We start from the raw sequence: 72,089 nt of genomic DNA, 5'->3' as shown, positions 1-72,089 counted from the left end.
ATTCCTATTCCAAAAAAAAGACCAGTCAAAAGTTTATGTTTGTCTTGTTGGTCACGGTAACCCTGCCCTCAGCCCCTGACGCAAGCAGTTCTTACTTCTAGACCAGTAATGTTTTGATTAGGGCTGCCCCCTAGTAGTTGACTAACCGTTAGTCGACCAGAAGAGGCTTGGTCGACCAAAATTTTATTAGTTGCTTAGTTGCAGAAAAAAAAAAATCCACAGGCGAAGTCACGCAGTCCTTGGACAGATCATTAATGGCTAGTCTATGGTAATACAATACATCGGGCAGGACATCAAAATGCTCACCTATCATTCATCAACCTCAAATGTGACCCTGGACCACAAAAGCAGCCATAAGTAGCACGGGTACATTTGTAGCAATAGCCAGCAATACATTGTATGGGTCAAAATTATCGATTTTTCTTTTACGCCAAAATCATTAGGATATTAAGTAAAAATCATGTTCCATGAGGATATTTTGTAAATTTCCTACCACAAATATATCAAAACTTAATTTTTGATTAGTAATAAGCATTGCTAAGGACTTCATTTGGACAACTTTATAGGCAATTTTCTCAAAATTTTGATTTTTTCACAGCCTCAGATTCCAGATTTTCAAATAGTTGTGTCTCGGCCAAATCTTAGGAACAAATCTTGTATCTCAGGAACTGTCCTATCCTAACAAACCATACATCAGTGGAAAGCTTATGTGTTCAGATTTCAGATGTTTCAGCTGTTTTCAGATGTATAAATCTCAATTTCAAAAAATTTCCCCCGATGCATGGTTTTGTGTGGCCTAAGTGCGGCCTTTGACACCATTTCTCATCAATAGACTAATCTCTATTGGCATCACTCACATCCCTTTAGATTGGTTTAAATCTTATCTTTCAGGGTGCAATCAGTTCGTCCAATTACAATATTTTAGTTCCCAACCTTCCCCCGTTAATACTGGTGTGCCCCAGGGCTCTATCCTAGGACCTCTTCTTTTCAACATTTACCTTCTTCCTCTTGGCAATATCTTTCGTAAATACGACATCCTATTCCGTGGATGACACCCAACTCTATTTCTCCAGCAAACCTAATTCCACTTTCCCTCCTTCCTCCCTTACCGACTGCTTCAATGGACTTACATCCTGGTTTTCCTCCAATTTCCTCAAACTAAACAGTGACAAAACTGAAATTCTTCTAATTGGCAACTAAATCAAATTTATCCAAAATTGACAGTTTTTTTCTCTTTCAATTGATAATTCCTCTGTTTCCCCTTCTCCTCAGGTTAAGAGTTTGGGAGTCCTCCTGGACAGTACACTGTCATTCCAATCACTTATTAATAACATCACCCGGTCCTCTTATTTTCATCTACGTAATATCAACCGCTTTCGCAAGAGTCTTGTCATCTCCCATATTGATTATTATAATTCCCTTCTCTTTGGTCTTACTCACAAGTCCCTTTATAAGCTTCAAATGGTTCAAAACTCAGCAGCCCATATTATCACCAGAATCCCCTCCTTTCACCACATCACCCCTGTTCTGCAGCAGCTTCACTGTCTTCCAGTTAAGTTTCGCATTGACTTTAAGATTCTCTTGTTCACTTTTAAGATCCTCCATAATCTCGCACCTTCATATCTGTCTGACCTCCTCCACATCCATATTCCCTCCCATTCTCTCAGATCTGCCTCCTTTTTACCTTACTGTCCCTTTTGCTTGCCTCGCTACCATGGGGAGCAGGGCATTCTGTTGCTCTGCTCTCCTGCTCTGGAACCCACAAATATGGCTTATCATCTGAAATTTGTAAGTATTAGCAACTTTACATGGCAGCTAAATCTAATGTTAACCTGGAAAAATGTGCGCTGTTCAAGTGTCTGTGTGGAGTGTGGAAGCTAAACAGAAGCAAACAGGATGCGCTTTCTGCCGTCTCGGTCTCTGTGAACCTGAGCGTGAAGCTCTGTATATACTTGTCTTACAGATATGATAACATATCTATAGAGAGCGAAATGTGTACTTTCAAATGAACCAATTCAAATGCAAAATAAATATCCACAGAATATGTCATCCATATAAAACATGCATACATACACCACACATGTATACTCCAAGTTCTTCAGTAAACTAGAAAGGAACCTAAACATTGCTTAGTGTGTCTTCAATTAGGAGTCATCGCATTCAGTTCTAACCAACTGCCTGCTGCGTTTCGCACCCATCCAAATAGTGCAACTTCCGTTCCCCTACATTTCAGAGACTAATGAACTGTCTGTGACAATCACCTGCACATAACAGATTCTTAAAATGGATTGATCCCAGAATTTTCTTTAAAAAATTACAGACCATAAATATCTATACACAGTATTTTTGATGTTCACATACCAGTTTGACAGAGTTGTTCATTTAATGTCTCATGAGTTTTCTTCATTTGAGTCAGAGCTCTATGCAGATGGAACACATTCACGTCAGAGTCAATACTGATCGCAGTCCAGTTCTTGGTGTGTTGATGACTGTACAGGGATGAGAACATCTACAGCAGGAGAGATGTCTATTAAATACATTAAATACATTACTTTTTGTTCTATTCTGCGTGATTTCTAAAGACTAGTAAGAAAAAATGGTCAAGTAACTCATTGAGATTAGTGTTTGTCCTCTAATGTTTTTCACTCTTTGAGGCAGATGTTGACAGACCTGTAAAAGGCGCAGATGATCATCAGTGTGTGAGAGCTGCTCCAGCTCAGTGTTTCTCTTCTTCAGATCAGTGATTTCCTTCTGCAGCTCTTTAATGAGATCTTCAGCCTGTTTCTCTGCTGCTTTCTGCTGTTCCTCCATCATCTTCAGCAGCTCAGACTGACATCTCTCAAAGGAGCTGATCAGGTCAGTGAAAAGCTTAACACTGTCTGATTTCTCTTTAGCTATATTCCTCTGATAAAAGAGATAAATTAGCAGATTCATTTATTATATATTCACATTTTATTTAAAGGATAGTTCAAGAAACATGTGAATTAAAAAAAAAAAAAAATCAGCACCTTAATTAAGCAGACTAAAATATTATGATGTATAACAATATTAATTGTAATTATTTTCCACTCACCCTTTTCAGCTCTACTGAGTGCTGGATCTCTCGAATCTTCTTCATTCTGTTCTGGATCATCTGCTGCACGTCTGTCTGTGTCTGAACCAGCTGATTCTACAGATAGAGAAAAACCCAGAAACATTTATGACTGAATTTACATGTCCATCTTCTGACAAATTGTTTTGTTTGTGACTCTTGCCTTCTTCTCTCTACTCTCTTCCTCTACAGGAACAGTGTTGTGAGTCCTGTGGTCTCCTTCAGTGCAGGACAGACACACACACGTCTGATCATCTCTGCAGAACAGCTCCAGAGGTCTCTGGTGTTTCTGGCATATATAATCCTCCATATTTTCCACAGCGTTGATCAATGTGTGTTTCTTTAGACGCCAGACTCTGTGATGAGGCTCCAGGTGAGTCTCACAGTAAGAGCTTTGACAAGTCATGCAGGACTTCACAGCTTTCTGCTTTCTTCCATCACAGATGTCACAGAACACCTCAGATCTTTGTAGACTAAGCTTCTCCTTGAAGTGTTGCACAACCTCTCTGAATGTTGTATTAATCTTGAGATTGGGTCTTCTGCTGAATGTCTCTTTACATAATGGACAGAAGCAGGTCTGTGTGTTTGTCCAACACTTGTTCAGGCAGGTTCTGCAGAAGTTGTGTCCACATGGAGTGGTGACTGGATCAGTGAACACATCCAGACAGATGGAGCACTGGAGCTCCTCATTTAGTGCACCACTGGAGGATGCCATGACTGAAAAGATACGTAATGACAATATATAATCTACATTTCTGGATAATTCCAATAAATCTACTATTTTTATGCACAGGCTAAAAGTTTAATGGGTCAGCATGGTCCACTTAGATGGTTCATGCCATAACTACACCACTGTATGCCCAAGAAACATGAGTGTCTAACAGTGTTCCTGTGGCTCAGTGGTAGAGCATTGCGTTAGCAGCCTAAAAGGTTGTGGGTTCAATTCCTAGGGAACACACATACTGATAAAAAAATGTATAGCCTGAATACAAGTCTCTTTGGATAAAAGTGTCTGCTAAATGCATAAATGTAATTCACAGGTAGCCATGTGTACTGACAAATATAGGCATTGCTCATGAACAAAGATGACAGCTTGTGTATTTATAGGTGTCATGTACATGTCAAGCAACTGCCATTCAGATGAATGGGAATGCAACAGATAGCTTTTTATGAGGTATCGTAGACTTCCTTATCTTTTGATTAATAAAAGTCTAAATGTGATTGTAAGGAGTACTGTAGGGGGGCTTTGATCTCCTCATGAAGCCAAACACTCAGGAACTCTCACAGCACACATGCCATCCAACAAAACAATAAACTCTCTAATCTGACAAGAAGATCTGGCAGAAAGACCATTTGCTCATCAGTCCCTTCACCCATCCTTCCCCCCTGGGCACATGGTCCAGGTCACTAAAAGTTGACAGAGAAATGTCAAGAACTCAAGTTGCTATACTTATATCATGCAATTACTGTATCAGAATTCATAATCATAACCCTTTCATGTTTGGTATCATTTTAAAGGTCTCTGTGTGATTGGTAAATTGGTCTCAATTTCACAGTAGTCACTTGTATTATGAGAAATATTAAAAACTTTTGTAGAATTGTGTTCTGCTGAGGAGGGGGTGTGTCCCCCTTTAGGGGTCTGCGGGAATGTTTATCCATCTTCATCCAGGTGCGGCCCTGGAGCACTAGAACCAAAAACACCAAAAGGTCTTTTATGTTTTTACAACTGATCTGAAGATTTTCTGTTTTTCTTATTTGGGTATATAAGGGAAGTGACAAAACACTACTTTGGAATTTCTGTAGTCAGAAAACCCCATGCAGTGTGTGAGGGTCTCTGGAGCTCTCGCTGCTGTGTGTCTCTCTGCTGTCAGGCATGATTCAAAAATTTAATTCTGTTAAACACATTGTGCCCATAGAGCACACTATATAGTTGTTTGTGCTACTACATGTGCACATAGATGTTTTAGAGAATAAACTTAATTAGCCTGAGTGCTTTGCTATGCATTTTAGACGAAGTACACTTTTTGTCATAAACAAGCAGTTGGCGGCAGACAATTAGGTATTAGTCTACCTACATCCTCTGACTAACATCGTACTGGCGAGTTTGTGTCCGTGAGATCTATGCAAAAACCCGGGGCTTGAGACTCTATGCGACATTAGGTCCCCAGTGAACTGATAATTGAAAGTATGGGAGGTCTAGAATAATCAAATATCTAAATTAATATATAATTGATATTTGTGATCAGTTTTTAATTAGAAGTACAGTCTAAATTTAATGATCACTTGAAATCAGAGTCAGATTGAACACGGAGTTAGACTAAAATTGAAACTAAATCCTGATAAATTCAGAGGAGCAAGTAAAAGCATTAAACCTTCGACTAGGCCGCTGGATTCTGTTGTTTGGACAGGCGGGTGGATCCTTACAGTACAAAGTACAATGTTTTTTTTTTGTTTTTTTCCTGGAAGTTGTATTCCTGGAAGTTTTATTCTGTTTTGTGATGAGTAGGCACAAATTCCTTAAAATAATTTTTAAATATAGTAACGAAGTACTCAAGCATCAGTTATTCAAAATCTTTAACTGCTAGTCTACTCCACCACAGGCAGAGCAGCACATCAGAAGGTTATTCACAGCAAAGACCTCAAAAAGTTGTCAAGAATATGTTTTTCAAATAAATACTGTAACCCAACGAATAAAGATCCTCTAAACATCAGATGTCATTTTCATTTTATAAAGCAGTTTTCACAGACTTTGGTTATTTCAGACTTTTGTAGTTCAAGTAGCCTACTTCCTATTTCTGAAGTCTCTAAAGTTCAACATAACAGTCCACATCAAACAAACTTTTAATATAATTAAATACTGCTTCTGATAATATTGCTTCATGGTATTAAATACTTAACTAATTCTTACATATTCTTCACTTACCTGTGAGTGAATATCAGATGTGATCAATAGTTTGTGATCAGATAAAAAAGGTTGTTGAAGAAGCTTCCAGCTCATCTGTTTTATTCAGTTTCAATTTACTGAAGTCTTTCACTCACCTGCAGTGATGTCATACAGTAGCTCCACCCATAATCATCAATATGGAACAGTTCCTTATTCATCCCTGGTGGTGAGTGTGTAAATAATGTAATAAACTTTTTTTTTGACAAGAGAAGTGGCAAATATCATTAATCGTTATTAATTCTGTTTATCTGTTAATTTAAAGCTCTCAGTGATATGTGTTGGGTCCCTGCTATATTAGCAGCAACATTCACAAATGTTCACAGAACAAGCGGGAACCCAGTGTGCCTGTAGCCTTCTATATTTCTGTTTTATCACATGATAGAAAGTCTAAGGCCTTCTCAGGCCGTACAGCTGACCCATCTAATCTGAGGCCTATAATGTGTCAATCTGAGATTGCTGTAGAGACAAAATGTAATTCCATAATTGTGCTGAAAGGTGCTCCACGCATTCTGTTTATCATTATTTACAGGCCTACAAAATACTCTCCAGCCTTTGTGGAAGTGTTCACAGAACCGTTATCAATGATTTCCTCAGAGTTTGACTGTTTTACTATTGCAGGGGATTTTAATATTCACATAGATAATGCAGAAATCAAAACTGCAAAAGAAATTATAACTGTTTTAAACACTTTTGATCTGATCCAGCATGTGCATGGACCCACACACAATTGTGGACACACTCTAGATTAACTCATCAGTAGCGGTCTAAACATTTCATCCATTGTTATTAAGGATGTAGCACTATCTGATCACTTCTGTATTTTCTTTGATATATTAATCTCTGTTACCACTGAATCTAGATCTGTCTCTGTCAGAAAGAGATGCATTAACGAGAACACTAGTGCAGTATTTATGAAGGCTATATCTTTAACACCAAGCATTTCTGCAGACACTGTTGGATTCTCCTTGGATTCATTTAACTCAAAAGTTGAGAATGTTATTGATGATATTGCTCCGGCAAGGGTCTGCAAGAAGAATGGCAGACAAAAATCACCATGGAGAAAATCAACAGCAGTTCAGAGTATGAAAAGAATGCAGAAAAGCTGAGCGGATGTGGCAGAAGACAAAACTTGAAATTCACTATAGCATCTATAAAGACAGCCTTCATGCTTTCAATGTGGAACTAGCCACAGCTAGACAGACCTTCTTCTCAAACCTTATAAACAGTAACCTAAACAACTCTCGCACTCTTTTTGCTACTGTGGAGAGACTGACAAACCCCCAAAGTCAAATTCCCAGTGAAATGCTCTCCGACAGCAAATGCAATGAGTTTGCTTCCTTCTTTTCTGAGAAGATCAATAATATCAGAAAGGAGATTGGCACATCTTCTAGTTATGCAGAGGTCACACAGATTCAACCGCAATTTCAAAAAGAAGTGACTATTTTTGTTTTTGAAGCAATTGATAGCAAAATTTTGAAAGAAATAGTACAGCACCTAACATCGTCAACATGCTATCTTGACACACTTCCCACATCTTTTTTTCAAAAGTGTGCTTAAGTGTTTAGAAGCAGATCTCTTAGAAGTGGTGAACGGTTCACTTCTTTCTGGGACTTTTCCAAACTCCCTGAAAACTGCAGTTGTTAAGCCCCTTCTGAAAAAGCGCAATCTTGATAACACAATGTTGAACAACTATAGACCAATATCAAATCTTCCTTTCATAGGTTAGATTATTGAAAAGGTGGTTTTTAATCAGCTGAACAACTACTTAAACTCAAATGGATACCTAGACAATTTTCAATCTGGTTTCCGAGCACATCATAGCACAGAGACCGCGCTTATTAAGATAATAAATGATATTCGCTTCAATTCTGATTCAGGCAAAATATCAGTTCTGGTACTACTAGATCTTAGTGCTGCGTTTGACACTGTTGATCATAACATACTTCTAGAGAGACTGGAAAACTTGGTCGGGCTTTCTGGGATGGTACCCAAATGGTTCAGGTCATACTTAGAAGGGAGAGGTTATTATGTGAGTATAGGAGAGCATAAGTTTAAGTGGATGTCCATGACATGCGGAGTCCCACAAGGCTCAATTCTTGCACCACTCTTGTTTAGCCTGTATATGCTCCCACTAAGTCAAATAATGATGCATTGATGAAATAAACTGTTGGATGTGCCAGAACTTTCTTCAGTTAAGATGAAGAAGATTTTTATTGTTAATGATCTGTATTAATCAAGTATAATCAAGGTGAATCTTGCCATTTATATATCCTTTTTAATCCTCTATTATGTTCTAAAGGCCTCTGTGTTAAAAGTGCCTATGTGGCTAAAATGTATGAACAGGAAACATCTGGAAAAATATAGGGGAGCTTTTTCCTTTACCATAACAAGTCTAGGAAGTCTCAGCTCCCAAGGAAGAGAGAGGTTTGCAAATGCAAGCGAAATGTAGAAGGGTATACATGAGAGGGGCTTCTAATGTATGGGAAACCCGCCTTAAACTGGTGTATATATACCAAAGCCCAGAGACAATCGAGAGACTTTTCTGCAGAAAGGATCTCGGCTTTATTCTCGCTATGTAGATAATAAAGTCTTTTCTTCTGGAATCAAACTTCAAGACTGTGCGTAATTCTTCAGATAGAGATGGGACACTACAATTGGCGCCCGAACAGGGACTGGAACAGAGCAGCAGAGTGGACGACCGCTTGGAGCAGAATTTTGACGAACAGCACAAAAAAAAAGTGGCCACAGGTAAGCATTTTTGCTTATATAATTTTGTGATGTTTGCCAGTCTGCTCTGAGTGGTAAGACACTTAAATTTTGCTCTTCCAAAATTCTAAATTTAAAGAAAAGAATAAAAGGGAGTTTTATTCCAGACGAAATAACTGCATGCATTATCTGGTTTACTGTTTAAGGCCTTGATAAGTAACTTGAACTAGAATTGGAAAGTGCAGGCAGATTTTACATTGCTAGCAATGGTCTGTGTTTATTAAATCTGGGCCTATGTGAGGGAGTGAGCGCGCGAGACCTACGGATACCGCTCTGATTGAGGTCAGAGGTCAGCTTAGGTAGGCATGAAAATTCCTGGCAGAATCTTGTTTTTTTACTGAGAAAGAGAGAATAAAGAGGGATTGCAGTGAGAAAACAAGTATTCTGGAGCAGGTGAATACTCGAGAGGAAAAAAAGCTTTGTTTTGTTTTGTTTTGAAGAATGTATGAAACTGTGTCCGTGTCCGAATGCATGTGGGTGTGAAAGACTGAAAGTGAATAAGAAAACAAATAAATTCAGATTGGGTTGGAGGAGAACGGCCGCAGCTCTTGTCACACCCAAGAAGGAGTGAGAGAAAGAATAAGCCCTATAAATGAAGGGATACAGTATGAAAGAATAAGCCCTAAAATAAATAAATAAACATAATAAAGGGACTTGTATGAATGTTATTTTAAAAAAGTATTCCAAGATATAGACTTTGCCGATTATTGAAATAATAATAGATTAATTAAAATAAGATATACATTTATTATTTAATGTTAATATTATGTTAATAGATGAATAAAATTATTGCACGTGCTTAAAACTAAAGACTTCTAAAATTTGTATCTTGTTGTCCCTGGGAGACAGTATGAAGGTTAATCCATTACAGAGTTTCAGAGATTTGAGTTTGAGCTAACTAAATATAACTTGTGTAGTGCAATGTTGAATGAGAGCAAGATTGGGTGACCAAGTTCATAGAAATTTTGAATCAAAAGCTATAGGATATTTAAAAATAATGGAATTTGTTGATTAAATAATTAAATTAAATAAGAGGAATTATTTTATGTTGGTTGGGAAAATCCATTCAACATTACTAGATTATTGTGAACCATGCAAATATAGAAGAAAATAATGATTGATGTCTTTAAGTTACCATACATACTGTTGTAAAAGAAAGGATTCTTTTATTTAATTGTAATACATAATAAAGGTAGATTACTGCTGCTTTCTGCATTTTGCAAAGAAAAAACTGCTTGCTATTTTTCTGCAACGAAGAACTTGCTTTACTAAAATAGAATGAGGGAACTGCTGTTTTTAACCAGATTGCCTGTTTTATTTATTTTATTTATTTACTTATTTTTACCTTTTTATTAAAGGGCCATAGAAAGAGATGATTGAAAAGTGAAAATTAGATAAAGAGCTGATTGCTCAGACACAATTTGGTCACAGTTTACAAAGGTGCAGTTTGAATAATGCGGTCTCTGAGTGTTAAGATTTCAGATGGCTTCTGGATCAGTGCCTTGACAAAGCAATGAAGTCTGTCTAACAAAGTGGCGAAGAAGCAAAGACAGCTGTAGAGAGAAGAAGAGGAGGGCTGATGGATTTTCAGCTACCCGAAAAGAGGAGTGAACACTATTGCATGGAGAAAGGTTGACTTAAAGCAGGAAAAGGTGAATCTTTCACTTGAGACTTTTCCTGAGTGTGAAGAGAACATCCTGAAATGCAGAACTCTGGCAAGAACAATCAAAAGCCAGACTGAGGAGAGGCAAAGAAACAACTGAGATCATACACCACAACATCAGGCCTTTGAGTGCCATCACAGATTGACAACCCAGTGCAACAGCTAAACAGCTTCAACAAACTGATGATCTAACCAGAAGCACTTCCATCCCTTCCCATTGTGCGCACAGGTGAAGCACATTTATTTGATCACTTTAGAGACTGTTTCTAATTTTGATCTTGATTATTCACTGGTCTCACAGCAGTTCTTTGAATTCTGTGTTTTAACTAACATTCTGAATCTGCTTTTCAATAGGTACCAGTCCAGCCTTATGTCTTAAGAAATAAGAAATTTTGACAGACAGAAGTAGGTGCTTGACTCACCAATCAGATTAAAAAAAAAAAAAAAAAATCGAGCTGGATTTGGCATAGTGAGGGCTATTTCATTAACCAACGAGGGAAAAATGCACAACTGAATTATTGACAACAAAGCTGATCTCTGTGGGAAAGAAAAAAAGTAGACAGATGTCTAATAGAAAAATATATATGGCTGATAAAATAAAAATATTGGTCACTCCATTTTGTTTAATGGCAATTTTCTAGGGCTAGATTGCATAAAATCATAATAAAAACGTCAAAGATCCAAAATCATGAAATCACATATGCTGCCATCACTGGGGATAACAAGATAGAAATGTTGATGGCCATGGATCCTAAACTATGCAGAGATCTCTAATCCTCATCTCAAAAGTAGCTCATGAGCAATAACAAAAAAATATGACTAAACTTTAAATTAAACAAACAAGTGGCATTTGAGAAATTACAATTGGCTCTCTCAACTGCACAATGCCTAAGACAATTATTCTAAACCAATTCATCTATTAGATTTTGTTTGAGAAAAAGAAAAAGGAGGTTTATACTGCAGTGTTAAAGCAAACCTTATAGTGACTGACGTTGTCCAGTTGCATAATGACATTTAGACACTATGTCGAATGCTACCAGGTCTACGCTCAGTAGAGTGTAACAAAAAACTGCACGTTATATTCAGAATCCGTAGCATTCCACAACTAAAACCATTCAGTTCACAATCAGCTGAAATCTCAAGACAAAGTATGTTTTTGGCCAAAAAGGGGGTGTGAAAGAGTGTGAAAAGTATGAATGATGATGGTGTATGGAGTGAAAGAAGGTGTCTGACGAGACACTGAGGCAAATCAATTATTTTGCCAAACAGCTGTATGCAGATTTTAATACAGTATGTGGGCCCACAGGGCAAAGAACGCCCAGTAAAATAAAGACCATGGATGAATTCGGTTAAGTTTCCTGGTCAGTACCTAGGTTATTGTTGTGGCAGAAAGAAAAACAGTGCCACACTTGCGCAGCGCATTACATGGAAGGCAAAGCAAGCAAGCTTGCTCTGTCCACCCCACATCTAACTTTCTTTTCAGCATAACATGATGGAGCTGATTCTGTCTCAAAAGGATAAAATATTGCCTTTCTGACTGTTAACGTAAAGTGGGTTGAGTGTTTTCCAGGTCAAAGGCCAACGCTACTGAGCTAGATAGGCCTAGGAAATTATCTAGTGATATAGTGGAACTCAGTTTATAAAACAAAGAGATAACTGAATTAGTAAATTGTTAGGAATAAATTTGAAATTAATTGAAAAAATTGTAAGGATGCAGATAACTGAGTAAAACCAAATTCTTTATTATATTATAGAAAATAGTATACTCATTTTATTAACAACAATGGAGTTGTGAGAGCTCAAAAATGGGTCCAGGACAGCCCTCAACCCACATGAGACTTCCACAGATCACACCAAGAAGGATAACTATCCAGATGAGCAAATGAGCATGCTTGATATCACTAACAAAAACCTCTGAAAGTTTCCATTTACAGATGACAGCAGTTATATCAAGGCCCAGGAATGGTTTGCTCCAGCATTAAGAACCAGTGCATTAAGGGTGTGCAGTTATGGCCTCAAGGAAGAATCTTGCATTGATCAGCAAAATAGTTGCAAAGTGTCACCCAGGTCCACATCTCTCACCTTAAAATACGCCAACCAGCTTCAACAACCCCACACAGCATGAAGTGAGGGATGAACGGCGTGCTAGTAACGACCCTCCCTTGCCAACGAGGGAAAGACCATTGCAACGATTCGCAAAGAGTCACCCTGGTGAAGATGGAATGAATGATGGGACAGCTAACGAGACGATCAGAATACTTGGGAGCCAACAAATGGAAAAGAGGAAGTGGAAAGAGAAGGAAACAGACAAGTGGACAACTCAGGAGAAAGTGACGAGGAGAGACAAGTGACAAGATGAAGGGCAAACTGATGACAAATCAAAAAGAGATAAGCAAGGAGCTCACATTCTTTTGTGAAAGGAAGCAGAAAAGTGGAAAGATATCTGATGATCATCACATGCCTAATGCATATGGAGAGCAATTGGATGCAACGAGCGAATGACATGGCAAAACAGAATAGCTTTGGACTATTTGTTAGCTGAAAAGGAGGAGTCTGTGTTATGTTTGGGGATCAATGCTGTACTTTTATGCCAAATAATACTGCTCCAGAAAGAGCATTCACTGAAGTAATGACCAAATTGAAAAACTTAAAATACAATGTGGGATTGGTTTGATCTAAAGTTAGGAGCTTGGGGAGCATGGTTTGCTAAACTAGGAATGTTTTTAGGAGTTGCCATATTAATAGGAGGTTTATTATTTTGTTGTGTATTACCTATACTAAGAACATTGGTCGTCAATGCTACTGTTAAACAAATGGAAATGATAAAAGTCCCAAACAACCAACAAATAATCACAGAAAGGAACTTGGATGAGTATTATGAAGGATTGCTAAACAAGCTGATCTCAAATGAACAAACTTTGGAGGACAGTTCCAGCGACTCTGATGACTATGAAGAAGAGGTGTAAAGAAGAGCCGAATTCTGGGTGTAAGAACTAGCACAACCTATGCCCATAGATGGCCTCTACGATGCGCAAGGCATCTGGGCTGAAGATCAACGGATCCAAACTATTTTTTCTTGGAATATTCAATGTATTATATTTTGAATGTATTTTTATGTTTTAATATACATAACTATGACAACCAAAGGCAATCGCTGAACCAGATACACGCTCATGCTTATAACATTGTTTTCTATATGATAAAAAGGGAAAGGAGACAGAATCTTTTACTCTCTCTTAGTCAAGTGAAGAGAGAGACGTTTGGTTCTGATTTTCCTCCAGAGTGCTGCTGCATCATCTAGTCATTGATGATAAGACTGTGTGACTTATTTAGTAGTGTTATTTAATAGTGTTAACGGAAAGGACTAAATTATGAAGTAGCACTCTGGGTAGACATAAGCAATTGTGAGACTTAATAAAGTCTCAAAGGGAGGAATGAAGAAGATTTTTATTGTTAATGATCTGTATTAATCAAGTATAATCAAGGTGAATCTTGCCATTTATATATCCTTTTTAATCCTCTATTATGTTCTAAAGGTCTCTGTGTTAAAAGTGCCTATGTGGCTAAAATGTATGAACAGGAAACATCTGGAAAAATATAGGGGAGCTTTTTCCTTTACCATAACAAGTCTAGGAAGTCTCAGCTCCCAAGGAAGAGAGAGGTTTGCAAACGCAAGCGAAATGTAGAAGGGTATACATGAGAGGGGCTTCTAATGTATAGGAAACCCGCCTTAAACTGGTGTATATATACCAAAGCCCAGAGACAATCGAGAGACTTTTCTGCAGAAAGGATCTCGGCTTTATTCTCGCTATGTAGATAATAAAGTCTTTTCTTCTGGAATCAAACTTCAAGACTGTGCGTAATTCTTCAGATAGAGATGGGACACTACAGAGACAACTGAAATCATTGCATTTGGAAACAAAGATGAAGTTCTCAAGGTGAATGCATACCTTGACTCTAGGGGTCAATCAACTAAAAACCAAGTCAAAAATCTTAGGGTGTTTCTGGAGACAGACCTTAGTTTTAGTAGTCATGTAAATCAGCATACTATCATCTCAAAAACATTGCAAGAATTAAATCTTTTGTTTCCAGTCAAGACTTGGAGAAACTTGTTCACGCCTTTATCAGCAGCAGGGTGGATTATTGTAATGGTCTCCTTCCAAAGAAGACCATTAGACAGCTGCAGCTCATCCAGAACGCTGCTGCTAGGATTCTGACTAGAACCAGAAAATCTGAGCATATCACACCAGTCCTCAGGTCCTTACACTGGCTTCCAGTTACATTTAGGATTGATTTTAAAGTACTTTTACTCGTTTATAAATCTCTAAATGGCCTAGGACCTAAATACATTGGAGATATGCTCACTGAATATAAACCTAACAGACCACTCAGATCATTAGGATCGAGTCAGTTAGAAATACCAAGGGTTTACACAAAACAAGGGGAGTCCGCTTTTAGCTATTATGCTGCTCGCAGTTGGAACCAGCTTCCAGAAGAGATCAGATGTGCTAAAACATTAGCCACATTTAAATCCAGACTCAAAACTCATCTGTTTAGCTGTGCATTTGTTGAATGAGCACTGTTCTACGTCCGAACTGATTGCACTATGTATAATCATTTTCTATTATTAGATGTTTTAAATTCTTTTTAAATCAATTTTTAAAACACTTTGTTTTTATTGTTGTGATTATTATTATTTTTAATGACTATTTCACTTCCTTTTATGTAAAGCACTTTGAATTACCACTGTGTATGAAATGTGCTACAGTGAGGAAAATAAGTATTTGAACACCCTGCCATTTTGCAAGTTCTCCCACTTAGAAATCATGGAGGGGTCTGAAATTGTCATCGTAGGTGCATGTCCACTGTGAGAGACATAATCTAAAAAAAAAAAAAATCCAGAAATCACAATGTATGATTTTTTAACCATTTATTTGTATGATACAGCTGCAAATAAGTATTTGAACACCTGAGAAAATCAATGTTAATATTTGGTACAGTAGCCTTTGTTTGCAACTACAGAGGTCAAACGTTTCCTGTAGTTTTTCACCAGGTTTGCACACACTGCAGGAGGGATTTTGGCCCACTCCTCCACACAGATCTTCTCTAGATCAGTCAGGTTTCTGGCCTGTCGCTGAGAAACATGGAGTTTGAGCTCCCTCCAAAGATTCTCTATTGGGTTTAGGTCTGGAGACTGGCTAGGCCACGCCAGAACCTTGATATGCTTCTTACAGAGCCACTCCTTGGTTATCCTGGCTGTGTGCTTCGGGTCATTGTCATGTTGGAAGACCCAGCCTCGACCCATCTTCAATGCTCTAACTGAGGGAAGGAGGTTGTTCCCCAAAATCTCGCAATACATGGCCCCGGTCATCCTCTCCTTAATACAGTGCAGTCGCCCTGTCCCATGTGCAGAAAAACACCCCCAAAGCATGATGTTACCACCCCCATGCTTCACAGTAGGGATGGTACTCATCATTCTTCTTCCTCCAAACACATTTAGTGGAATTATGACCAAAAAGTTCTATTTTGGTCTCATCTGACCACATGACTTTCTCCCATGACTCCTCTGGATCATCCAAATGGTCATTGGCAAACTTAAGTCGGGCCTGGACATGTGCTGGTTTAAGCAGGGGAACCTTCCGTGCCATGCATGATTTCAAACCATGACGTCTTAGTGTATTACCAACAGTAACCTTGGAAACGGTGGTCCCAGCTCTTTTCAGGTCATTGACCAGCTCCTCCAGTGTAGTTCTGGGCTGATTTCTCACCTTTCTTAGGATCATTGAGACCCCACGAGGTGAGATCTTGCATGGAGCCCCAGTCCGAGGGAGATTGACAGTCATGTTTAGCTTCTTCCATTTTCTAATGATTGCTCCAACAGTGGACCTTTTTTCACCAAGCTGCTTGGCAATTTCCCCGTAGCCCTTTCCAGTGTGGAGGTGTACAATTTTGTCTCTAGTGTCTTTGGACAGCTCTTTGGTCTTGGCCATGTTAGTAGTTGGATTCTTACTGATTGTATGGGGTGGACAGGTGTCTTTATGCAGCTAACTACCTCAAACAGGTGCATCTAATTTAGGATAATAAATGGAGTGGAGGTGGACATTTTAAAGGCAGACTAACAGGTCTTTGAGGGTCAGAATTCTAGCTAATAGACAGGTGTTCAAATACTTATTTGCAGCTGTATCATACAAATAAATAGTTAAAAAATCATACATTGTGATTTCTGGATTTTTTTTTTTAGATTATGTCTCTCACAGCGGACATGCACCTACGATGACAATTTCAGACCCCTCCATGATTTCTAAGTGGGAGAACTTGCAAAATAGCAGGGTGTTCAAATACTTATTTTCCTCACTGTATGTATGTATGTGTGTATAAAAATATTCACAAGGTTCTCAAAACCTTGAAGAAGTTTTGCTAAACCTATTCATTTATCATATTATTGAATTTGTCATACAAAAAAAAAAAAAACCTCCTGAGTAATGACTGGCGGCACAAGTGGTGTAATAATTTAGGACATAGCCTACATACATATGGCATACATTTTGAGAGCATAAAACTGAAAGTCTGAATCATCAGTCAGTAAAGCATTTTTTAACAATGGCAAAATTTGGAACTGAAATGTTATTGCAGCCATGTTGCCTATGAATAAATGAAAATGCATATTTTTAATTAAAGAGAACTTGGTGTGGGCTGCTTTTGGGGCCTGGATTTGTGCTTCAATAATGAAATTCACACTAGAAGTGAAAGAAGTCTTCCCTCAGGTAGATTGCATGTTTTCTTGGCTTGCTTGCATGATCAGTAATCAAGTTGTTGCAATAACCAAAACTGACTTGCTGAAATCAAAACGCGGATGGAGAAGGGAATCGCGAGTCCCCCTCGCGAAGCAGGAGCAACCAGCCGGCAGAGGATTCTTCAAGCTCTTAAAGCCTTTATCGAGTGCCTACGTTTGCAATTCAAACAGTAATTTGTCCAGAAAGACTGATTTATTATAAATTGTGCTAATATTAGCTAATTCAATTCAGATTGTGTAGTAAGCTAATAACGTTATCTTGTTACACTATCATTGACTCAAAAGTGCTTTGAGCTGATGTCAGTTTTAAATTTACAAGTAATCAGGAGATGGTCTAACTGTCACACTTGCTATCCTAAAAATACAATCAAGGCCAGGGATCAGTTTGGGAAATGGTAGTAAAAGGTCATTCCAATATATGGGTCATTCTACAGAAATGTCCACTTTTGTTATGGCAAAATGTTTTTACATTTTAACTTAGGCCACATTATTAGATTACCTTTTGACTTTATAATGAATAGATATAAATAACAGCTTAATTATTATTTTTTTTTAGCTTTTTTGTGCAATTATTTCAAGACCACATGTATCTTTTTTTTTTTTTTTTGTCACTGGTGTTACCTTCTTTAGCAATATTAAAAGTTTTTATGAAATATTATTTCTAAAAAAAATTTCAGCACATGTAGTCAGAGTTACAGAAAAATAATGAAAATGCAAGAAATAAGGAGATTATGTTTTATTTATTTAATGCGACAGACAAAAACAGTACAGTACCACAGTAACACTAGTGACAGTAACACCAGTGACATACATTAGACCTGATATATACTGATCGTCACTGGTGTTAACCATAAGGAAGGTAATACTGTAGTATTATAATGAATTAAATCTATTTATCTTATGCAAGGCAAAGGCATTTCCAGCGCGAAATGACGACCGCCGCTGATGCAGCTGACTGACATCTCGTACTAATGTTGCATAGCATACAATAATATAATTTACACCACATTAAAGACTTTATAAATTAAATAAAATGTATGCAAACCTTTATTTCCCCGAAAGAGTGCACCAAATCAGCGGCGGTGACGCTGAAAACCGCTCTCTTCTGTGGACTTAAAAAGCCCATGCTCTCAGCAGCTGCATTGAGAAGTTTCACCGGAGACAAGCTCAACCCAGCGGTTAGGTAGAAAAAAATAAAAATAACACAGGACCTAGGTAAAAATATGAAAAATAACCCAATAAAATGACCCAACAAGCTGAACCCAGCATTTCGGTTAAAAAATAACCCAGCACCTACAGTCATGGACAAAAATGTTGGCACCCTTGGTAAATATGATCAAAAAAGTCTGTGAAAATTAATCTGCATTGTTAATCCTTTTAATCTTTTATTTAAAAAATTCACAAAAATCTAACCTTTCATTGGATAATAAGAAATTAAAATGGGGGGGAATATCATTATGAAATAAATGTTTTTCTCAAATGCATGTTGGACACAATTATTGGCACCCCTAGAAATTCTTATGAGTAAAATATCTCTGAGGTATATTCCCATTCATATTCACAATTTTGAGCACTCCAGGGTGATTATGAACATGAAATTATCCAGTCATGTTCACAGAAATATAAATAGGAGGGAAAACAAAGCCCAAATTCCTTTAATCATCTATCACAATGAGAAAAACCAAACAATATATTTCTGATGTGCAGCAAAAGATAATTGAGCTTCACAAATTAGTGAAGTGGCTTTAAGAAAAGAGCTAGAGCAGTGAAAATTCTCATTTCCACAATCAGGGCAATAATTAAGAATTTCCAATCAACATAAAATGTTATGAAACTGCCTGGAAGAGGACGTGTGTCTATATCGTCCTAATGCACGGTGAGGAGGAGAGTTTGAGCGGCTAAAGACTCTCCAAGGACCACAGTTGGAGAATTGCAGAAAATAGTTGAGTCGAGGTCAGAAAACCTTTAAAAAAAATGGTCAAACAGCACCTACATCAGCACATGTTGTTTGGGAGGGTTTCAAGAAAGATTCTCCTCGCTTATCCAAAACCAAACTCCAGCATATTCAGTTATCAGACACGACTGGAACTTCAAATGGGACTGGCTTCTATGCTCAGATAAAACTAAAAAATGAGCTTTTTAGCAGCAAACACTCGAGATGGGTTTGGTGAACACAGGGATAAAAAGTACCCTGTGTGTACAATGAAATATACTGCTGTATTTTGATGTTGTGGGCATATATTTCTGCTGGAGGTCCTGGACATCTTGTTTAGACACATGGCATCATGGATTCTATCAAATACCAACAGATAAAAAAATCAATAAGTGACTGAATCTTATAATGGGCCATCTTTGGATCTTCCAACCGTACAATAATCCAAACACAAACCTCAAAAACAACACAAAAATGGGTCACTGAGTACAAAACCAAGCTTCTGCTGGCCATTCCAGTCCTCTGACCTGAACCCTGTAGAAGATGAGTGAACTGAAGAGAAGAAGCACCGACATGGAGCTGTGAATCTAAAGGGTCTGGAGTGATTCTGGATGAAAGAATGGTCTCTGATCTCTTGTCAGGTGTCTCTAACCTCATCAGGCATTATAGGAGAACATTTAGAGCTGTTAAACTGGCAAATGGAGGTTTCAAAAAGTATAGAATAAAAGGGTGCCGTTAATTGTGGCCAACGTGTATTAGAGAAAAACATTTATTTCATAATGATATTTCCCTCCCATTTTAGATTTTTATTATCCAATGAAAGGTTTGATTTTTGTGAATTTTTTAAATGAAAGATCAAAAGGATTAGCAATGCAGATTCATTTTCACAGCCGCCTTTGATCATATTTACCAAGGGTGCTGATATTTATGGCCATGACTGTAGGTAAAAATATTAAAAACAACCAAATGACCCAACAGGCTGAACTCAACATTTGGGTTAAAAAAAAATAAATAACCTGTGGACTTCATGGCTTGGTTTGTGTTCTGACATGAGCTGTTAACTGTGGGACCTTATATAGACAGGTGTGTACCTTTCCAAATCATGTCCAATCAACTGAATTTACCACAGGTGCACTCCAATCAAGTTGTAGAAATAAATCAGGGATGATCAGCGACGCTTGAATGCATTTGAGTTCCATTTTGAGTGTCGTGGTAAAGGCTGTGAGTACTTGATTTATTTTTTTTTTTTGGTCTTTGTTTTTTATTTTTAAGAAATTTGCAAAGGTTTCAAATAAACACTTCATGTTGACATTATAGGGTATTGGTTGTAGAATTGAGGAAAATAATTATTTTAATCTGTTTTGGAATAAGGCTGTAACATAATAAAATGTGGAAAAAGTGAAGTACTTTCCAGATGCACTGTAAGTAAAGACCATGTGTCAACGGAGTTATGATTTCCACTGGACTTTTGCTCATTCTGTCTGTTCAAATAAGTCCTGTTTCTGCTACCTCTAAACTGACAGCATGTATCAGATTTTGACTTGGCTTACAGCTAATTAAATGACATACTTTTGCTAACATTATGATACTGCTTCATGCTACTAAACTACTGAACGAGCTCACATTTCCATCACTTTACCTGTTAGTCAATATCAGATGTGATCGTTAATTTGAGTTTCTGAATAGTTTCTGCTTTCAGTTCATCTGTTATTGTAAGTTTTACTTTCACTGAAGTCTTTGACTCTCTTGCAGTGATGTCATACTGTAGCTCTGCACATAATCGTGAATATGAAAGCATTTCTCATTTCTGCTGAGTACGTTTGTTTAGTTTTGGTTGACAGCTGTCAAAAGAAGTTAAAGCAGTTTACACAATTGTATGTTGTTAGAAACTGCTCAACACTATGTGTGTTTTAAGGCTAAATCTTTCTGGAAAGTCATGCAAATATGCAAAGTGACTTGAAAATTGGCAAAAGGCTTTTTTTTTTTTTTTTTTTTTTTTAAAACCATCCAGGACTGTTAGTTTTCAATTCCTTGTAATGCTGTATGTGCACAGTATGCACATTTTAGTATGCATAGAATAACCTACTTTTGATGGCTGGAAAAGTGTTACTGTTAAAAAAAAAAAACTATCATTCTGTGCCAGAAGAAGCCAGAAACGACTCCAGAGCAGATTCTCCTCTGAAACCTTTAGTGCTGCACACACAGGGATGTTTGGTCCAATTCTGTAGCTTCCTCTTGTTTTTCAGTCAATGTCTAAACGTCCTTAAAACAATAAATGCATCTGAAAGGCAAATGTGTATCTCTGAATGCAAGTCATTTGTCTTGTGGCAGATTTTTTTCCACTAACTTTTAAACTTAAGCAATTTCAGTTTGATGTTAGCATGAGTGAAGAAGCAAAAAAACAAATACTGGTTGAATTAGTATATAATATAAATGGTTAAAATAGTAAGTTAATTCGATTGAAGTGTTTTTTTTTTTTTAATATTTATTAATTTTAGTGTGCATTATTTTAGACTCATCATGAGTCCATAATAAGATTCTTATTCTGGGGTTGCCTTGCAATGGGGCAACAGAATTGTTTTTCTGTCTGAAACAGCCATTGTGTCATGAGCTTGTCTTTGTGTATATTATACATAATTTGACTTTGTATATTCGCCATTATATATTTCAGGCTGATTGTAGAAATGTCTAGCTCTAACCCCAAAACCAATGGAGATCCCAGTGCCAGCACCCCTGCAGCTGTGCCTACGACCCTGTCTGCATCTGAGACTTCAGGTGAGAAGGAAAAAGAGGGAGGCTCATCTGTTTTATTAAAATCTAAGTTCTTTAAGTAACTTAGAAAAAGAGAACTTTCTTTTAAAAGATGCATAAATACAACTTCATTTTGCAAAAGAATGGAAAATGTATAAAACTGCATTTTATTTGACTCCACTATTGCTGGAAAACACTAAGATTTGATGCTCTAAGTTGGATGATCTTGGGTCTGTATTTCTGTACGTTTTCTCTCTCTCTCTCTCTCTCAGACAAGCTTCTGATGGTTCATTCGGTCGACCTCCTGAAATCCAAGGATGGGCAGAACCGTCTCGAGCATCACACAGACGCTTACTTCAGCGACAAGCTGATCGTCCGCAGAGGACAGACCTTCCAGATGTGGATTGAGTTTTCCAGACCCTTCAACCCCAAATCAGAGAAGCTGCAGCTGCAGCTGAAGTTAGGTGAGCGAGCCACATTCACAAAACCTGTTTGACAACAGTCATTATTTTTGTTCTATTTAATCCCACAAGGTGCTCAGAAATGACTCCTTTCACCTTTAAAATGCGTGCGTATCTTCATTTGACACTTTCTAAGTCAAACATCTCTGCACATGACAACCTCAAGTCTGGACTTGTCTGGTTTCCCTTTTGCTGTTTATTTTGAGTTTTAGTGAAAATGTTTCATGATTACTGCTGTACTTCTCACACTCAATGTTCAATGTTTTTCACCTGGAGTCTGATTCTAGCATTGTCTGAATGATAAATCGGTGTGTGACAAAGATGCCCAGACATTCTAATGGTTAGTTCAATTATCTTGCTCTTTATTCAGAAGAGGAAAAACTGACAGATGGATGTGAGTCATGAAGTAGTTTGGTTTGGGCCAGGACTAGTTATGTGACCTAATCCAGCTGCTCCTTGAGTCTCTCTTTATTAATGGATCTCCAGCCGAGTCACTGACAGATGACTTGATTAAACTAAATCTTTAAAACCCTGTTCATCTAACGTTTCCATGTCTTTGTGTTTTTGACACAGATCCCATCTTCACCAGTAATCCCGGGATTCGCATCTCTGTCCCGTTAGTGGATGTCCTGGAAGACGGCTGCTGGGAGATGAAGATCGTGGAGCAGAAGGACAAAAGCGTGCGGCTGGCGGTCAACACTCTTCCCACCGCCTCCATCGGCCGCTACAGGGTGACCGTTGAGTCTTTCTCACCGAGGGGCAGGCTGCTGTTCCCCTGCACCCCAAACGACATCTACATGCTCTTCAACCCCTGGTGTGAAGGTACGGAGTCAACAGAAGACAAGCGTACTCCTTTTACCCTCATTTACATTAATGAAGTAACACCACATTGACCCGTCTCTCCTCAGATGATCCCGTGTATCTGGATAATGAAGCGGAAAGGAAAGAGTATGTTCTGAATAGCATGGGCAGGATTTATTACGGAACCGAGCAGCAAATTGGAGGCAGAACGTGGAATTTTGCCCAGGTGTGGAAACAATTCCATTATAGAGAGAAACTTATTTATTGGGGACCGATCAGGTTTTTTGTGCCTCCGATCAGATCCGAGTCCTTGAATACTGAGTATCTGCCGATACGGAGTCCTGATGCAATGCTTGTATATTCCTGTTGGAATGTATGTTTGGTGCACACTTCAGGTATATTAAAGTTATTAAAATCAATCCAGAGCTGTGCAGAGTAAAAGTACTATGTGAATATAAAATATAAAATTTAATCGTAAGACACACTCTCTCTATGCACACTAAGACATTGGTAGATGTAAACGCTACAATGGTAGACATTGTAAACGCTACAATGGTAGACATTGTAAACCGACTGATCACAATTATGAATATGGGACTGCTGATATAATTCTTGTATTTTGTTCAATAAGCAGAATAATTGCAACCTAAGGCCATCCTTGAGATTTGCTCGGGACATCCATAAATATTTATTTATATAATTTGTCAATATGTTTTTATATAGTTTGAACCGATTCTGTAACTATAAAATTATATAATTCTACTGTCACGGTTATGGACTTTCCTGTATTTTCGTGTTGCCCTGTTCTTGTCTCTTTAGTTATCTTGTCATTAGTTTCCTTGGTTACACACTAGTTTCAGGTGTCTTATTAATTGACCCATTATATATAAAGCCTGTTTTGTTCTGTCTGTCGCGCTGTTAAAAACAAACAAAGCTGAGCCAACTTAGAATTAAGGCAACCAGCTTCAGCAGATCGAGTTCTCAACTTGTTTTAAGTTAATACAAAACTGAGAATCTCCCACGAAAATAAGTTAAGCAAACTCAAAAAATCTGCTGAAGCTGGTTGCCTTAATTTTTTTTTCTACAGTGTGGTTATTTGCTTTACAATTGTGGATGCTACATTTGCGGTTCTCTTGTTTATTCATGGATTTATTAAACGGCTGTTTTGGATTATACTGCCTCGATATTATAAAATTAAAATATTACTATTGGCTTTTTTTTTATTTTATTGCTGCTATTAGTATGCTTTTTATCAGTTTCAATCAGATTTTATGATTATCTAGGAGTCTTTTTATATATATATATATGTATATGTGTGTATAATTTTTTTTAAAATTTAAAATCAGTTTGAACCGGACATCCTGGAAGCGTGTTTCCTTCTGCTGGAGAAGGGTCGGGTCGCTATGAACGAATGGAGGGATCCAGTGATTGTGTCCAGAATGGTATCTGCTCTGGTGAGTCGCATTCATATAATTTTGTATCCATATCATGTGCATGACACTGATTTGAGAAGGTGAATTACAGTCGACAGCATGTACTGTCTTGAAAAAGAGATTCCTATGAACTTAAAACTACATGTTGAACACCAGAGCCAGTGCTTGTTTATTTACAGAAGCACATGCTTTCGCTTTCATCGAAACACACATTCTCCTAGTTCTCGTCTGGTACAGTTCCAAACATTAGTGTAGAGAGATGTCCTTTTTAATTTTATACACTTCTGAATTAATAGATATAGAACTGCAAAAGTTTGTCACATTTTACCTTTGCAGTCTCACTTTTAAGATGGGTTACAAATGTCTTGCATAATCAATCTACAACAAACACTGTGAAATAACATCTGTTAAGTGATGGAAGTGTAATTTTATATACACACTGCTGTTTAAAAGTTTGTGGTTGGCAAGATGTTTTTAAAATTTGAAGTAATTTCTGCTCCCAAGGCTTCATTTATTTGATCAAAAATGCAGTAAAAACAAAAATACTACAATTATACAATATTTTTCTATGTGACTATCTGTTAGTGTAATTTTTCTTTAACACGTCTTTACTGTCACTTAAACCTTTTTAATGTATCAAAAAAAAGTTACATATACATAGCCTAACATCTCAGGACTGTCCATCTGTACATAACTTCTCAACTTTTCATCTGTAAAATAGCACATTCATAATTCTTTCTATTTTCTCTGTTGTATGGAAATGAAATGAAACTAACAGCAGTTATTGAAAACCAAACTGAAGTAAATGAGTAATTATCAAAAATAAATAATCGCTTGCGATTTGTGTTTTATGTGGGACAACAGGCTACTGCCATATCGTAACCTAAAATTTGAGCTTTTAGGATTGGTAGCTACAGTATAAAAGCGTTTTTAAATGTCAGAATCAGAGCTTTGTCGTGTTTACACACACAAAAACACAAGAAATTCGTCTTGGTGACAGGAGCATCCAGTGGAGAAAGTACAGAGAGAGAGTGTAGTCATGCATATAATTTAAGGTAATAGAATGAAATAAGGCTGCTATAAACAGAATAGACAGTGCATTAAAAACAATAACTATGGTAATACAAATATAGATGAATTATGAATGTGCAAATGTTAGGAGGTTATGTACAACATATAGAGAAAATGGAAAGAATTATGACTGTGCTATTTTACAGATGAGAAGTTATGGACAGTCCTGAGATGTTAGGCTATGTATTGCTCAGGTGGAATATAGCCTGAGGGTAAAAAGCTGTTCAGTGATTTTTATCTGTGTCCGAATGCAAGAACAGAAACCATGTTTTAGTATTGAAGGCCAAAATAGATCTCTAAGGCTAATTCATGCACGTGTGCTCTTGTTTTCTTTGTAAAATGGCAGTGATGCAACCGGAAAGTAATGCCTGAGCTCAAAGTTTCTTGTGCGCACGCAAATTTTTTTTTTTTTTTTTGGGCCAATGTCCCTTTAGGGGCTCCGTAGAAATCTGCTTGATCTCCATTTAAGAAAAAAAATAAATAAATAAATATATATATATATATATATATATGTATGTGTGTGTATTTAAAAACCCCGTAAAAGTCATCCTCCTTTTTACTATAGTTATATCAAAGAACTATACATTAATGTCCACAACAACAGTTCAGTCTCTATGCAATGTTCCTTGCATAATCAAGTTATTGATTTGATCACTTCCTGCGTTCTCGCATCTTTCCTGACATTAAGGAACTTTGAAGAACCAAATAGATGCATGATTCAAGAGATGGAAAAGCACCTGTTTTTGAAAAGCTTTTCTATTCTGTAACAGGTGAACTCCAATGATGACCGCGGTGTGCTGATGGGTAATTGGTCAAACAGCTATGAAGGCGGGACGAGTCCCACTGCTTGGAGCGGGAGCGGCGACATCCTGAGACAGTATTACAAAAACTCAGGGAAGCCTGTCAAATTCGGACAGTGCTGGGTCTATTCAGGAGTCACCACATCTGGTACATTTGAATCTGTTTTTCACTGTCAACGGCCAGAAAAAGTGGTGTCACCCATGGTTTTTAGGAGTACAAATCAGTGTGAATATGAACAAACCCCTCTATAAAAATCTTCAGAATATAGCAGAATAAAACTAAGTTTACTAAACTAAGTCTTGCCTTACGCTGTTGACGTTCAGGACAACTCCACTGTCTGCAATTTTTTTTTTTTTTTTTTTTGCACCGCTTAAAGTTCAGAGTGTATATAAATCTTTGTAATGTTCTTTCCATTTCTCTCTCAGTGTTGAGATGTCTTGGTATTCCCACCCGTTGTGTGACCAACTTCAGCTCCGCTCACGACACGGACCTTTCCCTGACCACAGACATTTATCTTGATGAGAAACTGGAGCTCCTCAAAGACGAGACCAGCGATTCTGTCTGGTATGATAACAACCATCACCTCTTAAGTTCCTTTTACTGTCATCAGTGTCGGGTTCATGTTCTACTTGGTCACTCTGATCAGTAAAATTATGCATGCAAAATTTTCAATTTTTCATTAGTGACAGTTCTCAAACACGGCAATCATTACTGACACTTTACACTTAATATAGCACCAGGGTTATTATAGTAAACTAAAACCACTTGAAATAAACAAACGTTAATGAAACAACCTAAACTTGTTGCCTTGGTAACTAACTGAAATTTTTTAAAAATTGTTTCCTTTATTTTAGTACTTTAACGAATAATACACGTATTTAAAAAAAAAAAAAATTAACGAAGACGAAACGCAACAAATTTAGCAATTTTAAATGTACAATGAAGAATTCAAAACTTACAAAAACTAAAAATTGTACAACACGTTAGTGTCCCTCTATTGTTTTCAATGTCATTAATATAAAGTATTAGAGGTAGAATTGTTTTGGGAGAAACTAAATGTTTAACAAACTTAACCTAGCATGAGAAAAATAATTAGTTTTGGTTAACACGATTTCGTGGAATTCTTTTTTTTTTTTTTTTTTTTTTTAAATAGCCATACAAATCAGTGTTGAAAAGAATGCTCTGGAAGAATTTAGTTTGAGGTTGATGGTGTTTTTTTTTTCTGAAGGTAAAGTGCCTCATTTCTGTCTGTTAAGCATTTTAGTCAATGCCCGTTCAAGCGTACTTTTTGTAAACTGGCAACTAACAAACTCTTACACGTTGGCTGTTTCACTGTAGGAACTTCCACGTGTGGAACGAATCCTGGATGACCCGTCCAGGCCTCCCGGCAGGTAACGGTGGGTGGCAGGTTGTGGATGCGACCCCTCAAGAGCTCAGCGAGGGTTCATACCGCTGCGGCCCCACCCCCATCTCCGCCATCCGCAACGGACATGTCAACCTGAAATTTGACACTCCTTTCGTCTTTGCTGAAGTGAGCGCTTCATACATGCTACTCTTTAACCTCATTTGTGTCTGATGACATTTCATACTTTGCATTTTTAATTTGGAACATCGGTCCAACAACTACTCAAAACATCTACTTTATGGCTGAATTGGTTTCACTGTGCGTCTCAGGTGAACAGTGACAGAATCTACTGGCAGAAGAAACCTGATGGAAGTTTAATTCAGGTTCATGTGGAGAAGAGCTCCATCGGTCATCGAATCAGTACTAAAGCTGTAGGATCTGATGCACGCATGGATATCACACACCTCTACAAATACCCAGAAGGTAACAACCAATACATCTGGCCTAAAGCTGCCTTCCTAGAAAGCTTTTTAAGGCATTATAGACATGCTCCAGATGGATACCGTTCCTTATTTTCATGCAAATTCTGAATGATATCTGCTATAAACAAATTTACATGTTGTGATTAATTGTGAAAGCTTATCACGATATTGAAATTCACTTGTAAAAAGTGTTGTCATACAGTATAACTGGTTTATTTATTTTTTTTAAACTTTGAAACGCTTGATTACAAAGTTCAATTATTTGTTATAATTCGTTAAGTTTAAATTCACGAACCCACTGCGACGTTCTGATCTAAATGATTCTGGGTCCGCGCTCCAGTCACGATCTGAATTGACTGATTCACGATATGTGATCCGTTTGGAGCGCTTTGAAATTAGAACCAGTGCATTGCAAAATGTTTCAGTTTCAATGTATCGGAACACTGTGCATTATGATCGACTTTGTAGCTTAATTCACTTAATTAGTTTGACCACTGCAATTCAGTTGGTAACAGTCAATCTAGTTCTCATCCCATTTGAAGTGACCGTTAAATTTATTATACTGTAATAAATATGAGGTTATTGTATCTGGTTGTATTAGTCTAGAGCCGGGGTCACCAAGTTTAGTACTGGAGGGCCGGTGTCTTGCAGAGTTTAGCTGCAACCCTAATCAAATACCTGAAGCCGCTAATCAAGGTCTTACTAGGTATACTTGAAACTGTGTGTTGAGGCAAGTTGAAGTTAAACTCTGCAGGACACCGGCCCTCCAGGACCAACTTTGACTATCACTCTAGACCAGGACTCAATGTAAAAAGAGAAAATGGGAGAAGCAGATGAATCCAAAACAGCTAGGGTGAAGGGTTGAATTATTATTATTATTTATTTATTTTTTTTTTAACATGGACACCATAAAATATCAACTCCCAATCCTCTTTACGGTCTGTTCATGTCCATCAGGTTCAGAGGAGGAGCGCATAGCTGTGGAAACAGCCAGTCGTTTCGGCTCCAAGCCGACTTTGTATCCGTCACCCACCGACAACGATGTGAGTATTGAGATCGTCATGGACGGGACAGGACCACGTATCGGTGAAGACGCCAAACTCTCCATCGTCCTGAAGAACACAAGCTCAAAGCAGCGCACGGCCAGTCTGCTGTATGAGGTGATGATCATGTACTACACTGGAGTGCTGAAAGCCACCGTGAAGAAGGACCAGATTCCTATTGACCTTAAACCGCAAGAGAGTGAGTAGAGTCTGACTATCAAACAGTCCCAGCAGAGACTTTTCTCTGGTTGTGCTTCACGATGTCTTAATCAGTAGCTGCTTTTCTCAAAAATCACTTAATGAGACCTGCTTGCCGTTGGTATCCAATTTCATCTACAAATTGTACCTCTAGTCCCTTAAAAGGCCATCTCTGTGCCTTACACTTAAAAGGTGCATATTAGTACCTTAACAGTCGTATCGTAACATGTACTCTTAAGGTACTACAATGAAATTTAGGTGCAAACAAGAGATAAAGTTGCCCCTTTTGGGGCACTTCTCCAGTGACAAGCTGTTCTCCTAAAGGTACAACTTTTTTAAATTTTTTTTTATTTGTTCATTTTGTCTGAGATTGTAGTAATGCTTTTTAATTAGGCCTACAACGTGATTAATTGCATTCAAAATAAAGGTTTGTGTACATTACGTGTTTTTATACTTTGTCATTTTATATCATTTATTTAAAAATATAAGTAACACTTCCTTTATACATCTGTGTATTTCTATATACATAAACATACACTGTACATAAACTCTTAATTTTGGCGTTAATCGCGATTTTAATCGTTTTGCAGCCCTATTTTTAAATTGGATCCTGTTCATGAACAGGATCTTGACCAATCTGACCTGATGTATTTACTAATTTAAATTATGAGTGTGGGTGGTAAACAATCATTGTAGACTCTTTAAAGTTTTTCACATTGAAAATTTAACATGACTAATTGGCCACTCTTATGGGCAGAGAGCAAAGAGGAAACCCAGGGTGGAGTACTCTGCAAAATGATACAGTTCTCATTGTAATTGTTTTATTGCCATTAATGCCATGCTCCTTTTGTTTCTCTTCAGCCAAGACTATTCCTTGGACTCTGCAGTATAAGGAGTACATGAACCATCTGGTGGACCAGGGCGCTCTGATGCTCACGGTCACTGGTCGGGTCAATCAGACCAAACAGATTCTGGCCACACAGTTCAACTTCAGACTGCGAACACCAGACCTCATCCTCACTGTATGTCAATGAGACTCTAGTCTTGATTTGTGATGTATCATAACTATTGCTGTCAAAATTAGCACATTAATGCAGGTGTTTTTTTTTTTCCAGTTTGACTGAGGTAAAAATATTTAAAACTGGGTTCGGGTTGGCCACCCCATTCATGACTGTTTCTGTCTTTTTTTTTTTTTTTTTCTTGACAAGAGTTGCATTTATTTAGACACAAAACGTGTTTGTCTTTACATCAAACAAGAGACTTTTCACATGAGCACACCACTTTGCCTCAGTGCCAGGCGCTAATCAAACAAGTGCGGAAAGCTACAGGTGACGATCAGCTTCAGCAGAACATCATTGAACTGTGGTCCGATAAGGTGTTGTCAGGCCATGTCAGTGAAAACAAATCTTCCCGTCCTGTCAGCCGATATACTGCGCTCATAGCGCATGCTCTGCAACTGCTTGCACAAATACAGAGGTGTGCGCTGTAGCCTGTATCCCTTCATATTAAAGCGAGAATAAAACTACGAGCATGCATGTCAGATCCGCGTCATGTTCAGCAGCTCTTAGACAACACAGCAGCTGGGTTATTAGGCTGCTATTACTGTTAATCCAAGAACAAAAGGAGGAAATCAATAACTTTTGTAGCTTTAAGGATTCATCTATTTAATTTAGATTAGTGTGACTTATTCAATTTCTGTATTTCCTACATGCTGAAGGGCACAGGTAAATTATATTTAATGGGTTCATGTGAAGATTGTTTTAAGTTCACTTAAGTTGTGTGGCGGGGAAAAGCACTTTCCTTTCCCCATTTTAAAAAATACTGCCTCTGTTTTTTTTTTTTAATTTGAAGATTGAATGTGAAGTTATTGCACTATACAAGTATATTTAAAAACTTAAATGTTTGGTGGGATTAATTGTGATTAATTTCAGAGAAAATGTGCGATAGTTGCATTTTTAATTGATTGACCGCACTAATCATTACAGTAGTACATATGACCTGTGCACTATATACCGTGTCTTCTAAAGTCACATGATTGTGAGGAACAGACTACATTTAAGTCCATTTCCCTAAATTTTAGGGAATTCTCCTTTCATTCTACATCCATCGACTGTGTTTGTACTGTTTCAGCCTCTAGAGGATGCTGTGGTGGGTAAAGAGTTGACCATCAAGATCACGTTCCAGAACCCGCTGTCACAAGTATTGAAGAATGTTTTGTTCCGTATAGAGGGACTGGGAATGCAGAGCATCAGAAAGATCGAACATGGGTAAGACTTTCAGTGTTTAACAGTATTTCCATTTCAGCTGTGATGCGTTTATGGTTACAAACAGATGTATAGTAACAGTACTACATTAAATGATAAACCGTTTGAAGAGTGAAAAGCTTCCAGTAAGTTTATATTCTGGTTCTGTCTGTCAGTGATGTGGAGAAGCTTGAGACTGTTACACTGATGGAAAAGTTTGTTCCTACCATCTCTGGCCCTCAGAAGCTCCTGGCATCAATGGACTGCCGTCTGCTCACTCAAGTGCATGGGTTCGCTGATATTGTGGTGAAACCAGTGTAAAGCCTTCTAATGCTCTGATTACTTAAAGTGTATTACAGTTAACATTCTTGTGACACTGATGCAAGTCAACAATAAAGATCCTCCTTGTGCATATTTTGTCTCTGTACTAATGTTTATGTGAGCAGATGGTCATGAACTGAAGTATTCTCTAATTTGTATAATGATGGGTATAACTATTTGCGTAGTTAATTTAATTCGCAAGCAAATGAGGGGGTGTAAATTCTTTAAAGTAACACGAGTGTATATCTGTAAACATTTCATAGGAAACATCCAATAGACAATGTGGAGGAGCAAACACTAAAAAATGCGTCTTGCAGATGTCAAATAGACATCTCCGTGATGTACATGTGCTTGGGTTGGTTTATCAACCTGAGATTGATTTTTGTTCCATTCTCGTGTCAGAACAAGAACTACGCAATCTAAAATTTTGCACTAAGCAGGTAAAAGATTTATTAGTTTGAATTTATGAAATTCTGGTCAATGTGTCTCAGAGCAGCACAGAAGTAGAAGATACTTCTAGAGATGAAGGGTGTTTCTGCTCCATACTAGCGGTAGATGATCAGCTGTAAACGAAACTAAGCTGCAGCAGCTCACTTTTGAAAAGTTCTCACAATTCAGAAAAAAAACAGCAGTGCTAAATGATACATGCATGTCCATGCTGGATGTTGTTTTATCACAGAAACGCATCATCTGAGGATTCTGACTGCAGTGTTTATATCTCCATTAAACGCTATTTAGTGTCATTATTACCAGAACAAGAAGTTTCTAAGGCACCACGGTTCCTATTTTGACATCTAATTTATTTTTTTTTCATACGTCCAGCATGCCAACAGTCTCTTTTTATTCTTTAAAACGGTCTCCTTCAGAAAAACAGTTATATAAATTGAAAGTCACTGTGATTGTGTTTCTCAGGAGCTGGAAAAGGTTTGGTTGTGTGTGACTGATGGGACGGATTCAGGAAGATGATGAAGAGGGAAATTATTCTCTCAACAATGATCCGTATCATTAACTATTAATAAAGGGGTCCCTCAGGGCTCTGTGTTAGCATCAACCCTGTTCTCAATTTACATTAATATTTCTCAGTTTATCTGTAGTCAGGAAACCTATATTCACTTATATGCGGATGATACTATTCTTTTTGCTGTGGGATCATATGAAGTTTTAAAACAAGCACAGGATAGTTTTAATAAAATTCAAGAGGCTTTTAATGACTTGAATCTAGTTTTAAATAGCACAAAAACAAAAGTAATGTGGTTTGGGAAAAAACAAAATAAATACATAACTTCGGATGGGGCAATAATTGAGGTAGTATCTTATAAATATCTCGGAATCTGGCTTGATAGCTCCTTGACATTTACTACCCACATAACTAATCCCCAGAAGAAAGTTAAATTTAGACTTAGTTTTTTGTTTCGAAATAGATCTGTTTACCACGTCAGCCAAGAAACATCTTGTTGAAACTACTATTTTGCCCTTGTTTGATTATAGTGATGTGATATATAGAAATTCACGTAAAGGTGTTCTGGAGCAATTAGATGTGTTGTATCATGCAGCAATTAGATTGATTACTAATGCACCTTACAGAACGCATCATTGTGAATTATACTCCCTCTTAAATTGGACATCATTGCATATAAGACGGGAAACTCACTGGTATATTTTTATTTGCAAAGTTTGGCTGGGTTTATTACCTGAATATTTTCAAAAGTTGTTGAAACCTCATTCGGTCCCACTTTATATTAGGTGGCCTTAACTCCTATGTACTTACATTTAAATTAATAATTTGTTACTATGCACTTATTGTGTGCATACATGTTTTTACATTGTACTTATATATTTTAAATACATATATGTAATTACATCTGTAATAAATTTCTGTAATTACATTTATAATTACACTGTTGACCCATCCCTTACACCTTAACCCACCCTAAAACCTACTCATACCACCAAACCTGTCCCAAACCTTAACCGTATCCCACCTCAATAGCAGCAATTGTGTTTTGCAATACAGTATGAACACAGTAAGTACATTGTACTTATTTTTTATGTATATACATAGTCGTTAAGGCCACCTAATATAAAGTGTGACCCCTCATTCAAATACATATACAACTAAATCATCAAATTATATTTCCTTGGCTATTCCTAGAAAGAAAACTACTTATGTTCGTTCCGCTTTTGAATGTGCTGCCCCAAATGATTGGAATATGCTACAAAAGCTTTTGAAATTGGAGAAAATATTACAGTATGTGCATTAAAAAAATTAATAGTGAGTGCTCTGACCTCGACCTGTAAATGTTTGTATGTCTCAGGAGATATTAATTCTCCTGCCAGGCTGTTAGTGTAAATAAGAACTTGTTCTTAATTAACTTGCCTGGTTAAATAAAGGTTAAAGAAAAAAGAAAACACAGCTGAGGAACAACAGAGCCATGATGATGATGTTTTTATTCAATCAGGTAATTTTCTTCCTTTATTGTTTTTACCTGTTCATGACATTTGTCTGTCATGTTAGCACCTGATACAAGGAAGACAGTTTCAAATTTCAGGTGCTTGATTTGTTGTGCTGTACATAATACCCGAAAACAGTGTGTTTTTTCATTACTGTTCAACAAAGGCTCTTCTTGTGCTACACACAGACCATGAACTATTTTCATTATCAGTTTTTATTACCAACCACAACAGTTCTGAATGTCCAAACTAATTCAGTTTCATATTTTGTGATTTTATTTTGATTTTGATTTAATGTTTATCATTGTAAAATGAGAGAATTAAGTGAGGGTTGTAAACTGCATTCAAAACTGTCCCAAAATGGCCAGTTGCTTCGGCTCCAAGCTGGCTTTGTATCCGTCCCCCACTGACATCATCATGAGTATTGAGATCGTCATGGACGGGGCAGGACCACGTATCGGTGGAGACGCCAAACTCTCCATCGTCCTGAAGAACACAAGCTCAAAGCAGCGCACGGCCAGTCTGCTGTATGAGGTGATGGTCATGTACTACACTGGAGTGCTGAAAGACACCGTGAAGAAGGATCGGATTCCTATTGACCTTAAACCGCAAGAGAGTGAGTAGAGTCTGACTATCAAACAGTCCCAGCAGAGACTTTTCTCTGATTATTTTGCCCCAAAATGTATGAAGTAGCTGCATTTGTCAAACATCACTTGATGAGTTGACAGTCAAGAAGATCATGCTCCAGAAGCCGCTGTCACGAGTGTTGAAGAACGCTTTGTTCCGAATGCAGAACGTCAGATCACAAAAGGGTAAGACTTTCAATGTTTAGCACTGTAATTTCAGGTGTGATATGTTCATGCTCTTTATACTGTGAACTGTACTACATTACATATGAAAACTGTATTTAAAGAGTGAAAAGCTTCCAGTAAGTTTATATTCTGGTTCTGTCTGTCAGTGATGTGGAGAAGCTTGAGACTGTTACACTGATGGAGAAGTTTGTTCCTACTGTCTCCGGCTCTCAGAAGCTCCTGGCATCAATGGACTGCCATCTGCTCTCTCAAGTTTCATTCACTGATATTTCAAGTCATTCACTGATATTACAGTCAAACCAAACTCATTTCATATAAAATTGCATGTTTATTAGTGACCAGGTTAGTTTGCAAGCATTTGTTATAGAATTTAATCTGTCTTTATTCAGATGCTATAGTTATTCTAATATAAACCAAGAATCACAGAATTTTACATGTAATTCTTTATTAACATGTAGAACACACAACTGTACAAACTGTTGGTATATAATGCAGAATTTCAAAATTTTTGTATTGAATAATATTATGTAAAAGTTAACACTGGGGGATACTGGGTATACTGGGGAAATAATCAGTAATTGATTAGCCTATATTTACTTATATATTGTTGACTGTATTAGCGACGCAAACTTTTGCTGAAATATACACAACATACAAAAATGCACGGTTTATCTGTCGATCAGATGTGTGTGAAAGTTGCATTCATTACTATAGCAACAGTAGACTCAGTAAAATCACACACACACACACACACATATATATATATATATATATATATATATATATATATATATATATATATATATATATATATATATATATATATACATATACATATATATATATATATATATATATATATATATATATATATATATATATATACATATATACATATATATATATATATACATATATATATATATATATACACACACACACACACACACACACACACACACACACATATATATATATTTATATAACAACTTTTGTTATATCAAGATCATGAGAAAATTAATTTGTGATAGCAAGAAAACAAAAACAAAAAATAGCTATAATCAATAAAATAATTCATTTTTAAAAAATAACAATTCTATAAATAATTGTTTTTTAAGGCAACATAAATCATCATATAGATAATCTTTTAGAATTCATTTTTCATATTCTAGAGGTGTTGATTCTTTTTATTTTGACAGGTGTGATGATCAGTGGTTTTGAGTTTTTACCTTCATCATTAAGGCCTGGATTAAAGTATGGATAGAGTTTGTCAGTGAAAGTCTGACTAGTGAAAGAGTAGATATGAGATCTGTGCTGTGCATCATAAAAAGAGACCAGACCCTCCTCATAATCCACAAACACTCCCACAATCTCAGGTTTCACTCTCAGAGAGAACATGACCACTGGATTATCAAAAACTATATAGTGATTCTCATTCTTCACAATCACAACCCAGAATCCATCCTCAGGGGTCAGTGTGATCTCCCTCTTCCTGTTAATGGATTCTCTGGCCACTCCTAAATTCCACTGAGTTTTTCCCTTCACCTGCACCTCATAGTAAAATCTGCCTGAACTGAATCCCTCCTTTGCCAGAACACACAAACTGACATCAAATCTCTTTGGGTTTTCCAGGGCATCCTGCTCAATATCTCCATGACTGACATGTTTTCCATCATCAGACAGGATGAGATATGAATTCGCTGTAACAGGATCCAGAGTCACATCCACTAGATGAGAGATTAGACATTATCAATCAACTTCAGAACAAACATGTTCATATATATAAAATACAGACTATAAAGTGTATTAAAGAAAATTATGTCAGTCACACGTACCTGAAAACTTCAGTACACACTTCAACGCTGTGGACACAGATAACAATATAAGACGATGAAATATAAGTAGATATAATTAAGTCTATTTAAAAATAGTAGGGGTGTCAACGATAACGCGTTAACGCATGCGATTAATCTAAAAATTTTAACACAAAACTTTTTTTTAACGCAAATTAATAATTTGATAAGGTTTGACCCCAACTTCTTGCCGTCATCTCAGCGTGGAAGGTTATCTATCATTGTGTGATGAGGGTACAGCGAACCAGTGTTGCCAGGGCAGCGGCACAAGTTCAGCTGTTTTGAAAGTACAGTTGGGGAAAAATTACAGAGCCATGGGTTGCGTTTTTTTGGGCTCCTTTTATAATGTTCCACGGCCACCCAATATGTATATAGACAAATAATAATTAAAATAGATCCTTTTATTAATGTGTATTATACTTGGAATGTATACCTGGCAACTTAAGAACGGAGAGGCGGTTGTAACATCACAAACAAGGTGAGTTTCAGCAGAGCACATGTTAAGGCTTTTACACAGCAGAAATAAACATGACAACAGCCACTATAGATTATATCAGATAATAAACACGATTACGAAAGGATATTTGTGTGTGATTTTCTTGAGTTGAATGTGTACATCTGAAATGCTAATTTGTGCAGCGATATAAAAGGCTATAAATAGCATAGTTTAACAACAGTAAACGACCAAATTCCACATGTGATTGTAAAAAGAAGCTATTACAAACACTCGATGGTGGTTTGAAGTGAGTTCTGAGTAAAAGTGCACTATTAATCTCATAAATTGTCTTATGTAGCATGATGCTAATATTAGCTCTAATGCACATGCAGAACAGGTCCAATTCTTCTTCATAATGCATTTTGTCATAATAGTTCACGTAAGGTGAGGTCGCAAGAAAATGTTTTGTTGTATTTATTTAGAAATACTTTTGATAATAGTTGGGTAACTGTATACTGGGATTGAAGCGATGTGGCTTGGTAAACGTTTTATTGCCAGTATAAAGGCTGATAATTGCTGAATAAAAACAAAAGAATAATGATAAAACAATAATAAGGATTACCTGGCGGAAGTGTTAAAGGTTCTGTTTCCTTAAACTAGTTTGTCATACATTTCTATATTTCAACACATTTACAGGTAAATCCTAGTATTTTAAATTTGTGATTAATCATGATTAATCACAGTCCATGACTGTGATTTAACGCGATTTAATTGTTTAATCGATTGACAGCACTAAAAAAATAGGAATGTGAATTTCCTATTTTTTAATGGGATTTTTATTAAAGCTCTAATATTTACAATTATTTATTAAATCAGTAAAACTACAATCTTTTCTTGTCATTTGAGTCGTAAACTGTCTAAATTATTCTTATAAGAAGGGAAAATGTATTAGGCAGGTTACAGTATGTTTTCAGGCAGATTTCCAGTTACGAGTTTCTAATGTAATTCTTGTGAGTGAAGTTTGCATATTGATGTACCTGACATGTCACTAAATACTTCTTTAACTGGTTATGAGGTGAAGTTTGGATAATACTTCACATAGACAGTGTTAGTAAATTATTTTATCAGACCAGTTTAATGCTGAGTGTTTGATGGGTGTTTTTATGTTATGTTATGGTTATTTTTAAAATGGTGTGATCCTTTACAAACTGAGACTAAATAATTGTCTGGAAATTACCATCATAACACAATGATTAAAACTGGATTTAAGTGGGAATATTTACTGGCAAAAAATAAAATCTTTAACTGTATTTGAAAATCACATACCAGTGTGACTGAGTTTTTTCTTTAGTGTCTCATGAGTTTTCTTCACTAGAGTCAGAGCTCTATTCATAGGGAGTACATTCACATCAGAGTCAATACTGATCTCAGTCCAGTTCTTGTGTGGATGGCTGTATAGGGAAGAGAAAATCTACAGCAGGAAAGAGAAAGTTAAATCATTTTCCTAATATGAATTTATTAATGTTTCATCCTGTTCTGTATGATTTCTAAAGACTGGTGAGAAAAATGGTCAAACTAACCTTTCCCTGATCCTGAAATTAATAAAAAAACGTAAGGTTACTTGTGTAACAACAGTTCTCTGAAAATAGAGTGAGGTATCTCTCTATGGGGAATGCCTCAGGCATGATAGACTACAGAAGCACCAATCACACCACGTCTGTCCACAGGGCAGTCCAATCACAGCTCATGACAGGACCCCACCCCCTTCCTATATATGCTGCTTTGATCCCTGAAACGGCATTCTAAGCATGCACTTCCTCCCTGTTATGCGAGAAGGGAAACTTGGTAAGATACCTCACTCTGTTTCCAGAGAACCAGGGTTATGCGAGTAACATTCTCTTTCAAACAATCGCTCTGTATCTCACAATGGGAATGATTCGGCCAACTCCCGTAACGCATGCTTTCCAAAGCTGCAGAACAGACCCCGCAACAATAAGAGATAACCTCTCATTTCACTCACAAGCTGACTTTGAGAACTACATGAACCATAGAAGGCATAGTGAGATCCAGACAGAACAATCTGATAAATGTATGAGGGGAAGCACAGCTAGCTGCCATGCAAATATCTCCTACCGAAATCCCCCTGAATAGAGCCCATGATACAGCAATTCCTTGTGTGGAATGAGCCCTTAAGCCCACCGGGGAATCGAGACCCATAGCTGTATAGGCCAACTCGGTCGTCTCCAGCATCCAATGAGAAAGGCGCTGCAAGGAGATTTAATATGAACATTCTCCATAGGTTCAAACGGGGCCTGAGTTAAAGCACTCAGATCCTTGGACAAGTCCCATGACAGGATAAGCTGCTTCAACACTGGTCTCAAACGTCTCACTCCCTTCATAAAGCAACATGTAATAGGATGTTGACCCACTAAGGCTCCTTCAAAGCCTATGTGGCAAGCCAACATAGCAGCCAGATAAACCTTAATAGTAGAAAACACTCTACCACTGTCCATTAGGCTCTGCAAAAAACAGAGAATATTGCTTACAGAGCACTGAAAAGGAATTTCAAAGTAATTCCCCTACAAGTGCATCATTCCTCAAACACGTGCCATTTGAGATTATATAATGAGTGTATTGATGGAGCTCTAGCACTCTGGATAATGTTTATAACTTCCTGTGAAAGCCCAAGTGCATTCAAATTTAGCACCTCATGGGCCAGACCCAAAGATTGACTGGCTTCGGGTAGAGGGTGAAATATCTGCCCACCCACTTGTGACAGCAGGTCCTGGCACAATGGGAATGGTCAGGGCTCTCCCTGAAGGAGCTGAACAATCTCTGCCAGCCACAGCCTCCCCGGGCCAACGAGGGGCTATCGGGAGGAGAGGTAATCTGTTTTCTCTTCCTCTGTCTAGAGTGGGAGAAATTAGATTCAGCTGGGGGGATGCATTAAGCAACAGGTTTGGCCACGGGTGTGCCAGCGCATCCACACCCAAAGGCACATTTTCGTCCTTGAGAGAGAAGTAAAGCAGACACTTTGTGTTTGCCTGCGAAACGAAGAGATCTACAGTGGCCCTTCTGTACCTCTCCCAAATTTGATCCACCACTTGTGAATTAAGTGTCCATTCTCCTTGAAAGGAGATCCGCTCCTACATTCAGGACTCCCGGGACACGCGTCACATGGAGTGAACTGAGGTGCACAGTGCACCAGACAATCAACTTGTACGCTAGACTGTGCAATTGCACCGAATGCGTCCCCCCTTGGTGGTTGATATACACCACCACAGTCGTGTTGTCTGCCCTGATCAAAACATGACATCCCCTTAGGAATGGCAGAAAATGTTTCAATGCCAGAAACACTGCTATCAACTCCAGGAGGTTTATGTGAAATTTGTAGAGCTGGGGCGTCCAGCGATCGTTTACCGATCTGCCCTGAAAGACAGCCCACCAGCCCATCAGGGATGCATCCATGGTCACAACTTTTCTTAAAGGCATGCCCCCCAATGGAGCCCCCATCTCTACACTGATGAAGAGCATCCAAGCATTCCCCTGATTCTCTCACAGATGTCTTGCAGCTACCCACATGTGGGTTTCCACATGTGAGTTTCCCCAGCTGCAGCTGGAAATCCCTTGTTCTGAGGAAACTCAGTGAGACCACTGACAGCGATGAAGCCATCATGCTCATAAGCATCCTTGAGATCAGCCGCAGAAAAGCAGTCACCCGTGCAGATTGAGCGAGTGAGATCTCCAACTGTAAGTACTCTAAATTTGCACTTTATTAAGTGCTTGTTTAGAGCATGCAGGTCCAATATCCGGTATTACCCTCAATCTTTCTTTGGAATTAGAAAATAACAGGAGTAATAGCCTTTCTGAGTTTCCCCCACTGGAGCTCGTCTTATAGCTCTTTTCTCTAAAAAGGGAGGCTATTTCTTCTTCTAGCACCTGAGTCAAATCCCCTCTTGCTACAGATGCTTATAACCCCGTTGAAAGGAGGGGGTTTTACAGCAAACTGAAGCCTGTAACACTTGGTTTCCGTCGCAAGGACCCAAGGAACACTTTCTCCAACCCTCCTGATAAAAAGCCAGTGGATTTATTTGGCTCCATCTAGCAGACAGAGAGAAAACAGGCCAGGATCTGTCTAATCCGAATAAACCCTTAGAATCCACCGGAGCATAGAGAAAATCTCATGGTATGGTGTGATTGGTGCTTCCATAGTCTATCACACCTGAGGCGTTTCCCGTAGTGAGATACCGAGCAATTGTTTGAAAGAGAACAATAGACACATTAAAAAAAATAAATAAAATAAAAAATAAATAAAATACTAAAACTTTAACTAAAATTGCAATGAAAACAAATGAAAAAAAAAATACAAATAAATAACATGAAAAATAATAATTAAAAAAAACTAATAGTATTATAGCGTAATTATAATAAAAAATAAACAGTATCTGAATGATGCTAATAGGGGATAGGACCCAAACCCCTGAATGAGGTAGATATTGACAGACCTGTAGGAGGCGCAGATGATCATCAGTGTGTGAGAGCTGCTCCAGCTCAGTGTTTCTCTTCTTCAGATCAGTGATTTCCTGCTGCAGCTCTTTAATGAGATCTTCAGCCTGTTTCTCTGATGCTTTCTGCTGTTCCTCCATCATCTTCAGCAGCTCAGACTGACATCTCTCAAAGGAGCTGATCAGGTCAGTGAAGAGCTCAACACTGGCTGATTTCTCTTTCTGTGTGTTTCTCTGATAAATGAGATGAATTAGCAAATTAATTTATGTATTTACATTTATTTATAGACACCATGAAATTTAAATGGGCAATTCTTATTTTTTATGGAATATTGCATATATTTATTAGATGATTTATCTGTGCACATCATTTCTTTAAACTTATGTGCCTGTGTAATCTGTAATCAAAATTGCTTCCCCTCCCATTTCTTCTCTTCCCTGATGACGCAAGTCTCTGTGAAAGGTTGGGACAACCTGTGACTGACATGAGATTGAAGCAATAGCAAACAACAATAATCCAGTGATCCATTCAATTCCCGATGGACCAAATTACATCCCACCCATTACATTTTTTTTTTCGATCGAGAAGCCGTTTCACTCAGATATGTGTCACAATAGGGAAGAAAATCACAACTTCCATTTCATGCTGATGTGGGATTACAAATTTATTTAAATGTTTAATTTAGATTCCAATGTAATAGTGTACAAACTGAAGAAGTTATATACCTTGTATTTAGCATTTAAGGTGAAAAATGGTGACATGAGTCAGATCACCACATCAGATGCAAAGAGGTCCCTGCCAGTTCCTGTTCTCCTATTGTAAGTGAAATGAGCCAAATGAGCCAGACTCGAATCTTTTGTTCTGCAAATGGCTTTCGGAGCCCCCTGGCCCAGACATGAATCGTTAGACTGATTGGATTATCAATGCAATCGAGTGTTGTTGATTGGGTCTGTCTTTCTCATTTGCATGCTTTGTTTAAAGTTGTCACCCAGGTGCTTGGTCTCCATTCCTAAGCACTGCCCCCTAAAATGTATTTAAAACTACAATGTATCACTGCTTTAGTTAGACTTGGATGACTACAGCGACGCGCAGCGAGTTCTCAATAAAGAGGAACTTCTGTATGAAAGATATCCCAACGTCTCCTGGTCTCTGCTTCGTAGAAGATAAAAGTTCACAACAGATGGTGCCGTGACCCGGATAGAGTTCCAGCTTCCTCACCTGAATCCAGTTTGAAAACTTCAAGCTCAAACAAAGATCTGCTTCCAGACTGCATCTTTTGGAATCCAGCGAAAACTTCAAGCTGAACAAAGATTTCCAGACTGAATTTTCTCTCAACCAAGGTTGTGGTGAGTGCTGTCTCTAATCCAAAAGAACCTTTAAGACCAGTACAAATTTGTTTATCCTCTGCGCCGTCAGAGAAGAGTTAACAGACAGCTGTAGGGTTTGGTTAACTAAGTTTTCCTCTAAAAAAATGAACTTTTAGAGATGAAGTTACCCTCTGTCCAGGCAGGGAAGTTTAGCATCAAGTGCTAATATTGTTTTATCCTCTGTTCTGTGTAGGCAGGGAAGATTGGCATTTACGTGCTAGTTATTTTGGTTTATCCTCTTTTCACAGAGAAGTTTAGCATTTCATGCTAATAATTTTGATTTATCCTCTGTTGATCAGAGAAGTTTTAGTGTTTTGATTGTGTGGTAACAAAGTTAACAATAGTTAAGCTGTGTTAACAAGTGTACCCTCTGTTGATCAGAGAAGTTTTAGTGTTTTTGTTTGTGTGGTACAGAAGAAACGTACAAAATGGTTAGAAGGAATGCTAGGCTGATTCCAACAACAGAAAAGGGTGGTCTTGCGACTCCTTTGTGGTCAGATAGCGAATTCAAATCACTGTTAGGAGTGCAAATGAACCTAATAGTCACTGAAAAGTTAGACAAGAACTAATTCAGAAATATGAGATCCATCCAGATAAGACTTGGTCTGTAGATGAGTGTAAAAGGTATTAGGAGCATGTGTTCGCAAGAACAATGTGAAAGGCATTATCTGCTGCCACAGAGAATTTGGTTTAGCACTAGCTACACAACAATCTCAGCGTAACTCAGAGCTAGAGAAACAGAACAATGAGCTTCAAGCTAGAATATCCTCTTTGACTAAGAAATTGAACCGCAACAAAGCTGCAGCAAAACTGATGTGGAAGTTAGCCAGCCGGATAGCATTTACCCTGATTTACAAGCATTCTTTGAAAGAGATGTAGCTCTCCAATCAGTAATTGATGTGCCTGTAAATTCGGTCAATGTTTGTGGTGCTCGGAGAAGATCTCTCAGAATTGAGGAAACTGAAAGTGTTCCCCTCAACTCTTCTGTTGTGCCAGTACAAACTGTTGCCAAAACACTAGGACCTAAAGATATAGAGAGACTGTCTCAGAGCTTACCCTCAGCACGCACACATTTTTCTGAATTTAGAAGAGTATTGATCAGTAAAATGCGCCTTTACGACATGTCTTTAACAGAGGTAACGCAGTTGATGTCACAAATTCTAACTGAATCTGAATTCAACAGTTTTGAAACTGCTGTTACTTCTGAACTGCGACATGCAAGTAAAGGTGATTTAAGAGAAGGTATTTTGAAAATCCTAAAGAATATCTTGGGACCCAAAATAGATTGGTCTAGAATTACTACCTGTGTGCAAAAGAAAGAAGAAACTGTGAGTGAATATACTGAGAGATTTTGTCAGTCAGCTGTAATTTACAGTGGAATTGTTGATGACCCTGAAAGTGTGCTAGATGACAAGGGACCCCTAGTTCGTATCTGGTCAGATGGCCTTGTAGCCGAATACAGAAAAGCTTTACCATTCTTAGATCTAACTTGGTCTAACAGAACTCTCAGAAGTAACCTAGACAGGTTAGCTACATGGGAAAGAGATGCTGATGTCAAGGCAAAAGTGAGAGTAGCAGCAGCTACGTTTAACACAACAAAACAAGATAAGAGATGGTCTAAAAGAGAAGGCAAATGCAACTACTGTGAAAAATTAGGACATTGGGAGAAAGAGTGTAGGAAGAAGTTGCAAGATAGTAAAAGAAATGGTATGCATAATTCTGCTCCTCCTCAGCCTGCCTACAACCCTGAAGTAGTTCCGCCAGTGACCACTGAAACTTTAGGACAGCTCGTACAGGCTCTTCTAAGAGCACAACAAGACCAGGAAAAAAACTAATTGTTGGGGCTGTGAGTAGCTACCTTTCCCCTGTAATCCATCACAATGACAAAATAATTTTTGTGAAAGGTAGCGTAAAAGAGAAAGAGATTGATTTTTTGCTTGATACAGGTGCAGAGTGTACAGTAATTCCTACAAAATTGGCACAAGTTTTAAACATCCCATACAAGAAAACCAAACTTTGTTTAACTGGCGTAATAGGTGAAGATTCTGTTTTGTATGAAACCCCACCCATAGAGGTACAATTTGGCCCAAAAACTCTGACTACAAAATTGCTATGTGCTCCATTAAATACAGGTGCAATTTTAGGCATGGATCTTCTGAGACAAGTACATCTAACGTTAGACGTGTCCTCAGAATCCGCTAGCATAAAAATTTCCTCAGCACAAGTTTCTACCAATAATGCAATCCCTACTGAGTATGCTTTCTTACAGAATCATCTAATTTGGGCTAAAGACAAGGATGATTGTGGTTTGTTAACAGGTGTAGAACCAGTTAAATTGACGGAAATCCACCTCCGGTCACCAAACAATATCCGATTAATAAGGAAGCTATACAGGAATCAAACCTATTGTAGAAAAGTTGCTGAAGCAAGGAGTGCTAATTAAAACCAACAGTCCATGTAATTCACCCATATGGCCCATCAAGAAATCAAATGGGGCATGGAGACTTACAATAGACTACAGAGTAGCCAATAAACATATTGATAAAATCACCCCTAGTGGCAGATCCATCTACAATTTGTAATGGCTTACCATTAGATTGTAAGATTTTTCAGTAATTGATATGTCTAATGGATTCTTTTCTGTACCGTTGCACTCTGACAGCCAGTCATGGTTAGCTTTCACAGTTGACTATGAACAATACCAGTGGACACGTCTGCCACAGGGATTTCAGAATTCGCCGACCATATACCATCAGGCTGTCAGACGTGATTTGTGTGACCCAGAATGTCCAGTCAAACAGTCCACTATGATTCAATATGTCGATGATATTTTGCTTGCCTCAACAGACCACGAGGTACATCAAATTGAATTGACAGCATTGTTGGACTATTTGCATAAAAAAGGACACAAATGCAGCTTTCACAAAGCTCAAATTGCTAAAAAGCAAGTCACATTTCTGGGTCAAACAATTGGTGCAGGAAATAGATCCATTACACAGGATCGGCGGCTTCAGTCAAAGCCATACCTCCGCCTACTACCATTAAAACACTCCGCTCATTTTTAGGAACAGCAGGTTACTGTAGACCTTGGATTGAAGACTATGCCTCGATTGCACAGCCTCTCTATGATTTGTTGAAAGGCCATGGTAAAGATTCAGATACTGTTTGTATGGAAGAAATTCATCTCAAAGCTTTTAATGATTTGAAGAGAGCACTATGTCAAGCACCAGCATTAGGAATTGCCCAATCAGATAGACCCTTTGTGCTTTATGTCCATGAACACTTAGGCTTTATGACTGCATGTCTAATGCAAGATCATGGGGCAGCTTACGCCCAATTCATTACTATTCTGGTAAACTTGACATAGTCGCTCAAGGTATGGGCCCATGCCTCAGAGCAGTACAGGCAGTTCATCTAGCGCTTCAGGCTTCATCAGGAATGGTGTTAGGTCAGAATGTAAATGTAAAATGCCCTCACGCAGTGTCTGCACTAATGAATCAAGCAAAAGTCACTTCTGTCACCTCCTCCCGTTGGGGAAATTGGTTAGCAACTCTCACAGCCCCGAACATTGTTATACAGCGTGCACCAGTCACGAACCCATCCTCATGTATGATGTCTGCAATGACTGAAGTTGTGTTAGAGGGTGAAGGTGAAATGACTCATGATTGTGTTACGCTTACATATGCAGCGACAAGTGAAATAGCAGAAACTCCCATAGAGAACGCAGAATTGGAGTTGTTTGTTGATGGTTCAGCTCAAGTTATTGAAGGTAACAGACGAGCAGGATATGCAGTAACTTCCACCACTGAAGTAGTTGCTTCAGGTCGACTTCCAGATCATTTTTCAGCTCAAGCTGCAGAACTAGTAGCCTTAACAAGAGCATGCACGCTAGCTTCAGGATCAGCTGCAAATATCTACACAGATTCCAGGTATGCTTTTGGGGTAATTCATGATTTTGGTGTTATTTGGCAAACCAGACAATTTCTAACTTCTGCTGGATCCCCCATTAAGCATGCTGGATTAGTGAAAGATTTAATGTTTGCCATGAAACTCCCAAAGAAATTAGCGGTGATCAAAGTGAAAGCACACCTCACAACTAATACTACGGAAGCTAAAGGTAATGCTCTTGCTGATGTAGCGGCTAAACAGGCTTGTTTCTATGCAACTGTACAAGTGTGTTCAGGTAGTACAGCACAGAAGACAATTCTACCTCCGGAATCAATCATTGATCTGTATAAAGACGTTCCTCTATATGAAGCATGGACATGGTTAGACAAAGGAGCCACTGTGGATTCATCCAGCTGCTGGACCAAAGGGGGAAAGTATGTTGCTCCCGAATCACTGTTGCCATATTTGGCTCAACAAATACACAATTTGGGTCACAGTGGTCCAGCAACGATGAATCACAGGTTCTCAAATCAATGGTGGAATCCAAAATTCAGAAACATAGCCACTGAAACAGTCAAGAGATGTGTAACATGTCAGAAAAATAATGAGGTACCAGCAGCCACCACACCAGCAGCACATACCCCAGCTCCACCAGGGCCATTTCGTCACCTGCAAGTTGATTACATATCATTGCCCCCTTGTAAAGGAAAAACTGACGTTTTGGTAGTAATAGACAAATTCTCAAGATGGGTAGAAGCTTATCCAACAGGGCGTGCTACAGCTGCACATACTGCTAAATGTCTTGTTACTGATTTCATTCCCAGATGGGGATTACCAGATTGCATTGACTCAGATCAAGGTACCCACTTCACAGGACAGGTAGTCAAGGAAGTGTCTAGAATGTTGAAGATTAAGTGGAACCTTCACTGTCCCTATAGGCCACAAGCATCAGGACAGGTTGAACGATCAAACAGAACAATCAAAACCAGGCTAAGCAAAATGCATCAGGAAGGAGTACCATGGGTTGAAGCACTGCCCGCAGTACTGTGTAGTATGAGAGCGTCACCTAACAGATCAGTAGGACTGAGCCCTCATGAAATTATTACTGGGCGTCCCATGCAGATGCCAGGTGTAATTGATCTTAGAAATGCTGATGTTCACATTGTTTCAGATGCCCTGATCGCTACTGTGAAAACCTCACAAAGGCAGTACAGAGTGCCAGAGAGAGTTGAGTCGTGTTGGCAGACTCCACTAGAAGGTGGACACACTATCATCCCAGGTCAATGGGTCATGATAAAGTCGTTCAGAAACAAGCCATTAGAGCCTAAGTGGTACGGACCACATCAAGTGATGTTGATTACAGCAGCTGCAGTATTGTGTCAGGGAAGGAAAACTTGGACTCATGTGTCACACTGTAAAGTTGTTCCTCCACCTACAGGGATAGGTTAGGACACATGGACCAGTGAGGAGCCCAGGGAAGAACCAGAGCAACAGGCTTCGGGGGCCAACCCTGCGGTGAACATCCCTCATAGGCCTTCCCCATCCACTAGTCCACCCTCACCTCACTGTTCTTTAGGTGTCACAGGAATTAAGAAATAGGGAAAGAAGGAACAACAATAGTAGACGAGATTGAACAGAGGATACAACCCTAATGTTTGTAGTCTTTAGAACAAATACTGCTGTCTTTTGTTTTCTTTCTTCCTCTGTGCAGATACCACATGATGGCTGTCCTGAGACCCATACGCGCCGAACTCCTTACCTGCGTATGAAGCCACAACCTCTAAAAGACAACGAGACCCACTGCCGAGCCAACTGTCACGGAAGACAGAACAAAGAAAAAAAAAATACACAACGCAGAGTATCACATACGAGAACTTCAGTCATCCAGCAACATGATCAAGACATTCTTGATCTTTCAGCAAAATTACACCTGATGGCTGAAGATAATTCTTCATGGTTCGGAAACCTGTTAGTATCAAGTGTTTCATGCAACAAATGACTCACGCCCATCACGAGAAATGACAGTTCCAACCAGAAAAGATTATTAAGAACTTCACGGACCATAATTGCATGTTTTGTTTCTGTGTCAGCATGCAATTACAGACAATCAACACAGAACAAGTGCTATGTGCCTGTAACGATGACAAGTTACAAGAATAAACTTTTAAGTGTCTAAATTTGTATTTTGTGAGAGTTATTAGAACTCTCAAAGGGGGAATTGTGGGATTACAAATTTATTTAAATGTTTAATTTAGATTCCAATGTAATAGTGTACAAACTGAAGAAGTTATATACCTTGTATTTAGCATTTAAGGTGAAAAATGGTGACATGAGTCAGATCACCACATCAGATGCAAAGAGGTCCCTGCCAGTTCCTGTTCTCCTATTGTAAGTGAAATGAGCCAAATGAGCCAGACTCGAATCTTTTGTTCTGCAAATGGCTTTCGGAGCCCCCTGGCCCAGACATGAATCGTTAGACTGATTGGATTATCAATGCAATCGAGTGTTGTTGATTGGGTCTGTCTTTCTCATTTGCATGCTTTGTTTAAAGTTGTCACCCAGGTGCTTGGTCTCCATTCCTAAGCACTGCCCCCTAAAATGTATTTAAAACTACAATGTATCACTGCTTTAGTTAGACTTGGATGACTACAGCGACGCGCAGCGAGTTCTCAATAAAGAGTAACTTCTGTATGAAAGATATCCCAACGTCTCCTGGTCTCTGCTTCGTAGAAGATAAAAGTTCACAACACTGACTTTGATGATACAGTTCAATCAAAAATGAAATTTCTCATCTTCTGATCTCATATTAGTTGCAAAAAAAAATCTGTTAAAACATTTAATTCAGCTGCTTTGTTATGTATTCAAATATTATGAAGCTTAACATTAATTTTCATAATTCAATCTCTAACCTTTCTCAGCTCTACTGAGTGCTGGATCTCTTGAATCTTCTCCATTCTGTTCTGGATCATCTCCTGCACATCTGTCTGTGTCTGAACCAGCTGATTCAACATGCAAAGAAAAATATACACATTTATCTCTGAATTTAACTTTCCATGTTCTGACAGTTTTCAGGGTAAAGCTGCGGTCACACTAGACTTTGAGCATGGAAAAATACCTCGGAATCTGCAATGGTTGTGTTATGACGTCACGCTCAGCAGCATCTTTTTAAAAACTTAAATTCAACACATAACCAGAGCTGGGTAATAACTGATTACATGTAATCTAGATTATATTATCAGATACCAAAAATCTGTCAGGGATTGTTTTGGGTTTTGTTCATGTCTTTTGCTTTGTATACATGCTTTTACTTTAGTTTCCTGGTTTGTCATGTGTTCCTTGCCCCTCATGTGATTGTCATGTGCTACCCTTGTCTGTGTGTTATGTTCTGATTGGTTCTTTGGTTCATGTGTCATGTTCTCATAAGGCTTCTTGTAGATGAACTACACTAGCCTGCCACCGGCTGGCGAGAGTAGCCGCTTGTTGTCGGGGCCGAATTCAAGTGTCAAGTCGGACACTTTCTGCTCCCGGTAGTGACACTCGCGTGTGTTTCCATACTCTTATTACAGATATAAGTGAATTAAATGCAATATTTGTCAAATACAAAAGTTTTTATGAGCAACAGAAAAAAAATTTTATATACTGCTTAATGCAGCACCATAAAAACTTATTCAAGATAACAGTGCGACTATACTAAAAAAGCTTTTACTGTTATAAAAACAGATTTGTGAGTATTATTGGAATTGAATTGTTAGAATAAACACGCAACACACTTCGTGCTTGTCATCACAGAATCTGAACAATGAGAATAAAGTGTGTCATCATCAAGGCTCTCGCAGCCGATTTTGAGCAACTGCAGCACCTGACCTAGGTGGCTGGACTCATTTTGCTCTCGCGGTACTTTAATGGCACATGTGATCGTAAGGCGGCTGCAGCGCCGATCAAAGTCGGACAAATGTTCTAACCAGAATACATTGCTTTTGTCAGGCGGCAGCTGATCTTTGTGACGCCGCATGTAGTCGATATTGGTTGTCCGTGTTATGTGTCTTGTTCCTCATTGGTTGGTTTGTGTCATGTGACCCTCTTTGTTTGGTATTTATAGCCCTCGTGTTTCCATTGTCTCTCGTCGTGTATTGATGTTGTAACCTGCTGTCGGTGAGTCTAGTCTGTTCCTGCCAAGTCAAGTCTGTTCAAGTCAAGTCTGTTCATGCCAAGTCACGTCTGTTCAAGTCAAGTCAAGTCTCGATTTGGATTATGTTTTTATTTTGGATTACTTTTGTAAATAAACTGCACTTGGGTTCACTACAATCGCCTCCTGTGGACTATTCGTTACAAAATTCAAAAGTACTCATAATTAGAGTATGTGACATTTTATGCTCATGATCAGATTACAGTTACTTTTTAATGCCTACATACAATGGCATTAAATCATTCATAATTTATTGATTCTGCCTAATTCTAAAAGGTGTTCCTGTGGCTCAGTGGTAGAGTATTGCACTAGCAGCACAAAAGGTTGTGGGATCAATTCCCAGGGAACACACATACTGATAAAAAAAATATATATATATATATTTAGCTAAATGTAAAAAAAAATATTTTTTCTCTATTAAATTTTTAGAAACTGTCTCTGATGTGAACAAGGAACTTCGGAACATTCTGATGAAGCACAAGACTGCAAATCGAATCATCATCCATGTGGGGAAGAATGCTATTCGGAAAGAGCAGTCAGAACTCCTTAAGAAGGATTTCAGTGAACTCTTTGAAACACTTCAAAGACTTGAAGTTCAGTCGTTCATCAGTGGACCACTCCCAGCAAGGGGAACTAACGTGTTTTCATGGCTGCTTGGGCTGAATACATGGCTACAAAGAACCTGCAGTATAAAAGGAGTCAACTTCATCGACAACTTCAATATTTTCTGGGGCCATAGACAACTGTTTAAACTGGATGGCCTCCACCCAAACAAACTTGGTGCAAGAGTGCTAAAGGACAATATCTATTTCTCCATCCGTCATCCTTCAGAGATGTGTGCCAATCCACTTAACCTGAATGGCACACACACACCTGGACAGAATATGAGTGACCACAGGACTTCATATCAGCTTTCGAGTCATCTTGTTGTTGAAGAATCCCACAAGGAGACTGATAACCCCACGCAGCCACAGACTCAGCACCCAAGGACGACTTTCTGGAAAACAGCCAGGGAAGCCAGGACAACATATCACAGCCACAGGAAACACCAGAGCCAGAGCCCCGCTCACCAGACACACTATCCCTCTCTCCAGCATCTCCACTTCTAAGCTTCTCACAGAAAATGGAGGAACTGGTGTATGCTGGGACCAAACTCTCCCACTCTTTCGCTGCAAGCCCCCAAATATCAACTAAAAAATGGGGGGCCCCACAACCACCAAAGCCTGTGGACCCAGCTCATCCTCCTAACTCCTGTGAGAGCTCTCCGACCGCTGCCCCAACGCCAGGGCCCAAACCCTCCTCCATCTGGTGTAGGTGAACCAAAAACAACTGATACTGAACTGAACAACAACAATTGAGAAACTAACGGAATGCATAGTCGATATAAAAAACTGGATGACGAGTAATTTTTTACTGCTAAATTCTGAAAAAACAGAGGTGTTAATTATCGGACCTAAAAACCCCACATGTAATAACCTAGAACATTATCTAACACTTGACGGCTGCTCTGTCAATTCTTCTTCATCAGTCAGGAACCTAGGTGTGCTGTTCGATAGCAATCTGTCATTTGAAAGCCATGTTTCTAGCATCTGTAAAACTGCATTTTTTTCATCTCAAAAGCATATCTAAATTGCGACCAATGCTCTCAACGTCAAATGCAGAAATGTTAATTCATGCGTTTATGACCTCAAGGTTAGACTATTGTAATGCTTTATTGGGTGGTTGTTCTGCACGCTTGATCAACAAACTACAGTTAGTCCAAAATGCAGCAGCTAGAATCCTTACTAGAACCAGGAAATATGACCATATTAGCCCGGTTCTGTCAACACTGCACTGGCTCCCTATCAAGCATCGGATAGATTTTAAAATCTTGTTAATTACTTATAAAGCCCTGAATGGTTTAGCTCCTCAGTACTTGAGCGAGCTCTTATCGCATTATAGTCCTCCACGTCCGCTGCGTTCTCAAAACTCCGGCCGTTTGATAATACCTAGAATATCAAAATCGACTGCGGGCGGCAGATCCTATTCCTATTTAGCACCCAAACTCTGGAACAGTCTACCTAACACTGTTCGGGAGGCAGACACACTCTGTCAGTTTAAATCTAGATTAAAGACCCATCTCTTTAGCCTGGCTTACACATAACACATTAATACGCTTCTATTATTCCAATCTGTTAAAGGATTGTTAGGCTGCATTAATTAGATCAACCGGAACCGAACACTCCCCATAACACACGATGTACTCGTTACATCGTAAGTTGAATGGCATCTACGCTAATATTTGTCTGTTTCTTTCCTAGTCTGTTTCTCAGTCCGTATCCGATCAGATGGTGGATCAGCACCAAGAGATGATGTCTACAGCCCTGATCGTCAGCGGAGACCAGCACACCCAGATGACCCCCAGAGATATATCCCCAGATATATCAACCAAAAATAACAAAATAACTAAAATATAATAAAATACCTAACTACATAATACTACTATTGTTAGAAATTGCAACACAATTAAAATAGAAATCTAAACTTTTGAACTGCGGGTTTCGTCTGGTCAGAGGAGAACTGGCCCCCGACTGAGCCTGGTTTCTCCCAAGGTTTTTTTTTCTCCATTCTGTCACAGAGGAGTTTTGGTTCCTTGCCGCTGTCGCCTCTGGCTTGCTCAGTTGGGGACACTTAATTTCTAGCGATTATCGCCGATTTGATTGCACAGATACTATTTAAACTAAACAGAGCTAGACAATGACATCTCTGAATTCAATAATGAAATGCCTTTAACTGAAAATTGAAAATTTAGTATTTAATCTTATCATTATACATTACTGACACTCTATCCTCCAATTTGATACTGTTAAGTGCTTTGACACAATCTGTATTGTAAAAGCGCTATATAAATAAAGGTGACTTGACTTGACTTGATAGCTACTCTCAGTGATGTGTGTCGGATCCCCGCTATGATAGCAGCAACTTGCAACCCATTGTGCCTGTAGCTTTCTCTATCTGTTTTATCACGTGATAGAAAGTCTAAGGCCTTCTCAAGCCGTACGGCTGACCCATCTAATCTTTGGCCTATTATGCATCAATCCAAGATTGCTGAGACACAAAATAATGCCAGCAAGTTAGCATTTTTAAACATTCGCTCACTAAAAAATAAATCACTTCTGATCAATGGCTTAACCACAAACAACCTGGATTTTATGTTTCTAAACGAAACATGGCTAGAAGACAACTGCAGTGCAACAGTCCTCAATGAAACAGCCCCTCCTAACTTTAATTTTATAAGTGTCTGCAGGACTGTTAGGAGAGGTGAAGGTGTAGCCACTCTATTTAAAGATGTTAATCAATGCAAGCATGTGTCATTTGGGCAGTACTTGTCTTTTGAATATCTAGGTATTGTGCTGAAAAGGTGCTCCACACATTCTGTTTATCATTATTTACAGGCCTCCAAAATACTCTCCAGCCTTTGTTGAAGAGTTCACAGAACTGTTATCAATGATTTCCTCAGAGACTGACTGTTTTGCTATTGCAGGAGATTTTAATATTCACATGGATAATGCAGAAATCAAAACTACTAAAGAAATTATAACTGCTTTAAACACTTTTGACCTGATTCAGCATGTGCATTGACCCACAAACAATCGAGGACACACTCTAGATTTACTCATCAGCAGAGGTCTAAACATTTCATCCATTGTTATTAACGATGTAGCACTATCTGATCACCTCTGTATTTTCTTTGATATATTGATCTCTGTTACCACTTAATCTAGATCAGTCTCTGTCAGAAAGAGATGCATTAACGAAAAAACTAGTGTGCTATTCATGGAGGCTATATCTTCAACACCAAGCATTTCTGCAGACTCTGTTGATCTTCTCCTTGATTCCTTTAACTCAAAAGTTAAGAATGTTATTGATGATATTGCTCCCGTGAAAGTCTGCAAGAAGAATGTCAGACAAAAATCACCATGGAGAAAATCAACAGCAGTTCAGAGTATGAAAAGACAATGCAGAAAAGCTGAGTGGATGTGGCGGAAGACGAAACTAGAAATTCACTATAGCATCTATAAAAACAGCCTTCTTGTTTTCAATGTGGAACTAGCCACAGCTAGACAGACCTTCTTCTCAAACCTTATAAACAGTAACATCTCAGTTACGTATGTAACCCTCGTTCCCTGAAGGAGGGAACGGAGACGTAACGTCAAGTGACTGGCATAAATGGGATCTCGCCCAAAAGCCCAATCACCTTTGAGTGTTAACAGAACAAGCCAATGACAGTTGCGTGCGTGTTTCGCCACGCTCACCCCGCCCCACAGCGCAGGTATAAAAGGAGAGCGCATGCAAACGCTCATCAGTTTTTCGCTGAGGAGCCGAGACTGTGTGACCTGGCCATACAGCAGTGGTACAGCAACTGTGGAGACGGGACGTTACGTCTCCGTTCCCTCCTTCAGGGAACGAGGGTTACATACGAAACCGAGACATTCCCTTTCAGTCAGTCACGTACAATGTAACGTCAAGTGACTGACGTAAATGGGAACCATATGAAAACGCCACTATTGCTGACCCCCTCCAGTGCCCTGCGGAAGCCGGCAAGTCCCCCCACACCAGTTGGGACGGAAGATAGGACAGGGCTTAGGCAGAGATGAGAGCCACTGCTGTTCCGTACAGTGGGTATGGATAACACTGGGAAAGCGTACCTTAGTAGGGGAACGCTACAGAAGCCACATCCTGCATAAAGGAGGTACCATGTGGAGATACACATATGGACTGGCCTAGGGTAGACTCAGCCAGCCCGGGGTGAGATCAATACACAGCAGAAGGTCTCTGCTAGAGAAAGATACGGGCTCACCGTGAGGGGAGCCGTACCGTGGAAAAATAGAGTCCAGAGTCACAGCAGCACGTCACAGCTGATCTCCTAAAGTCAAGTCACATCACAGCTGCTCGTCCAGAGTCACAGCAGCACGTCACAGCTGACCTTCCAGTCACAGCAGCACGTCACAGCTGCCCGTCCAGTCACAGCAGCACGTCACAGCTGATCTCCTAAAGTCAAGTCACATCACAGCTGCTCGTCCAGAGTCACAGCAGCACGTCACAGCTGCTCATCCAGAGTCACAGCAGCACGTCACAGCTGCTCGTCCAGAGTCACAGCAGCACGTCACAGCTGCCCGTCCAGAGTCACAGCATAAATCATATAAATCATCACTCAATGGCCTAGGACCCAAATACATTTCAGATATGCTCACTGAATATAAACCTAACAGACCACTCAGATCATTAGGATCGAGTCAGTTAGAAATACCAAAGGTTCACACAAAACAAGGGGAGTCCGCTTTTAGCTATTATGCCACCCGCAGTTGGAACCAGCTTCCAGAAGAGATCAGATGTGCTCAAACATTAGCCACATTTAAATCCAGACTCAAAACTCATCTGTTTAGCTGTGCATTTGTTGAATGAATGAGCACTGTGCTACGTCCAAACTGACTGCACTGTATTTTATGTATAATAAAGGTGCTTCAAAAGGTTCTTCGAGCGATGCCATAGAAGAACCATTTTTGGTTCCACAAAGAACCATTCAGTCAAAGGTTCTTTAAAGAACCATCTCTTTCTTACCTTTTTATAATCTGAAGAACCTTATTCGCCATAAAAACCTTTTGTTAAACAGTAAGGTTCTTCAGATGTTAAAGGTTCTTTATGGAACCATTTAAACAAAAAGGTTCTTCTATGGCATCGTGAAGTACCTTTATGTTTAAGAGTGTAGTGTCGAACAGTCGACACAATGTCGGTGTGAACGACAGAAAGGGAACGTCTCGGTTACGTATTGTAACCATCGTTCCCTGATGGAGGGAACGGAGATGTTGTGTCCTGATGCTTCTCGACTTCTCAGAACAGAACAAGTGAGCAGATGCCACGCTGGCCTATTTATACATGGATGTCTGGGGCGTGGCCAGCCATGCAAATTCTGCTCACCCAATTTCATTGGCTTTTTCTCAAAGATGTCAGAGGTGTTTGGGCTCCCAATAGCAACCCCTAGTGTCATACACTCGACACAACGTCTCCGTTCCCTCCATCAGGGAATGACAGTTACCATACGTAACCGAGACGATTTCATCATGTAATCTGTAATCAGTAACTGACTGCAATTTGTAAGTAATCTACCCAGTTCAAATAATGAATTCAAAAGGTAAAAACATACAATCTTAACATGAAAAAGGGACGAGCTTTTCAACATGTCAACACAGAGAAAAGAAAACTGCATTTCATGGGTGTTTATAGTGTTTTGTTTGTATCTCTTGCCTTCTTTTCCTGACTCTCCTCCTCTATAGGAACAGTGTTGTGAGTCCTGTGGTCTCCTTCAGTGCAGGACAGACACACACACGTCTGATCATCTCTGCAGAACAGATCCAGAGGTCTCTGGTGTTTCTGGCATATATAATCCTCCAGATTTTCCACAGCGTTGATCAGTTTGTGTTTCTTTAGACGTGAGACTCTGTGATGAGGCTCCAGGTGAGTCTCACAGTAAGAGCTTTGACACGTCAGGCAGGACTTCACAGCTTTCTGCTTTCTTTCATCACAGATGTCACAGAACACCTCAGATCTTCCTTGATTGAGATTCTCCTTCAAGTGTTGCGCTAAACTCTCAGCGTTGTGTTCAGGGGCACTGTTATTGTTTCTGGGCCCCCTGAGTAAAATATTGACTTGGGACCTCTGTAGAATTCGCTTTCGGGGAAGTGGAAGCGGGGGTTGGTCTGTCCCCCTCAGTAGAGGTTGCTTTCCGGTGTCCCCCTCTCTGAACAGGGCCCTTTGACTCATCCTAACATCTCCCTCTATTACGGTGCCATTGGTTTTGTTAATCTCAAGGTCAGGTCTTCTGCTGAATGTTTCTTTACAGGTTGGACAGCACCAGGTCAGTGTGTTTGTCCAGCACTTGTTCAGGCAGGTTCTGCAGTAGTTGTGTCCACATGGAGTGGTGACTTGATCAGTGAACACATCCAGACAGATGGAGCACTGGAGCTCCTCATTTAATGGACCACTGCAGGATGCCATGACTGAAAAGATACGTAATGTCATTATATAATCTTAATTGCTGAACAGAGCAGATTTGATAAATCTAATGTGCACTGACTGAGTAATTAAGTTTGTGTGCAAAAATTGATGTTGCATGTTAAAAATTATTCTAACTAAAATTAAGAACCACTGCTTATGTCAAAAGAGCCATAAAGCAATACATGAAAGCAGTTTCTGGCAGAAAGTTAGAGCAGAGTTGATGAATGTCGAAACCTGCTTCAACCACTAAAACCTCACTCAGCTATAAGCTCCACCCCTGTCTGAGACTGCTGGTCTATGTGGCACTGCAATAGATATTATTGGCTGGTAGGAAAAATTAAATAAACTAAATATTTCACATTTATCTGTAACAACATTTTAATACTATAATGCAAAAATATTATTTTATTTATGAAAAACAACACAGTAAACAAGGGTGTAAGTGTAATATTTTAAACAAATAACTCACTATACCTGTCATTTTTGTTTAATGAAGTTATGATTTTACTTTTTTAAATTCTGTCTGCAGTTCAAGTACTGGTTTCCTGTTTATGCAGCCTTTGACAGCACATATCAAACTTTACTTTACAGCCAAATAAACGACATATATTTTTACATAAATTAAATTTTTACGGTTTCATGCTAATAAACTAATTCTTTCATTTCCATCACTTACCTGTGCGTTAGTATCAGGTCTGATTGTTAATTTCAGCTTCTGAATAGAAGTGTTGTTTGAAAATCTTCCTGTTCATCTGTTTCATTTTACATTTGCTGCAGTCTTTTACTCACTTGACAAGGTGTCATATAGTAGCTCCACCTATAATCTTGAATATGGAACAGTTTCTAATTCATCTCTGCTGAGTGTGTAAACCTAAACAGTGTGAGAAACTTTTAGAATGTATGCAACATTTTGTTAAGTTCATTAATTTTTTCAGACAGTGGTGGCAAATATCAAGTTGCTGATTAATTGGTTCATACAATTTCTACCTCACTGGTTTTGTGAGGATATTATTATATATGAAGTAGTTAACTAACATAGAACCAAACTTATTTTATGAATAAAACTATTTCTAGATTACTGTTTTGTCGTATCTAAAATTTTCTTTCTCAATTTTTTATACAGTCTTCCAACAGTTTTTTTTTTTTTTTTTTAAGTCACTGTGATTCTGTGTTTTTCTGGAGCTGGAAAAGGTTTGGTTGTGTGTGACTGATGGGACGGATTCAGTCTGGAGCGTCAGAGATCCAGAGACACACAGGACTCAGAGCTCAGCCTCACTTTACTCTGTTCCACTGACGCTCAGGAGAGTGTGTGACAGTCACGGATCCAGCCATCAAACCTCCACAGAGTCTCTGGGTTCAGACTGTAACGCTGGAGAACAGCAGATGCTGCAGACGCCACTGAAGATGTGCTCAGTTAAACTGCTGGACTGCAGGAAGATGATGAAGATGAAGAGAGAAAACACAGTTGAGGAACAACAGAGCCATGAAAATAATGATATTTTTATTCAATCGGGTAATTTTCTTCCTTTAGTGTTTTTGACTTTTCAGTAACTGATACAAGAAAAATGCTTTCAAATTACTCAAGAGTTGCTTTAAAGTCACTTGCTCTATTGCTAGGCTATACATTAACAAAAACTATGTGTTTTTCACTATTCATCAACAAAGACTCTTCATGCACAGGCCACCGACCCGACTAATCATTAATGAAATTCATTGTTGACTCCTTATTAGAAACTGCAGCCAAAATATTATTTTTATTAAGTCACAACAGTTCTGAATGGCTAAGAGTGAAAAATATAGCCTAAGTAGCATAAAATAAAAATACATAGTAGCCTATATTAAAAAAATAGCCTATAGTGCCATTCATTGCAAACAACATTTATTTTAGGCATCAAGCCAAATGAATTTGAATCAAAAGTGAAACTGCACAAATGTTGGGCTACGTCGCTATATTTTGCGCAAGACTTAGGCTATGCCGCAATACTTTGTGCAAGAGTTATGCCTGTGAACATCTTAACCTCAGTCAATTCACTGTACAGAAAGTAGACGTGGCCCGTATAGCAAAAAACAATGTATTTCATGTTAAACAGATTGTTTTTGAAAATCGGAGCATTAAATAAAGCTGCTCTTAATTTTCATTGATGACAGCAGTGATAATAATTATAGGCCTATAATTCATTGTAGACCTATAATATTGCGCTATGGAATTATTGTGGGGCAAATTAATTATAATTTAATGATAAAAGTAACATAATAATAATAATAATAGGCCTAATAATAAGAATGTAAAACGTAACAGGCCTACATTAATTGAAATGCTAAATCCTCTTAATATTGCCAATATTTGATGCTTTTGACAATATCTCTGGCTATCGTAAACACATGATATGGCAACTCAACATGTGGGGCCCTGCACATTGCGTGCCATCCGCTATGGCTCTGATGCTATAGCAAATTATGGTAACACTTTATAATAACTGCACACTATGAATCATTAGTTAAGCATTAGTAAATAGTCAATGCATCATTTATAAAGCATTGTTCCAACATTAATAGGCATTAGTAAGCAGTTTATAAATACAGCTATAAATGTTTTGTTCTTGAGCATACCTATAATGTTTAATAATTGTATTTTCATACTTTATTAATGATCAAGTTATCATTTCTAAATTATTACGTTATTTACAAACCAGTTATTTAGGAGTTGTCAGTGGTTCATAAGATTATTTATAAAGTGTAAGTAAATGATTAATAAACTATTTGGTAACACTTTATTTCGATAGTCCACTTTAGACATTCTACTAACAGTAAGTAACTTTGCAACTACATGTCAACTAGCAGTCGGTAGAGTATTAGTAGACTGTCTGCTTAATATCTTCTAACCTTTTATTTTGATGGGTCCACAACATACAATATACTGACTATCAGAAACTTTGCAAGTATATGTCAACTTATTCTACTAACCCTAAACCTACCCTACTGAGAGTTAGTAGACATGTAGTTGCAAATCAATGAGAATTAGTTGACATGTAGCTGACACGTAGTTACAAAGTTACTTATAGCTAGTAGACTGTCTAAAGTGGACTATCGAAATAAAGTGTAACCACTGTAACTTGTTAAGTCAGTGACAGACAGAAATCAGAAGATCCCTAATGATGAGCCCTTCTTCATTCATTGGTACTTCAGTATGATCTGTCCTGGACGCAGATTTGTAGAAACACTAGACTACAACTCTAATCTACTGGAAAAAATGATTTCAGAAGAGATCAAAATAAATCAAATATAACAATTTATTATTAGTCAGGTAAAGTTGTATCATGCTAATTATATAATTATTAGAAGCCAATTTAGAGATAAGAAAATTACGGTGGCCAGGAAGTGCAAAACAACATTACAAAGTGTGAAACACTTTTACGAAGCTCGAGACAAACTTACATTTTGGAAAACATTTTTACCTATCATAAAACACAATTACATGGGAAAAACACTATTACCAAGGACGAAACAAATTTACATTTTAGAAAACAAATGAACAAGACGCAAAACACTTTTACCAGTCCCGAAACAAATTTACAATGACAGATTCTTCACGGAAAGGGAATGTACCACACACGGAAGTGAGCGGAGAAAGGTGTTGTTGATGGTGAGCGCGGTAAATTGTCTTGTGGTTGTGCAGTAAATGCCGTAAACATAGCTGCGAGAACTAGGGGTGCTGAGGGTGCTGTAGCACCCCCCCCCCTCCGCAGGGCCGTGTCTGAGATTTTCCTTTTGCCCCTTGATCATCCCCAAGATACTTAATTTTTGTGATTATTTATTAAACTGACCAGAAATATATAGCCTAGTGTGGCTGTATTTTTCTTGCGCGCATCTCTACATCTCCCCCTCACACTGACAGAAATTCACGTGAATGTTCACGCGATGTTATCTTAATTTTACATTCCAACTTGTAAAAACCATTCACCTCCTAGTCCTTTTTATGAGCTGTTTTCCGAAGCTTTCGCTTCTCAAGACGGCCACCTTCAATGAGCTTTGCACTCTAGTGTCTGGTCAAACGCGCTCAAACCATTATCATAACAGAAATGGGCGTCGAATACTCGCGTTTTGAGTCAGACAAAACGCACGTTATGAACGTGTAAACAGGTAAACCAAACTGGCGGTGCAAAGGCATGTCTGAAGTACCCAGACAGGCGAAAAGAACGTGCTCCCTTCTAGTGTTCTCAAAATGGCACGTCCAAAGCATGTGCTCACTTCATAGGGCTTGAGTCTGTCATGCTTTGTCCGCTAGGATTTGGGGTATTATGGCAAGGCATTGCTGCCACATAGGTATTATTTTTTCCCCCACAAAACACATTAAACATAAACATTTTTAATTGTATGTGGTTAAGGTTCATTAAAGAAATGGGTCTGATAAACTCTCTATTCTAGATCAGTGGTGTGGTACAATTTATGTGATGTCTAAGGGATGTAAGTTGTTGTTCATTTTAGCAGCTGTGTAACATTACCTCTATAGCACCATGTAGCACCTAGATGACCACCATGGCTCATAGAATTCTGGTACAGTGCAGGATCACTTTTATCGTCATATTTTGTCAACATTAAACCCGGACCTCGATATTGTGGAAGACACAATTGTAAGGTAGGTTAATCATTGTTTTTCATTCACCGGGTAACACTTTAAAATAACTTTTATTAATAGATCATTAACAAACATTATATAGGCCTAATGGTTAACAGATCATTAGTTAACATAAATTCACATATAAAGAAACGTGAAATAATGTGCTTGTTCATGTTTACTAATAACTGTACACTGTGTGCAGAATTATTAGGCAAGTTAATATCCTGGTCGTATTTTTTTTCCCAAGAACATTTTACCAATTCCAAACCACATCAATCTTAATAACTACTATTGATTTTGTATTTAATAATTTCTAAGTTATATATAATTGTCTATGAAGGCTGAAAGTCAAAAACTCCTTATTTCAGGTGTGCTGAATTATTAGGCAGGCTTTCTTTTACAGATAAAATGAGCCAAGTAAAAAAATAATAATAATAATTAAATGCCCATGAGAAGGATGCAATACTAATTCAATAATAGAATTAGCAAAGTTAAGGCATGACCATTGGGCAGCAAAATGCTCATTGGGTCAGCAGGGTCAGAAAAAAACAGGTGGAGAAGAAAAGACACGTTAACTGCACAAGAATTAAGGTGAAGAATTAGGTGTGAAACCATCAGGAATCATTTAGTCTCCAGCGCCAGCATTTTCCAGAACTGCAACCTTCCTGGAGTCTCCAGAAGTGCAATGTATCAGGTTCTCAGAGACCTTGCTTGGGTAAAAAATGCTAAAAAATAACCCTCACTTAATAAGAATAACATGCTGAAGTGTTGTGAAATACATGAAGACTGATTTTGTATAGGCTTTATGGACAGATAAGTTGAGCGTGACTCTTGAAGGACCAGCATCACATCCTCTTGTACCACTGTTTGAAGAATTTATCTTCCAGAATCTGGCAGTAAGTTTTAGGAGCTCAGTTTTATTCCATCTCCTATCCTAAAAAGTCTGTCTTGCAGAGATTGACTAAAATGAGTTATTCATATGATTATGGACACATCTCGAAAATCTACAAAGGATTTTAACATGTTATTCAATCATTAAAAGCTTTTCTTAATGTACAACACTTTTGCTGCTGTTGAGGTATACGGGTAGGGTTAGGGACAGGTTTGGTGGTTTAAGGTTGGGTAAGGGGTCAGCAGTGTACAGGGGTCAATTTGATAAGGGAACATGATTCAATCCGTTTATATTTCATTGCTTTGGTAAATGATACATATATTTTCCTGAAAATTTGTTTCCCCCCTCCTGTTGATGTATGATTCAAAGAATATTCTGTTTAATGATACACACCAGTATACTAATATAAGTGTAATAAAAACATGTTTTGCACTAAAATTACAATGTGTTTATGTCTTTACCAAGCATTTAGCTAAACTTAACTAACCACCCTTTACACAAACATAGTTACAGTAGCTAAAAGTCCAGTGACAATAAAGATACTAAAAAATGTGTAAATATTTATAAACATTTACAAATGATGAATAGTCTCAACTTTAGATTGGGTACTGCAAAAACATGAACAAATGATTAATAAATTATTTGTAAAGATGTGAAAATAGGGTTAATTCTGGTCATTTGGGAAACTTTTTGCCATCAAAATGACTGCTCATGAAGGTACTAATGATTAGTAAATGTTTATAAACCTTTACAATTGATGAATAGTTTCCACTTTAGATTGGGTATGCAAAAACATTAACAAATAATTAAGTGATTTAAGATGTGCAAATAATAGGAGTCTACACAGCAAACAAAGACCAAATATATGACTTTTACAGACTGTGATTGAGTTAATGAATATATTAACATAAATAGTTTGTGCTTATAATTACTAATTCAGCTATATTTTCACAACATTTGTAAATGTAAAAAGGAGAATTAGCTAATATGTGAACTGAAGTTTAATGACATTTGTTTAATGTGTTTTGTGGGGGAAAATAATACCTATGTGGCAGCAATGCCTTGCCGTAATACCCCAAATCCTAGCGGACAAAGCATGACAGACTCAAGCCCTATGAAGTGAGCACATGCTTTGGACGTGCCATTTTGAGAACACTAGAAGGGAGCACGTTCTTTTCGCCTGTCTGAGTACTTCAGACATGCCTTTGCACCGCCAGTTTGGTTTACCTGTTTACACGTTCATAACGAGTATTCAACGCCCATTTCTGTTATGATAAACGCCCGTCAAAAACGCGCGTTTTTGGTGACTCCAAAGCGCGCGTCAACAACGAGCGTTTTTACAGCAAATCACAGGTCGTGGAGGCACGTTTTAATTAAAAGAAACACGCGTTTCTGTCGCGGTGTTCCAAGAACCCAAAGCGCACGTCAACAACGCGCGTTTTTATGGCAAATCACACGTCGAGGACTCGCGTTTTGCTGACAAAACGCACGCTTTTGACGTGTCAGTGTGCAATCAGACGCCCGAGCAGGCGTTTATGAATACTTTGGCTTGCCATACATACAAGTGACGCGCGCGAGTGTTTGAAATTAGCTCGCGTGCTGCCGTTTCCTCGCGTGTAGATCTGTTTTCTTCTCGCGGAAGTGATTTACCGCGCGCGCCAGCATAAGTGGTGCACTCGGTTATTAATGGCATAGATTTGACGCCATACTACTTGCTTAAAACGTTATGATGTGCGTAGTCAATAGATTGCATTAGGCTACAGTGGTTTGAGCGCGTTTGACCAGACACTAGAGTGCAAAGCTCATTGAAGGTGGCCGTCTTGAGAAGCGAAAGCTTCGGAAAACAGCTCATAAAAAGGACTAGGAGGTGAATGGTTTTACAAGTTGGAATGTAAAATTAAGATAACATCGTGAACATTCACGTGAATTTCTGTCAGTGTGAGGGGAGATGTAGAGATGCGCGCAAGAAAAATACAGCCACACTAGGCTATATATTTCTGGTCAGTTTAATAAATAATCACAAAAATTAAGTATCTTGGGGATGATCAAGGGGCAAAAGGAAAATCTCAGACACGGCCCTGCGGCGGGGGGGTGCTACAGCACCCTCAGCACCCCTAGTTCTCGCGGCTATGTTTACGGCATTTACTGCACAACCACAAGACGAATTTACCGCGCTCACCATCAACAACACCTTTCTCCGCGTCACTTCCGGTGTGTGGTACATTCCCTTTCCGTGAAGAATCTGTCATTGTAAATTTGTTTCGGGACTGGTAAAAGTGTTTTGCGTCTTGTTCATTTGTTTTCTAAAATGTAAATTTGTTTCGTCCTTGGTAATAGTGTTTTTCCCATGTAATTGTGTTTTATGATAGGTAAAAATGTTTTCCAAAATGTAAGTTTGTCTCGAGCTTCGTAAAAGTGTTTCACACTTTGTAATGTTGTTTTGCACTTCCTGGCCACCGTAATTTTCTTATCTCTAAATTGGCTTCTAATAATTATATAATTAGCATGATACAACTTTACCTGACTAATAATAAATTGTTATATTTGATTTATTTTGATCTCTTCTGAAATCATTTTTTCCAGTAGATTAGAGTTGTAGTCTAGTGTTTCTACAAATCTGCGTCCAGGACAGATCATACTGAAGTACCAATGAATGAAGAAGGCTCATCATTAGGGATCTTCTGATTTCTGTCTGTCACTGACTTAACAAGTTACAGTGGTTACACTTTATTTCGATAGTCCACTTTAGACAGTCTACTAGCTATAAGTAACTTTGTAACTACGTGTCAGCTACATGTCAACTAATTCTCATTGATTTGCAACTACATGTCTACTAACTCTCAGTAGGGTAGGTTTAGGGTTAGTAGAATAAGTTGACATATACTTGCAAAGTTTCTGATAGTCAGTATATTGTATGTTGTGGACCCATCAAAATAAAAGGTTAGAAGATATTAAGCAGACAGTCTACTAATACTCTACCGACTGCTAGTTGACATGTAGTTGCAAAGTTACTTACTGTTAGTAGAATGTCTAAAGTGGACTATCGAAATAAAGTGTTACCAAATAGTTTATTAATCATTTACTTACACTTTATAAATAATCTTATGAACCACTGACAACTCCTAAATAACTGGTTTGTAAATAACGTAATAATTTAGAAATGATAACTTGATCATTAATAAAGTATGAAAATACAATTATTAAACATTATAGGTATGCTCAAGAACAAAACATTTATAGCTGTATTTATAAACTGCTTACTAATGCCTATTAATGTTGGAACAATGCTTTATAAATGATGCATTGACTATTTACTAATGCTTAACTAATGATTCATAGTGTGCAGTTATTATAAAGTGTTACCATAATTTGCTATAGCATCAGAGCCATAGCGGATGGCACGCAATGTGCAGGGCCCCACATGTTGAGTTGCGTCATATCATGTGTTTACGATAGCCAGAGATATTGTCAAAAGCATCAAATATTGGCAATATTAAGAGGATTTAGCATTTCCAATTAATGTAGGCCTGTTACGTTTTACATTCTTATTATTAGGCCTATTATTATTATTATTATGTTACTTTTATCATTAAATTATAATTAATTTGCCCCACAATAATTCCATAGCGCAATATTATAGGTCTACAATGAATTATAGGCCTATAATTATTATCACTGCTGTCATCAATGAAAATTAAGAGCAGCTTTATTTAATGCTCCGATTTTCAAAAACAATCTGTTTAACATGAAATACATTGTTTTTTGCTATACGGGCCACGTCTACTTTCTGTACAGTGAATTGACTGAGGTTAAGATGTTCACAGGCATAACTCTTGCACAAAGTATTGCGGCATAGCCTAAGTCTTGCGCAAAATATAGCGACGTAGCCCAACATTTGTGCAGTTTCACTTTTGATTCAAATTCATTTGGCTTGATGCCTAAAATAAATGTTGTTTGCAATGAATGGCACTATAGGCTATTTTTTTAATATAGGCTACTATGTATTTTTATTTTATGCTACTTAGGCTATATTTTTCACTCTTAGCCATTCAGAACTGTTGTGACTTAATAAAAATAATATTTTGGCTGCAGTTTCTAATAAGGAGTCAACAATGAATTTCATTAATGATTAGACGGGTCGGTGGCCTGTGCATGAAGAGTCTTTGTTGATGAATAGTGAAAAACACATAGTTTTTGTTAATGTATAGCCTAGCAATAGAGCAAGTGACTTTAAAGCAACTCTTGAGTAATTTGAAAGCATTTTTCTTCAAGGAGAATTAGCTAATATGTGAACTGAAGTTTAATGACATTTGTTTAATGTGTTTTGTGGGGGAAAATAATACCTATGTGGCAGCAATCCTAGCGGACAAAGCATGACAGACTCAAGCCCTATGAAGTGAGCACATGCTTTGGACGTGCCATTTTGAGAACACTAGAAGGGAGCACGTTCTTTTCGCCTGTCTGAGTACTTCAGACATGCCTTTGCACCGCCAGTTTGGTTTACCTGTTTACACGTTCATAACATGCGTTTTGTCCGCCTCAAAACGCGAGTATTCGACGCCCATTTCTGTTATGATAAACGCCCGTCAAAAACGCGCGTTTTTGGTGACTCCAAAGCGCGCGTCAACAACGAGCGTTTTTACAGCAAATCACAGGTCGTGGACGCACGTTTTGATTAAAAGAAACACGCGTTTCTGTCGCGGTGTTCCAAGAACCCAAAGCGCACGTCAACAACGCGCGTTTTTATGGCAAATCACACGTCGAGGACTCGCGTTTTGCTGACAAAACGCACGCTTTTGACGTGTCAGTGTGCAATCAGACGCCCGAGCAGGCGTTTATGAATACTTTGGCTTGCCATACATACAAGTGACGCGCGCGCGAGTGTTTGAAATTAGCTCGCGTGCTGCCGTTTCCTCGCGTGTAGATCTGTTTTCTTCTCGCGGAAGTGATTTACCGCGCGCGCCAGCATAAGTGGTGCACTCGGTTATTAATGGCATAGATTTGACGCCATACTACTTGCTTAAAACGTTATGATGTGCGTAGTCAATAGATTGCATTAGGCTACAGTGGTTTGAGCGCGTTTGACCAGACACTAGAGTGCAAAGCTCATTGAAGGTGGCCGTCTTGAGAAGCGAAAGCTTCGGAAAACAGCTCATAAAAAGGACTAGGAGGTGAATGGTTTTTACAAGTTGGAATGTAAAATTAAGATAACATCGCGTGAACATTCACGTGAATTTCTGTCAGTGTGAGGGGGAGATGTAGAGATGCGCGCAAGAAAAATACAGCCACACTAGGCTATATATTTCTGGTCAGTTTAATAAATAATCACAAAAATTAAGTATCTTGGGGATGATCAAGGGGCAAAAGGAAAATCTCAGACACGGCCCTGCGGCGGGGGGGGGGGTGCTACAGCACCCTCAGCACCCCTAGTTCTCGCGGCTATGTTTACGGCATTTACTGCACAACCACAAGACGAATTTACCGCGCTCACCATCAACAACACCTTTCTCCGCGTCACTTCCGGTGTGTGGTACATTCCCTTTCCGTGAAGAATCTGTCATTGTAAATTTGTTTCGGGACTGGTAAAAGTGTTTTGCGTCTTGTTCATTTGTTTTCTAAAATGTAAATTTGTTTCGTCCTTGGTAATAGTGTTTTTCCCATGTAATTGTGTTTTATGATAGGTAAAAATGTTTTCCAAAATGTAAGTTTGTCTCGAGCTTCGTAAAAGTGTTTCACACTTTGTAATGTTGTTTTGCACTTCCTGGCCACCGTAATTTTCTTATCTCTAAATTGGCTTCTAATAATTATATAATTAGCATGATACAACTTTACCTGACTAATAATAAATTGTTATATTTGATTTATTTTGATCTCTTCTGAAATCATTTTTTCCAGTAGATTAGAGTTGTAGTCTAGTGTTTCTACAAATCTGCGTCCAGGACAGATCATACTGAAGTACCAATGAATGAAGAAGGGGCTCATCATTAGGGATCTTCTGATTTCTGTCTGTCACTGACTTAACAAGTTACAGTGGTTACACTTTATTTCGATAGTCCACTTTAGACAGTCTACTAGCTATAAGTAACTTTGTAACTACGTGTCAGCTACATGTCAACTAATTCTCATTGATTTGCAACTACATGTCTACTAACTCTCAGTAGGGTAGGTTTAGGGTTAGTAGAATAAGTTGACATATACTTGCAAAGTTTCTGATAGTCAGTATATTGTATGTTGTGGACCCATCAAAATAAAAGGTTAGAAGATATTAAGCAGACAGTCTACTAATACTCTACCGACTGCTAGTTGACATGTAGTTGCAAAGTTACTTACTGTTAGTAGAATGTCTAAAGTGGACTATCGAAATAAAGTGTTACCAAATAGTTTATTAATCATTTACTTACACTTTATAAATAATCTTATGAACCACTGACAACTCCTAAATAACTGGTTTGTAAATAACGTAATAATTTAGAAATGATAACTTGATCATTAATAAAGTATGAAAATACAATTATTAAACATTATAGGTATGCTCAAGAACAAAACATTTATAGCTGTATTTATAAACTGCTTACTAATGCCTATTAATGTTGGAACAATGCTTTATAAATGATGCATTGACTATTTACTAATGCTTAACTAATGATTCATAGTGTGCAGTTATTATAAAGTGTTACCATAATTTGCTATAGCATCAGAGCCATAGCGGATGGCACGCAATGTGCAGGGCCCCACATGTTGAGTTGCGTCATATCATGTGTTTACGATAGCCAGAGATATTGTCAAAAGCATCAAATATTGGCAATATTAAGAGGATTTAGCATTTCCAATTAATGTAGGCCTGTTACGTTTTACATTCTTATTATTAGGCCTATTATTATTATTATTATGTTACTTTTATCATTAAATTATAATTAATTTGCCCCACAATAATTCCATAGCGCAATATTATAGGTCTACAATGAATTATAGGCCTATAATTATTATCACTGCTGTCATCAATGAAAATTAAGAGCAGCTTTATTTAATGCTCCGATTTTCAAAAACAATCTGTTTAACATGAAATACATTGTTTTTGCTATACGGCCACGTCTACTTTCTGTACAGTGAATTGACTGAGGTTAAGATGTTCACAGGCATAACTCTTGCACAAAGTATTGCGGCATAGCCTAAGTCTTGCGCAAAATATAGCGACGTAGCCCAACATTTGTGCAGTTTCACTTTTGATTCAAATTCATTTGGCTTGATGCCTAAAATAAATGTTGTTTGCAATGAATGGCACTATAGGCTATTTTTTTAATATAGGCTACTATGTATTTTTATTTTATGCTACTTAGGCTATATTTTTCACTCTTAGCCATTCAGAACTGTTGTGACTTAATAAAAATAATATTTTGGCTGCAGTTTCTAATAAGGAGTCAACAATGAATTTCATTAATGATTAGTCGGGTCGGTGGCCTGTGCATGAAGAGTCTTTGTTGATGAATAGTGAAAAACACATAGTTTTTGTTAATGTATAGCCTAGCAATAGAGCAAGTGACTTTAAAGCAACTCTTGAGTAATTTGAAAGCATTTTTCTTCAAGGAGAATTAGCTAATATGTGAACTGAAGTTTAATGACATTTGTTTAATGTGTTTTGTGGGGGAAAATAATACCTATGTGGCAGCAATGCCTTGCCGTAATACCCCAAATCCTAGTGGACAAAGCATGACAGACTCAAGCCCTATGAAGTGAGCACATGCTTTGGACGTGCCATTTTGAGAACACTAGAAGGAGCACGTTCTTTTCGCCTGTCTGAGTACTTCAGACATGCCTTTGCACCGCCAGTTTGGTTTACCTGTTTACACGTTCATAACATGCGTTTTGTCCGCCTCAAAACGCGAGTATTCGACGCCCATTTCTGTT

General features: G+C 38.3%; 3 protein-coding genes across 5 annotated transcripts in view; 1 reads left to right on the top strand and 2 right to left on the bottom strand.

The window, feature by feature from the left end:
- Positions 1-6,117, bottom strand: part of LOC131531499 (E3 ubiquitin-protein ligase TRIM39-like) — a 15,560-nt gene extending 9,443 nt beyond the window's left edge. Inside the window, exons 1-5 of one of the 2 annotated variants that reach the window (XM_058762292.1) lie at positions 6,015-6,117; positions 3,255-3,808; positions 3,074-3,169; positions 2,671-2,904; positions 2,362-2,509 (exon numbers count right to left, since the gene is read on the bottom strand). In XM_058762292.1, coding sequence (XP_058618275.1) covers positions 2,362-2,509; positions 2,671-2,904; positions 3,074-3,169; positions 3,255-3,806 — 1,030 coding nt within the window. In that variant the 5' untranslated portion in view covers positions 3,807-3,808; positions 6,015-6,117. Of the gene's footprint in view, positions 1-2,361; positions 2,510-2,670; positions 2,905-3,073; positions 3,170-3,254; positions 4,338-6,014 lie in introns of those variants that run through there. The other variant, XM_058762293.1, reaches the window with a different exon arrangement.
- A 14,247-nt stretch (positions 6,118-20,364) lies between these two features.
- LOC131532414 (protein-glutamine gamma-glutamyltransferase K-like) lies at positions 20,365-32,233 on the top strand. Its single transcript, XM_058764042.1, has 14 exons — positions 20,365-20,411; positions 21,862-21,965; positions 22,214-22,405; positions 22,976-23,224; positions 23,311-23,429; positions 24,550-24,657; positions 26,478-26,655; positions 26,934-27,072; positions 27,847-28,039; positions 28,183-28,336; positions 29,293-29,577; positions 30,438-30,598; positions 31,707-31,843; positions 31,996-32,233. The coding sequence occupies exons 2-14, from the start codon at positions 21,875-21,877 to the stop codon at positions 32,138-32,140; spliced, it is 2,151 nt and encodes a 716-aa protein (XP_058620025.1). The 5' UTR covers positions 20,365-20,411; positions 21,862-21,874; the 3' UTR covers positions 32,141-32,233.
- Positions 32,234-36,335: 4,102 nt separating this feature from the next.
- Positions 36,336-59,601, bottom strand: LOC131532415 (nuclear factor 7, brain-like). Of its 2 annotated transcripts, XM_058764043.1 has the most exons (7): positions 59,351-59,599; positions 57,925-58,676; positions 50,363-50,452; positions 42,198-42,431; positions 39,019-39,163; positions 37,239-37,265; positions 36,336-37,130 (listed from the first exon to the last, which is right to left on the bottom strand). In XM_058764043.1, exons 2-7 carry the CDS (start codon positions 58,672-58,674, stop codon positions 36,565-36,567), a joined length of 1,812 nt encoding a protein of 603 aa, XP_058620026.1. In that variant the 5' UTR covers positions 58,675-58,676; positions 59,351-59,599; the 3' UTR covers positions 36,336-36,564. The 2 variants fall into 2 exon arrangements, with proteins under 2 accessions (XP_058620026.1, XP_058620027.1); XM_058764044.1 differs by lacking the exon at positions 50,363-50,452 and having other exon boundaries at positions 59,351-59,601.
- Between the last annotated feature and the right edge of the window lie 12,488 nt (positions 59,602-72,089).

This window comes from Onychostoma macrolepis, chromosome 23 (assembly GCF_012432095.1).
Source record: "Onychostoma macrolepis isolate SWU-2019 chromosome 23, ASM1243209v1, whole genome shotgun sequence".
NCBI classification, from domain to species: Eukaryota; Metazoa; Chordata; class Actinopteri; order Cypriniformes; family Cyprinidae; genus Onychostoma; species Onychostoma macrolepis.
Note: the sequence above shows the minus strand (reverse complement) of the source record. Positions and strands in the feature narration are given on the sequence as shown.

Coding starts and splice junctions, on each gene's coding strand:
- LOC131532414 (XM_058764042.1), top strand. CDS start 21,875: ATGTCTAGCTCTAACCCCAAAACCAATGGAGATCCCAGTGCCAGCACC. Junction 29,578..30,437: donor TGACCTTAAACCGCAAGAGA/GTGAGTAGAGTC, acceptor GTTTCTCTTCAG/CCAAGACTATTCCTTGGACT. Junction 31,844..31,995: donor ATCAGAAAGATCGAACATGG/GTAAGACTTTCA, acceptor TCTGTCTGTCAG/TGATGTGGAGAAGCTTGAGA.
- LOC131532415 (XM_058764043.1), bottom strand. CDS start 58,674: ATGGCATCCTGCAGTGGTCCATTAAATGAGGAGCTCCAGTGCTCCATC. Junction 39,164..42,197: donor ATCATCTGCGCCTCCTACAG/GTCTGTCAATAT, acceptor TTCCTGCTGTAG/ATTTTCTCTTCCCTATACAG. Junction 37,131..37,238: donor GTGTGTACTGAAGTTTTCAG/GTACGTGTGACT, acceptor TCTCTCATCTAG/TGGATGTGACTCTGGATCCT.